Genomic DNA, 70,883 nt, shown 5'->3' with positions numbered 1-70,883 from the left:
AGTTCAGGTCTTTGCTTTTGCCCTGGGGGCTGGAGTGTGTCAGTCAGCAAACATTCCCTAAGGTGGAACAGCGGGCAGCCTGGGTGGCACAGACTTTAAGGTCCGTAGGCTCTCCGAGGAGGGAAGCAGCTCTGGGGAGGGGGGTTATTGGGGGGCTGCACGGAGGGAGTGGGACTTGGAAGGAGGCCTGGCTGGCTGTCCGCCCCCACGAGGACCTCAGCCAGCCCCCTCTGCTATCTAGGCTACGGCTGGCTCAGGAATGGGCAGCCTGGGGGAGCAAGCCGCCTTGTCCTGGCAGAGCAGGAGTTAGCCTGGCCCCCCGGGGAGAAGGGTGGCTCCAACCTGGGTGAGCTCCTGCCAGCACCTTCTTTTACCGGCTTGCCCAGGCGAGTGGGTGGGGGTAGACCAGGGCCCGCGAGGGTCTGGCTCGCAGGCCTCGGGGCTGGCTGGGGAGGGAGAAACTCTAATCCTCTGTTTCTCATAGACCGCCACCCCCCCCCCCCCCCCCCCACCCCAACCCCATGTCCTGGCTTTAAGCTACTTCAGAGGCCGGTGAGCTGGTTCTGCACAGGCCCTCCTCCCCGCTCCTGGCCCCCATGTCTCTGGATATAAAAAATAAATGGACAATGTATCGAATTAGTTGCATTCCTTTCGCTTTCCCCTTAAACAGATGCTATGGAACCAGAGAATGCTGGAGCTGAAGGGAAGCTAGCTCAATCCGACCTTTGCAAGAGAGGGAGGCCAAGACCCCGGAGGTTAGCTGAGCCCCCTGACCCCGTCATGCCTTAGCAGTGCAGGCCTTGGTTCAGAATGTTGGACACAGATGCCGCAAGCCATTGTTAGGTGCCATATGAGGTGCGGGAGTGTCAGTGACAAACAGCTGAGAGCCGGGCCCTGTGGGATGGGAAGTGGGATGAAGCTCCCCGGGGGGAGGCACTGACCTGGGAATGGGGAGAGCATGGCCTCTCCCCCTCCTATGATGCCCTGGCTTGGAGCCTCTGCCGAGCTGCCCGCCCTTTCAGAGCCTCGGGTTCCCGGTCCGTTGAGTGAGATAGCAGTCGTACCTGGGAGCTTGTGAAGGTCCCATGTGAGACACAGGTTGGGCTTCTTGGTTTCTGAAGTCCCTTCCTAACTTTAGGGCTGTCTGTCTTAGCGCCTGAGCAGGAGGTACTGGGAGACCTTTAACGTCTGAAAGTGGGCAGTGGAGGTCACTTCCCAGGCAGGGGCAAGACTTCAGCTTCTCTTGGGCCCCTCTCTGGCGGGCCGCCTGTCCCCAGCCTCCCCGGACCAGGCTGGCTGTTTGCGGACCCACCTCTCACTCAGAGTAACAAGGATTCCCCGTGCCAAATGCCCACTTCATCGCTAGACTCCTATTAAGAAAGTATTTATTGGGCAGAAATACACTGAGTTGTGCTTTTTAAAGAAAAACTCAACATTTCCTGTAGCATTTGGCGAGGGAGCTACTGAATTTGTCTCAGCACCTTGGGACCCTCTGGCCCTTGCCCCTGACGTCCTGGAAGTCCTGGCTTTGCAGAGCCCACCAGAACCCACAGGAAAGCACTGTCCTGGGTCAGTATCTCTGAGAGGGAACCCAGCTTTGCCATAGGGCACATCTCCAGCCTGTGGTCCCCAAGCCTCGGGACTGCAGAGCATTAGTCCTGCCGAGACCGCTCCACACGGGAGCAGACAGAGCCCTCCGACCTGGCTCTGGCAGCAAATCCTCCGGCAGCTTCTCCTTCCCATCCACCCTGGCTCCCTTTTCCTTAGAACACAGGAATGTGGTACCAAGGACTGTGGTGTGGCCTATCTTTCTCCATCCTGTTCCACAATCTACGTTCCCATCCTTCTCTCTTCTGCACTGGCCCCTCAGTCCCCACACTGAGAGACTAGTGAGCCAATCATGTGGAGAAGCAATGGGAGGAGAGTAGTCAATCAAGGCAGCCTTCCTGGAGGAGGAGGCCCCCAGCTGGGCTTTAAAGGATAGATAGGGATTATAGAAACACCAAGGGGGAAGGGTAAGCCATAGAAAAGTTCAAAGGTGGGTGTGAGGAGCTCACTTTGAGACAGTGGTGTAGCATGGGGGTCAGTGGGTGGGGAGGCCGTGCATGTGGGACTGGGAGGAAGACTGGCTAAGAAAAGGTTGGGAAGCCAAAGTCGGGACATCTTCTTTGAGGAAGAATCCAGAGGCCCCCGCTGTGGTCGTTGCAGCTAAATAAAGCAGTCACTGTGATTGTGAAACCACAGCGGGCTTGTTCCGCTGTGATGGCAACTAATTATGGATTGTAATTGTTTAAACACAGGGAGGTGTTTTGACCTGAATGGTAATGATGTGCCGGGCCTCCTTTGGTGTCTTCCCACAGCCGGCCCACGAGCCACAGGCCGGCTCCACACACCCCTCCCTGCTCCCGGTGCTCAGCGAGGAGAAAGGTGAAGCCGAGGGCAGCGGCCAGCTGGCCCGGAGCATGGTCTCCTTTGGCTCTTCCAGGGGCAGCCCGCGGCGGCGAAGAGAGCAGAGGGACCCGGGCCAAATCCTGGGCCACAACCTGGGCTGACGGCACCTGGCAGGGCCGTAGCGAAGACAACCAGGGGCCGCGGGGAAGACGCCTGCGTGGGGCAGGCCCTGGGGGCTGAGAGCTGTGACGGCTTTAGTGCAAAGTGAAGGGACTCGTTTTACAGATGAGGAAACTGAGCCCCAAGGGCAGGCTTGACCGAGGTCACACAGTCACAGGCAGGGATTCGGGCTCTCCAGGGACTCTCATCTGCACCATCTCACCAGTGTTCACAGTCACTCTGAACCATCCTGTGGACAAATTTCCTCTCTGAGCCTCAGTTTCCTCATCCATGAGTGGGAGTCATTAATACCCGTCTGATGGAGCAATTATGGGGATCACACGAGACATAACCGCGGAGCTGACAGCCCCAGGCCTGCAGAACGTGGTCCTCCCAGTGCTGAACCGCACCGTCCAGCCTGCTGTGTGGCTTCATCAAGAATCGTGTCCACGCAGAGGCCTCCAGTGATGCCTGCAGCCACGCCGTCCACCCCTGCCGGGAGTGCTGTGGGCTCCGCAGTGGCCCGTCCCAGGGTCAATGCCAGGCTCACGGTGCCCAGAAGTGACCTCCCAGCCCTGCAGGGGCCTCAGTGTCTTTGCCTGATCCAGTTCTCCCCTTACAGCTTCACGCTGTCTGAGTTTCCTCTGCCCGTCTCGTCTGAAAGCCCTGAGGGCACGGGGCTATGGTGTAAAGTGCTGTGCCCTCTCCCTGCCCCAGCGCAACCAGGCAGAGGCCCTTGTGATTATTTCATAGGCTCTGAGCGTGGAGGGCTCACTTTACAGCCGGAAAGGCTCAGAGAGGGATGTGACGTTCCTGTGGGTCAGGACTGGAAGCCGGGGCTCCTGACCCCACCTCACTGCTCTCCCTGCAGCCTCACTGAATTCACAGCAGAGTTGTCCTCTTGGGTTAAGCTTTTGGTCCTCTGCCTGGAATTCCTCCTCTACCGCTTAGCTTATCTGGCTCCCATGAATCCTTTAGGCCTTAGCTGAAATGTTATGACCTTGAGCTCCACCTTGACCTGGTTGAATCCCTCTGTGTTTTGCTCGCACAGCATCATCTGGGGCAGAGACTGCTGGTTCCTTCCTCGTATACATGATTACCTTCACTTTTTATCAAATCCTGCTTTAATAGGCAAGCAATGTGTATAGAGAAAAGCCTACCTCTCACAGCTTTCCTGACAGCTGGGGAGTTGCCGAGTAAGGCTTCTGAGAAATTGAGAAAGATGACTATTTTTTCTCTTTGTGTTTTGCTCTTTGCACTTTTCCTTCATTTTGTCTGGAATACAGATGTGATGGCTGGAGCTCTAGCAGCTGTATTGGACCTTTATGTTAAGGATATTAAGGATGGTCTTACGTTAGAGCAGAAGCATAGGAAAAGTCTGGGCCCCTGAGACCTGGGTGGGAGCCTTCACTCCAGGCCTGGGCTGCCCACTTCTAGACTTGTTTTATGTAAGAGATAAAGCCCCCATTTGTTTTCATCACCTTAGTTGGATTTCTATTCCTGGCAGCCAAGCTCAACTCCAATTGATAGAACATTCTTTGTAGCTGTTATCATAGCTTATGCTAGTTATGTGCAGACACTCGCAATGCCTCCATCGTTAGACAGTGTGCTTGATAAGTGCAGGGACCCCATCTGCCTTGTTTACTCCTGTATCCCCAGCAACCAATACAGTGCCTGTCACTGTTGGTGTCAGTAGGTGCTGAGTCAATTTTCTTGAATGAATGAACGAATACATCCCGATGAGTACCTGGTGTCCAGCAGGTGTCCTGCAGGATGGAGGAAAGGGTGGCTCTGAGAGTGGCCTTTGTAACGTTTATGAGAAACAACTTTAGCTGTCCAGGCTGTTAGAAACTACCTTGCCTTCCCCAGAAAATCGGCCCCCCAATATCATCATTTAAAAATAGAATTTTAATTTGTTTTCCAATGTGAAAGTCTCTTTGAGGGGACTCTCCTGTAATCTCCCTACCTATAATAACTACTGAAAAATACACAAGGAATAAAGTAAAACACATAAGAAAACCAATTTTTGTTTTCAGTCTTGGTTTTATGAAGTTGTTTTTCTGACATAGTTAGGCTCATATAAAAATTTGTGTCTTCTTGTCCTTTCCAATATCTTAACAGAATTTTCCCATTTATTAACAGCTGGACTGACCTACAACTTTTAGTGGCTATACGGCAACCTGTTTTCCATCAGGGGGAGTTCCTGAGCCGGCCCCGCCTCTGGCGCTCGTAGTTGTAATGATGCTGTGACGAACCTCTTTGTGCTCAGAGCTTTTCCTGTGCTAAGGATTACTTCCTGAGAGGAAGTTCTCAGGAATGGAGTTACTTGACCGGGGGAGATCAACATGTCCCAACGTCCTCTCACAGCACAGGAGTCAATGCAAAATTAAAGGGAAAGAGAGACTCTGTCCTTTTACTCTGCTCTGGGCTCAGTTTCTCCAGCTGTAAACTGAGCAGGTCAGATTAGACCCTGAAGCTTCCCTCACAGATTGGAAGTTCTGTTGATGGCCGGGGAATGAGGCCTCTGACACCCTACAGGGCCTGAGGTCACGAGGTGATGGGGAGAGGCAGAGACCTGGGTGTGTCCGCCAGCACCCGGGTTCACCTCCCCTGGAGCTGACGCTGCCCGTGGAGCCTCCAGGCCCCCTTTCTGTGTCTTCCTCGCCTTGACACTTCTTCCCCAACTCCTGGCAAGCTTGTACATGATTGCAACCCTCACCCTTCTGAGAGGAAGGAGAGCGTCGGATCCCCACCAAGTCTGAGGACCTGTGTGGGGTCTCCTGTGGGGCTGGAATTCACCTTTGAAGGCAGATGCAGGAAGAGGGCAATGCTTCACCTGAAGGGACATCCCTGGACCAGAACATCAGACCCTACTGCAGGCCGCTGAGGGACTTGGGCACAGCACAGCGCATAAGCCCCTCCCGAGAACAGCTGGAAATGCCACTGTGCTCTGTGATGAGGCTCCCCAGCCTCTGCTCCAGGAGACTGTGTTGGTGTATTTATTTTTACTCTGTGCCCTGCTAGACTGTACGCTCCTTGAAGGCAGGGATTTTCTCCGCCTATTTTAAGTGAATGAGGGAAGGAAACTCCCAGATGTGATGGGAAGAACTGGAAGATGGGAGGGAAGCTAGAGCCAGGCTGGGGACGAGTGAGAGGGCAGGCAGTGGGCACAGTCCTGGGCTGCTCCTGTCCCCATGCAGGTGACACATGGAACCAGCCTCAGCCCCTGTAGCCTGGCTCTTCTCACGTGTGCAGGTTGCAGGGCTCTGGTGAGGGTGGCTGGGGAGTGAGCCCTCAAAGCATGACATTGGCAGGGGGGTGGAGAGCTATGGGTGGAGGGGAAGTGGGTGCAGAAAGAGAAAGCCGGGGCCCTGATGGCTCCTCTGTTCATCACAAAGCATTAATTCATTTATTCACTCATTCTTTCACCCGATACTTTTGAACATCTGCTCTGCTATGTTCCATGTTAGGTGCTGAGTGTTCAAGGGTGGAAAGACAGATACGGCCCTTGCAAAGGCCTAGAGTGCTCTGGGGAAATAAATGTTGGTACCTCGGAAGGCAGAGTGGGTGATGAGCAGGAGCTGGGCATCGGGGCAGGAGTGGCCGTGTGCAGCCGGGGCGGCTGTGCCTGGTGGAAGGAGCCTCCCTGGCTGGCCGGTGGGCCTTGTGAGCAGCAGTGAGGCACCATCCTCTAGCTCTGCAAGGCAGGGGACTCGGCTGCAGAGGCGTCCAGGGAGCTGGAGAAGCAGGGGAGGGGAATACGGTACTCCACGTGGTAACTAGTGGGTAGGGCTTCGAGTGGGGTTGGAGCCTGAGAAACATTGCTTATACATAGAAAAGTGGCAGAGAAGATCAAACAGCAAATCACAACCTGGGAGTATGCTAGGGTCATGTCTGTGTAAAAATACTACCTGAGGAAGGTATATGCAAATAAGAAAGTACTACTTGTGGAAGATAATATGCAAATGAGAAAATACTACCTATGGAAGGTACTATTCAGAAAAAAAATAGAAGGTACTGTTTGCATTAAGGGCAAGGCTGAGTGATTTGTTAGATGGTTTAAAAAAGTTTAATCTTACTGTGTTAGTTATAATCTTGCTATTACAACAGTAACACTAAAATTGAAAGGCAGAACAATGCTAAAGCTTGTGGGGTGGGAGAGGTTTCCTTGAGATTCCTTCCACAGAGTAAAAGAGGGCCAATAAAAATAGGATGGACGAATGCCCTGCGGGCTTCCTCCTGCACTAGGTCAGGGCCTGGTGAGCCCCTGAGGGGAGCCCTGACGCCACAGGTGGTCCAGCAACGTTGCCCCTTCTCTCAGGAGTAACTGCGGGTGACGGTTTCCTTCATGAGCAAGAAGTAGCTGACACCCCTCCCCAGTTAGCAGAGTAAAAGCTGTGCCCGTCTTGACACCTCTCTTTCCGACTGGGATGTTGGTGTGACTGACGACTTCCATCTGCGTTGGGGCTGGTAGCACACCAGAACTGCTCCTCTATTGTGACAGGAAAATGGAAAAATGTGCTTACATTTGCTCTGTGGTCTTTAAATGTTTGTTTATTCAGCATATCTTTGTTGGGGTTGGGGCATAGTTTGATGGATGTTTGTTGAATGACTAATTATTGACTAATAGGCTGACAGGTTCCACTGAAGTAGGCTGAACAAACCAACCGCTGAGTGGAGTGTGGTGTCTGGGTTACCTGGCTTACTCATCTTCTCATCACTGGGGCACACTGCTGGTTATTATTACCTAAAACACTAAAAGGAAGCACTAAGACTGGCAGACACGGGAATACCAGGAGAGGAAGGGATCCAGTTAAAGGGGTCTCATTGGCCAATGGCTGGGCAATGGGGTGCCTCCCTTCAGGCAGGTGTCCATCTCTGTTCCAACAGGGTGCATTCAGGTGCATAAACATGGCTGCAGGGACCACTTCTGTGGGTGGGAAGGCATTGCTCAGAGAAGGGGGCACAGGCTGGGCAGGTGCATAGGCTAATATGTCCGCTCTGGGGGAAAACTAGAATGACTTGGCTGTTGAATGAAAATATTCAACCACCTGTAGAAAATGCCCACCATGTATTTTTAAAAATGAAAACCTTTTGAAGCTTAGAGTCTAGGTCTTCATAAGGGCCTACATAACAGCTGATTTCTGAGGAGTTTCCCTTCATTTTCCAAGTTTTTGGAGAGAGTGGTTAGTAGAAAACGTTAATGACTAATTTTAGCAAATGACCATTTTGGTGATCCCAGGCCACTAGGGCTGGCCAGAGCTAATTTCCAGAATGCCCCCTCGATGATTCTGGCAACTGGTTTAATGTTGACCTAGAGACACACAGTGGGCCCAGATCCAAATGTACAGCTAAGCCTAGATTTGCTTTACTGTGGGCAAGGAAAAGCCGCTCCAATTACTCCACATTGATTTCTCGACTCTGAACCCTCCATGGCTCGGTCTCACTGTGGAGCGCTTGTCGTGGTTGGGCAGGTGGTGCCGCCTTATCATGGGGTGGTGCTCGTAGCGCCTGTTAGAGCCACTCAGGAGCCTTGCTTCCAGGTTTGTTTCTGTGCTCTGGGCTCCCCCTCTGGAATGCAGGAGATATGCCTTCCTCTTAACACACCCATGCGGCTTGTGCAGGCCTGGCCTCTGGTCCCTTGACCCCTCGAGATGGCTCTCAGGAAGACCCCGCCATCCATCCTTGTGTCCAGCTATGAATGGAGGGCCCTGTGGTCCCTCTCCTGGACTCCATTTTAAGGCCTTTCTCTGTGGCGTATTCAATCTTGGCTCCTGTGAAAGGGGCTGGAGCCCAGCTGGCAGCGAGCGTGCTTTTCTGAGGAGCGGGTTGTTCTTGGTTCTGAACTCGTGCCCAGTGGCTGGTTACTTCCTTACAGCAAAGACAAGCCCCAAGATGGAGGCTGTTTTTCTAAGTCTTCATCATTAAAACCCGGCAGCTGCAGTAGCTTGTCCACAAGGGCCCTCCCACTCTATGCTTCTGGTCCTACTTGGCACAGTGACGGGCATCTAGCAGCCCCTCACCCAGTGGGTGCTTGTTGATGGATGGCTTCACTGTCTCACCGCTTAGTCACCTGGAACCAATGAACCCGTCCCTGTGGGCCTTCCCCTGAGGATCCCAACCGCAGGGTTTGGCTTATAGCCTGGGGCTGCCTCACCATCATTTTTCCCGGGCCCCACCCCGTGGACGGCCTCCCCATGTAACCTTTTTCAGTTGCTCCAACTTCCCTGGAGTGTTGACTTAGCCGCAGAGCACGCTCCCTGTCTAACCTCTTGTGTGTTTGCTCAGCGGAGGACGGGTGTTGGGTCCGCTTGACTCCAGGAGCACACAGGCTCCTCTGTCTGCACAGGAGCGTCCCACGGAGGGGGGTGTGCCGGGGGGAAGGGGGCCGTGGAGGGAGGTGTAGCTTCCTGTTCTGCTGCCGGTTATCACAGGCTGTTCTAATGCTGCTCAAACAATATTGAGAATAACCCTGGCTCAATAGCACCAGTGTCAGGCTGCAGAGTCAATATTGGCCCAGCAAACATGGCAAATAAGGGGTTGCTATTTGCGTAGCTATGAGTACTGGTGCGCTCCGGCTGCCTTGACAGGGCCCTTGCAAATGAGTGGAGACGAGGTGGTGTCTGGAGGTGGAAGCCTGTGAGAGGGGCTAGGCCCGCGTTTCTCGCTTGGGTGGGTGCTATTGACGTTGGGGCTGGATAAGTCGTCATTGTGGGCAGCGGTCCTGTGCATTGGAGGCTGTTGAGCAGCATCCCTGGCCTCTACCCACTAGATGCCAGTAGCACCCCTCCCCAGGTGACAAACAAAAACGTCTCTAGACATTGCCAAATGTCCCGGGGGCATCTCCCCCTGCTGGGACCCACTAGCTTGGCCAGGCCAGGCTGAGAAGCAGGATGGTGGAGTGAGAAGGACCTGCTCAGCCTCCTTGACCCTCCCGCCCTCCAGCTCAGGTGGCCGGTCTTCTGTGAGTGTGGAGAAAAGCCAGCCTCCTGAAGAAATCAACTCAGTGGAAGGTGCTTCTTCAGTCCCAGAGCCGTGTCAGGCCCTGGCTCGGGTTCTGTGGCCACCTCCTCACCTCGCCCTGCCCTGGAACATGCTCCTGTTCTCACCCTGAGAGAGAGGTGGTGAGCCGCTCAGATGATTCACATCTGTCTCTCTTACAGAATTCCTGGCATGTTCCGCTCTGGCCGGTGACCTTCTCTGCCATACATGCCTATTTATAACTGTCTGTCCCTGGCTCTGTGTCCTCCCCTTTGCCACCCACGTCTGGCCTGTGTGCTCTCAAATCCTGCAAGCAGCCGAGGCTGGGCCCAGTGGGAGGGCACGTGGCAGGGAGGACGGCAGGGCACGCCGGCCACGGGGGCCTCCCTGGGGACAGGCTGCATGGCCTCAAGCTCTGCAGGGTCATTTCCAGACTCACCTTTGGTCCTCTCTCAGGAGGGCAGGAAAGCAAGTGTTTATAGCCCTTGGCAGGCACAGACTGTGTCAGGGGCTTTCTGAGTCGTCATGACCGTCCTCACTGCTGGGCCTTAAGCTGGCGCAGGAAGATGCCCAGAGAGCTCTTGGCAAACAGCTCTGGCTGCATCCTGATGCCCGGGCCCTCCCTAGGCAGGGCTCTCAAGGTGCGCAGGCCGGGGTGGATTAGGAATCAAAATAACACTGCCAACGATGAGCTTTAAGCTCTGTTCCCTTCCTGCACGTGACCCCTTTGCGATGACGGGAGCAGAAGCGGGGTTCAGACCTGAGCAGCCATGGTGTGGAGTCGTGACCACCACAGGCACTGGCTTCGGCTCCGGGAGGCAGCATCTCAGGAGGAGGGGAGGGTCCTGGATATGCAGATGTTGAGAAGGAAGGAAATGCGTTTGCTGTCAAGAAGGAAGGATGCGGGCCCTCAGAGGAGGGCTGGGCAGCTTAGTGCATTTAAGCAGCTGCAGAAAGGCAGAGTTTTCATTTTTTCTTTTTCTGAAGTTAGCACACACCTCTCTCTGCAGCCCCCATTTGGCCTCTCCCACCCCCACCCATCAGTCCTACATCTCCGTCCCTCAGGCAGGGTTCGGAGCAGGTATGTGAGAAACCCGCCACAGAGGCTCCTTCAAGGGCAGTGGAAGTCTTTTGAAATTTTCAGACCCGCTGCCTGATTTCTTTAGAGGCTAGGCTGAGGGCTGCTTGCCGTGATTAGACTTACAGCTCAAAGGCCCAAAGGTAGGAAACACTCCTCATGAAGCCACGCCGTTTGTAGAGCCACCTGAGGACGCGGGATCTGTATTGGGAACATCTGGGGAGAGATTCCGAGGCCTTGGCTCCCCCATCAGGGCCTCCCTGTTGCCTTATCCTGGTTCCCCTATTCCGGGCTCCCCACGGGTGTATTCTCTTCCTTCTGGGAAGGTGGTGTGCCGAGGGGCTGTGGCTGTCGATGGGGAGGCCTCAGGGCCGGAGTGGGGATGTGGAGGGCGGCTCTGGGTCCTGCACATTGGCCCCAGCTGCTCTGCTCTCTCTTGTGTCCTGAGGTTGTGTCAGATTTTGTTTGAATAGAGGCTTCTGCCATCTAAAAAAGAGAAGTTGCAGTTGTAGTGGAAAACCATCTGACTCTGCAGGCAGCGGTAACTGAGTTGTAATCCACGTTCCCCCACTTTCTGGCCACACGCCCTTGCAGTGATTTAACTGTTCTGAGCTTGCGTTGTCCCACCCACAACTCGGGAATAGAAGCATTTAGGCCATAGGGCCGTGATGAGGAGTCAATGAGACAACATGTATATGTGGTAACAGTGCTGTCATGATGTCACAGATGCTCAGGAAATGTCTGTCCCCATCACTCTTCACCTTTCATCTTCCAGCTTCACAGTCCAGCCTAACTTCAGCCCCATCAGGTAGTCCTGAGGACCTCACCTCTCAATCCCCCAGTCAGCTCTGCTCTCTTTGAGAGAAGAAGAGCAATAGAAAGAACATCCAAGTGGCAGTGGCTTCGAAAGACCTGCCTTTGAATTTTGCTTCAGCAATTGAGCAGCTGTAAGACATCAGGCCAGTGACTTGACCTCTCTGACCTTTTATTCCCTCATCTGTATGATGGGCTTGACAATACTTTCCTCAGAGGTAACAGGGAGTCAGGATAAGGCAGTGTGTCAGAAACGTTGGGATAGGTAAGAAGCCCCCTTTGGAATTTGTTTAAAATGTAGGTTTCTTGGTCCTACTGCCCAGAGCTTCTGATACAGTTGATCTGGGGGGGAGCCCAAGACTCTGCATTTTAGACAAGCAGGCAGACGATTGTGATGAGACAGGGTACTGAGAAACGGTACAGGGTGTGCATGGTCCTTGGTCCCGGGCCTCACCAGAAGGGGTGTGCAGGCGAGGCCGCCATGCTGCACGCACATGCTCTTCTCTCCAGCTGCTCCCGCAGGACCACCTGCAAAGTCTTCTCAAGAGCTTCTGAGATTCCCCCACAGCACGACGCCACATCACGATGCAGTTGCTACTCAGTGCCTGTCCAGCTCTCTCTGTTCTGCCCTGTCCTCACCTGTCCATGCCCTTTGCTCCTGAGGCTGCCAAGAGATCCTCTCTGTGGCAGCTGTTGTCTGTGATGAGGGCACTGCCTCCAGATGTGTCCAAAGTGCTGTGATGCGGTGTCGGAGCGGGGCTGGGTCCAAGGCAGAATATGGGCCTGGCAAAGTTGCTGTGGGACCCTAAAACTGCGCAAAGTGCTGCAAAGTGCCTCGTGCCGGAAGCTCCTCAAGGCCTCTGGCCAACACCGTTGTCCTTATTGGAGCTGAAAACAGTCCAAGGGCTGGGCAGGGGACAGTCGCCATCCCTTCCCTGCAAGATGCTGAGCTCCTGATGCGGCAGGCACATTTCTCTGTTCCTTCAGTCCCGTGGCATCTCTCGAAGGGCTGACGGTATAAAGCTGCTTGTGGAGCTGGTTGGTGGCTCTGAGGGAACGAGGCAGCTCTGTGGGATGATCTGTGCCTGTGTTCTCAGCTCCGTCCTTTCTTACGGAGGCTCAGGCGGCCAGTGCACCTTTTCATCGCCCTCATCCCCATGAGAACATGCCCCTATATTCATCTGGGGACTTGGCACCTGATCACGGTCTTCGTCCTCCCCAAGGCCTGCCGTCATCCCAGGGGACTTCAGCATCCTTGTGAACAACACGTCCGTCATGGCACGTCCACACTCACGGGCTTCCTAACCCATTTCAGGTCCGATGGCCATCACCACCCTCCATGCTCATGCCCTCAGTTCTCCCCTAAAGGCTGGGGATCCCCAAAGCTGGCTGATCATCAGCACCATTTGGGGCGCTTTAAAACATAGATTCCCAGGTCCCAGAAACTCCAGAAATGGGACTCAGAAACTGGATTTGACATGCTGACAATCAGCCAGGTTGGGGACCACTGGATTCCACCATCCTTTGTTGTGGTTCTGTCTGGAATTCAGCCTGACAGTAGCCAACCCCTGCCACAACCAGTCAGCTCCAGGCCCCTCACTCACGGTACCTGGGTCCCCTCATCACATCATGGAGACTTTCGACCCTTCTCTTTTCTTCCCATCCATCGGCTTCCTCCTGTCTTAGTCTACGTCCCTCACATCAGCCTAGGCTGCAGGAGCCACACTTCAACACTCGTGCCCACATCCTCGTCCTTCGTCCCTGCTTGCCTCCCACTATACCTGGCTGATAAAACCAGAGATCAACCTTCTTACTCCTGCCACCAGGTTGTCCCTGATCCCCTCTGGGATCGCTGTCACACCCCCTTGAATTCTTTGGGATTCCTGGCAATCCCCTCATGAGTCATCAGCTCCATCTCCCAGTCCCTCCGCAGCCATTTCGAGCTTCCACTGTTTTCCTCAACCCCCCATCTCAGCACCCATCACCTTGTACACCTACTATGTGCTGAGCAAGTCAGACAGGGCCCATGCCCTCTTGGAGCTCACAGCCTAAAGCAATCACTGTCAATGCTCTTGACTGTGAAGAAGGACAAGTGCAATGCCCAGCCTCTGGCCTCAAGGGAAAATGAACCATTAGGTGGGAACTGCCTCCAACAACTAGCCTCTGCCCCATCTGCACACCTGTGGGGCCCACAGCCTCCTGGTCTCCTTCCTCCTGTTCCTGCTGGAAGAGAGTCCTTCCTGCTTCACACATCACCCCCTCCTCTGTGTGCTGGCTCCACCCCCGCCAGGAACATCATGGACCAGCTCCCCTCTCAAATGTTCAGTCTCTTCTTCTCTATTATCCCGTTCTTTGTGGCTCTATCTTTTCCATTTTATTATTGGTCCTAATACTAACTGTTTGCTGAACTTCATGCGGGTCAGTCTCATTGACAAGATCCTCAAAAAGAACCAGCCATAAAGTAAAATGGCCATTTTGGGGACGGGGCGGGGCATGTAAAAGGGCAGAAACATGAGGCCAGGTAGGGGAGGACAGGCGGGCCGGGCTGGGCACTGTCCATGAATTCTCTTGTTTAATCGTCACAACCACTTTGTGGGATGTGTGTTCATCACCCCATTTTGCCTTGGAGAGGTAGGATGATTTGCCCAAGGTTGTAGAGCTGCTGTAACGATTCTGTGTGTTCCAGGTACCGAAGGTGTTAATCCAGGGAATTAGAGGCTGATGCAGCTGCTGGAAGGGTGGAGGAGTGAAGGTCAGGGAGCCATCGCTGAAGGTCAGCCTGCAGCTTCCAAAATGGATGCTTCTCGAGCTCGCCTGGAAGCTGTGTGGAACCTCCAGGAAACTGTGCCAACAGCCCACAGCTGTGAGCAGGTGAGGACAGGCGCTGGCCCGGAAGGGCTGCCAACCTCACATCTGCCCGTGGGTCTGCCTCCAAACGCCTTGGAGAGGAATGGCCTTTCCTCTCCTTCGCCTTCCAGATCTCACGTGAGAGTCTCATTGGCAGAGCAGTTCATCAGGACCCTATGCTGAAGGGGAAACTGGGAACCCCAATTTCCGGAGGAGACCATGGAGGAGGGGGTGAGACGCCGAGGTGACAGACAACTGAGCACAGCTGCTGCCGGGCAGAGCTGGGGTCTGAGCTCAGATCTGCAGGCCTTCTAACCCTCCACTGCCTTTCCCAAACCGTGCTGACCCCTGGCAAACTTGCTCTTAAGACTTCGTGACCCTCCTACCCCTGCCACTCTCTAGGATTGTCTGAAATCCCTTCAACTGTCAGTGGACGTGGAAGGCTGTGGGCTACTGTCTGTGGACTAAAGCTTCATGCACTTTCCTGCTTCCGAAATCATACCTCTTGCTTTAGAATCAAACTCAAACACTTGAGGTATCTGATTCCAACCTGTGGTTTTGAAGTTCTTCTGGCAGCAGAGTCCTTCCTTCAAACATTACACAGAACTCCACTCGACACAACGGGGACTGTGGGATCGCAGGGCGCCATGCCGATGGGGTGGGTAATGACCGGGTTCTGGAGAGCGTCAGGCAGAAGGAGGCAGAGGAGCGTCCTATCAGCCCAGAAAGTCTTGGCAAGTGGCAGAGGATTGTGGGAGTGAAGTGCTAAGAAAAAGACCTTTCTCTCTTTCCTGCCGCTTTCGCAGGGGGCTTGTATAGGTCAATGACCAGACTTCTTTGGAGAGGAGTGGGACCTCCAGGTTTAATATCTAGGAATGGAGCTAAAAAGAAAGTTGTGTGCCTTCGACTACAATTTTCCATGAGCCTCATCATCTTTTCGCCGAGTAGCTTTGTCCAGAAGGACTGGGGATACTTTGTTGACGAGGAGCAGTGTGCTGGTCTGGGTGGGCCCTTCTCTGGGGATTCTGAGTCCGCTGTTTTGTTCCGTCTTCCTTCCCCAGTCTGCAGACCCCAGGCCAGTATTTGCATGTGTGGGTGTGTATGCATTTAAGTGAGAGAGACACTGGATACTAAATTTTTCTTGGTAAATTGCAAATATTATGAGATGTATTAACACTCTGGGCCAAGACAAATGTAATTTTGGATTATTAAGTCCACATGACAAATGAGTGCCTATTAATTTTTATTTATCTTGAGTGAATTAACAGGAACTAGCAATGGGAAAAAAAAAAATGTCTTTCTGCTCCTTTGTAGGGAATGGCTGATTTGCAGAAAGCCTGCAGTCACAGCAGCATAAAGTCATAGGATGTTGGCACTGAGAGAAAGCTTTCTTTGCTCTAATTCAACAAATGTGTGTGGAAGATCTCTGAGGTCCTGGGGATTCGAAAGTAAACAAGAAAGTGTTGCAGTCTTCAAGGAGCTCAGAGTCTAGTAGGGGCAAGGACTAGTGGGGGAACTGCAACAATGGGAATGTGGTCAAGGAGTAAAGGCTGGGTGAGGTTAGGGTGTGCTCTCATTAACTCTTTTAGGGATAGGGAGAGAGCCAGGGAAAGCTTCCTGGAGGAAGTTATATCTGAGTTGGGTTTTGCTGTATGAATAGGAGTTTGAGAAGAACAAAAGTTGGGGAAAGACATTCTTGTCAGAAAGAAGGGGAACAGGGGCTTATTTACCATGAGGTGAGTTCAGAAGCCAGCAGTCTGAAGGTATAGAGTGGAGGGAAATGAGAAGAGAGAAAGGTGGGAGGGGCCAACACTGAAAGCCGAGCTGACGATGGGTCTGGACTTTTCTTCACTGATGGAGGGGCATCCAAGGGCACAAGCAGGGGCAAGACCACTGTGGTGGTGCTGTGGAGCATGCGAGGCTGGAGGCGGGAGACCGTCACGAGGAGACTGTGGTGGATGGGGCATGGAAGCCAGGCAGGAAAATGTGAAAGAAGCTGAGGGACTGTATTCATTTCTTTTCGCTGCTGTAACAGATTGCCACAACTCTAGTGGCTTAACACAACACAAATTGATTTTCTCATTGTTCTGGAGGCCAGAGTCCAAAATCAGCTTCACCAGGCTCAAGTCAAGGTGTCGGCAGGGCTGCTTTCTTCTGGAGGCTCCAGGGGACAGTCTGTTCCCGGGTGCCTATTCCAGCTTCTAGAGGCTGCTTGCATTCCTTGGCTCATGGCCCCTTCCTTTATTGCTAATACGCCTCACTCCAGTCTCTGCTTCCATCATCGCGTCACCGTCTGTCTGATGCTAAGCCTCCTGCATCTCTCTCATAGGGATGGTGGTGGATATCCAGGGCTCCCCGGGATAATCCAGGCTAATCTTCATCCCAAGGTCCTTAATTTAATCACATTTGCAAATTCCCTTTTACCATATCAATTAACATTCACAGGTTCCAGGGATCAGGACGTGGACATATTTGGAAAGCCATTATTCAGCCGACCACATGGATGCAAAGGACTTTGGGAGATTTAGGTGGAGAACAATGAGCTCTATTTGGAACACACCAAATTCAAGCTGTCCAGGGGGCCATCAGATCTAGGAATTCAAGGGAGAGGTCTGGGCGAGAAGGAAATCTGTGTCACTAATGTCTAGTTGGTAATTGAAATTGGGGGTGTGGATAAGGTAACCTGGGGGAGTAGATAAAAAGTTCTGGAACTTTATGGTACATCAGAATCACCTTGGGATGGGGTTGGCAAGTTTAGCAAATGAAAATACAGGATGCTCAGTTAAATTTGAATTTCAGATAAACAAGTAATTTTTTTATATGAGTATGCCTCAAATATGGCATGCACCTCTGGGCGTCATGAATTTTATCTGGCCACCCTACTCTGGGAGCGTGTTAAAAGGCATATTTGTGGGCTCCATTCCCAGAGATTCTGGTTCAATAGGTTTGGGGGCGAGGCCTGGGAACCTGCATTTTAACCCATTCCCCAGGAGGGTCTCATGCAGTTAGACCTGTGAGGCACCTTGAAGGAGAGGGAGGGAGGGAGGGAGAGGGCTCGGGAGTGGGCCCCCAGGGTCTCAGCACTTAGGGCAAGAGAAGAAAGCAGCCAGCAAATGTGCCCAAGAAGGAGGAGACTGAGCAGAGGGAGGAAGACCGCCGGGGTGGCATCCGTGGGCAGTCCGGTGGGGGTCAGGCAGCGAGCACGCAGGACAGTGCAGTGAGAAGTTGTGAGAAGAGGCCATTGGCTGCCAGCGTGGTTCAGCGGTGACTCTAGCAAATTCATGGACTCCAATTGCACACCTTCTGGATTCGCCAGAATTCTCCTGCAGCTGTGGACTCTTCTGGAACCCAGTGACAGTGCCTGCTGGTCTCTGCTCCTCTGCCTCAGGGCTTTCCTGGGGAAAGCTTAGCTGCAGACAGGCACAACTTGGGAATGCAGGTGAGCGAATGCCCCCAGGGCAACCCTCACCAATGAGGGATTCAAGTTGGAGGATCAATGCCCCAGCCTCCCAGCCTCTGGGAGCTCAGTCCACTCAGTTCCTCAAGGGGGTCTGGAGAGTTCCATCTCAGTTGGCCACAGTGGTGACCTGCTCATTGATTGCACTTGGTTAGCTTTTTTCCCTTCCCTGCTTCACTCCCTGCAGCCCCCTACTCCCATGCTCACTTCCTGGATCACCTCTCAGTTATACTATATGTACCCATGTCCCTGTTTAGCGTCTGAGTCCTGGGGAACCCAAACCAAGAGCTTGGAGATGGGGGTTTCCATGGAGTCAGGGGGATGAGCTGAGGGCAATGTGGGGAGGAGCCATGGGCCCTTGGGGGAGCGCTGAAGCAGGCAGGTTGTCTTCAGTGAACCCCGGAGGCCCCCAGGTGCGCCCTGTCCTCACTTGCAGCACCCAGTCCTTGGTGCTTATATCGTGACCCTGGGTTCCCTGAGTCCCCGCTGCAGAACCTCCTTCTGGGGCCCCTGAATGCTGCCGGGCCGTTTCACCAGGGCTCTGCCCTCCGCAAATGTGCTGAGGGGCGCCTGCGGCTGCCTCTGCCCCTCCCCGACAGGTATGCTCTCGTGTCTCAGCACAGGCCTCCGAGGTCTCAGACAAGGAAGGAGGCGGAGCTGTATGGAGCACTGTGATGTGTCCAGCTCTGCCATCTTATTTAATTTTCACAAACACTCCATTATTCCCATCTTTCAGATAAAGGAAACTGAGGTTCAGGGGAATCAAGGCCCCCCAAGCCAGTAAGTGGTGGAGCTGACGGGTGGGCATGAGTCTGTTGGGTCTCTGTCACACATGACAGGTGTTGGCAGACGGCGCCCACACTCGACCGCACCTTCCCTTTCCCTGTCCGGGCCTGTGATCTCGTTATCTTTAGACAGCTCTTCAAGGGGCACGGCTCTCTGCCTTCTCACCTCTCAGTGACATTCTCGGTTTGCGTTCCTAGTGAAATGTGGGACCCAGGGCTGGTAACTTTCCAAATGAAGTCCGAGCCCCGTGCCCGTGACCTCTGTTGGCCTGAAATTTACACCCCCATCTCCCATCCCAGGATCGCCTTCGCTTCGGAAGCAGCCTCAGCCCTGTGTGGTCTCACATGAAGCTTTGGGGCCACCTGAAACCCCTGGATCTTTTTCACATGGGCCGTTGCCAAGTCACGATGCTCCTGGGGCAGCTAATCATTGTGGATCCAAACGCGGGGACTTGACATTTGTTAGGACTGTGGTTTTCATGGTTTAGGCTAATATTACAACAAGACGAAACGCAATAGGTGTCGATTTCTCTATATAGCCATTTATTGGCAGTTAACAGATTCATATTTGTGTGTCTCATATTCTTGAGTAGTTTGCAAGTTCCTCAAGGGCAAAGGACTTGCTTTGTCTCCTACAGGATTTGGCACAAAGATTTGCAAACAGTAGGCTCTCCACAGTGTTCCTCTTGCCTGACTGCGGATCTGAGATCCACCCTGGATCCCCGATCCCACCCCTCTCAGCTCAGCTCTAGCTGTTGCCAGCACACCCCTTCCCAGGGCAGCTGACTCTGGTACACAGATGGCTCCTCATTTGGCCAACTCCTGCGGACCGGCCTCTTAATTGCGCTGCAGGCAGTGGGTGGGGTGAAGGAAAGAGCACTGGCCCTGGTGCCGAGAGACCTGGGTCTGAATCCCAGCCCTGGCACGCGATCACACGCTGCCTCCTCACCTGTGAAATGGGACAATAAAAACAGGCAACGTGTATTGAATCCATAATACAAATGGTGATCAGTGCTTTACGCCCATAATCTCAACCCAGTGAATTAGGGATAATTAATAGCCCCATTTTTAGGTGAAAAAACTGAGATTCAGGGTAGTTAAGTAATTTGCTCAGAATCACAGGAAGAGGGTAGCAGAAGTGGCATTTGAACCCCTGCAGTCTGCTCTGCCCTTTTAGCTGTAGATTATTGCCAGAGTCAGTGAGCTCACAGGTAGAGTACTCCCCTCTGCTTGAACATAGGAAGTGCTCACTGAATGCTGGTCCTCTCCGCTGCCCCCTCTCACCCCTCATTTCCCCTCACCTTAGGGCAGAGCTAGGGCCAGTTTGGGGAAGTAGCAGGGGATCTCCTTTCACTTCAGTGAAAGAAGAACTTGCTGACAGCTGAGTGGGCCGGCAGAGATCTCTGCTCCCGGAAGAGGAGGACAAAGCCTGGCCAATCAGCGCTCAGTGCTTGAACTTTTGTCTCAGTTTGGGGAAATGAGAGATCACTGTGGGAGGGTTGGCTGGGAACTTTGAGCAAAGATTCACTTATTCACAGGGTCATTCTTGACCCCTCTCTCTCCCTTGTCTTCCACACACGATCCATCACCAATTGGTGTTGACTCCACCCCCAAACACTGCAGCATCCATCTGCTTCTCTCCATCCTCCTTGCCACACCTGCTCCTGCATCTCTCCCGCGGACCTTGGCACTGGCCATCTAACCGAGAGTGTGACATCTCTTCACTCTCTTGTCCATCCACAGCGTACTCCACAGTGTCTTTCCAAAACACAGTGTGGTCATGCCCCACCTCAACTCAGGACCCCCCAGGGCCTTTCCATCCCTGTAGGAAAAGGTCCGGAGAGACCTTCAGAGATCTCTTTGCTACAGTCATCTGCACCTCTCAGGGGCCATCAGAGCTTCCTCCCAGGCTTTGCACATCCTTTTCCCTCTGCCTGGGGACCTCTTTCCAATCCATCTCTCTGGCAAACTTTCCCTCTTCTTTCCATCTCAGCACATGCATTTCCTCCTCTTGGCAGCTGTCCTTGACACCCCCTTTCTTTCTTCCTCCCCACAGTTGGTAGGGTGAATCCACTTGTCTCATGTTGTCAGAGCCCCTGCCTCTGGTCTCAGCTCGAGGGCCTAACCCTGAGTCACGCACCACAAACCTTTCTCGAGTCTCCAAGTGCCAAGCCCTTGGCTAAACCCCGAGGACACCGAGATAAATGTGCCATGTCCCTGGGCCTGGAGGAGCTCACCATGAAAGCAAGAGGCAGGTCCAGACGGGACAGGACGATGGGTTGGCCAAATTGCGTCCAGGTGCTCTGGGAAGGAGCACAGGGAAGACAGGTAATTGAGCCTGAGGGGGTCGGAGAGGGCTTCATGGAAGAAGAAGTGCTTAAGGGGGCGTTTAAGGACTCAGTAGGACATAGGAGGCCAAAAAGAGAAGGAGGAAAGTGGATGCCCAGCCAGGTCCTGAGCAAGCAAGGCAAGCTGGGACCAGCAGGAGCCTGAGTTAAGGCTGCGTGACCCTCCAGACAGCTGCTGTGCTGGGGCAGTGGGAAAGAGGGTCCACAGGGCCTCCCACATTTCTGGAAGGGCCCAGGTGCGATGGAGGTGCCTTGGTGGAAATGAACAGGAGGACTAGGTTTAGGGGGACAGTGGAATGAAGAGGCTGATCAGGAGCCTGTTTGATTTGGGGTCCCTGTGGGACCACCGAGTGGAAATTACTTGGTAGGAAAGGCACTGGAGGTGGGGAGACCAGTGCAGAAAAGGCCAAGAAGCCCAAGTGAATGCAGCCTAGGCAGGCGGGACAGTGAGGACCCCTGGCTGGGGCCTAGGGAGAGAGGAGGGAGGAGCTGGAGATAAAGCCAGACACGCAGCTGGAGGAGGCACCTGAGGTGACCGTCCTGGAGAGCCAGTCATGAGCCAGATCCTGTGCTAAGTGCCTTTTGAATATCACTCTTTATCTTCCCAACAATCCTGCACCAGCCTGTTTACAGATGAGAGCTTGGAGGCTGAGAGGGGATGGAGGACTTACTCAGGACCCCACAGCACCGGCGAGAGCCTGCTGTGCAGTAAGCGCTCAGTATACACGTGTGAAAGGGCTCACTGACCGGCCACATGAGTGAATGAATGAATGAATGAATACATAGAATTCAAGCCCAAGCATGTCTGGCTCTCAGCTCAAGTGGTGGCCTCTTCTGGACCATGTGGCCTGAATTCTTTCTACCTCAATAACAATAATGCTAATCCTAATGGTGGGGGGGTGGGGATGAATAACACAGCTGCCCCTACACCTGATGCGCTGGTGGCTTTGAGCAGCTCCCCCACTTCCCTCAGCCCATCTTTCCAAGCCAGGAGCCCACAGGCCACAAGCTTCCCCCTTCCAGAATCTTCCCAATGCCAACTCCACAGCTGCCCTTTTGAAGATGCTGTTTGCTTTTACTGCCTCAAGTTTTATCATTTTCTCCAGGAAAATATTTGTCTTCCCATTACTTTAATCATGCCTCTTGGGCCCAGCGGGAGGCCTTGGAGGAGAATGAGCTCTGTGTTTTGTTTGCTGTACTGGGAGAACAAACAGCCTTGTTTGACTTACCTGCATTTTCCCAGTAGGTGGACCCCTCGGAGCAAACACGGAGCAGACCTGCTTCCTGCCCCTTGGACCTGGAATCCACTGCGGAGCATTTAGACGAAAGGGCTTCCCTCAAGCCAGGCGGGGGTGGGACGGGCCGTTCTCTCTGCTTTACCTCCAAGCATGCCTTCCTCTCGTTGTACAAGGTGCCTGAGCTGGGCCTGAGAGGCCCTTGGGTGCAGGAAGCACTCAGCCTTCCTCAGACAGCAGCCTGGCCCTGAAATCCTTCAATGCACTCACGCGGAGGGAGGCTTCAAAATGAAAGGCTCTGGGGATGTGGGGCGGGATCTGGTGGAGGGGCTATGACTGGGGAGAAATGTGAATTTGTTGGTACGCAAAGGGCCCTGGTTTGGGAGCCAGACAGACTTGGTTCAACTTCAGTTATGGGTAAGCTCCTTGTGTTGCTTGTGTTGCTGTGGGGTTGAGCTGGTCCTTCATTCACTCTACAAAGGGTTAGTGAGCGCGTTCTAGGTGCCAGCACTATTTTAGGTGCTAGGAGGCATCGGTGAACAAAACAGGTAATAGTCTTGGCCCTTTGGAACTACATTCCAGTGGAAGAAGACAGACAAATTTAATTCATAAGAAAAACATGGAGACAGTTGGAAGTGGAGCAAACAGAGCAGGAGAGGGTGAGAGGGAAGTTCTCAGGGTGAGGGCGCTGTCTGAGTAGCACGGTCAGGGCAGGCCTCGTGAAGAAGCTGCTCTGAGTAAAGACTTGAAGGAGGGGAGGTACTTAATTCCAGGCACGTCTGATTCCAAAGCCCAGACTCGTAAGCCTACACTCCCTCTCTCCCAGGTGAATGAGAGCAGAGAGCTGGACGTATAATAGTCCTCAGTAAGTGTTTGTTCCTCTCCCATCCCTCTTCCTTTTAGCGTCTCTTGGGCCTTCATCTGCCAGGGGGACAGCTGTGAGGGTGGGGCTCCTGGCAGAGCGGCATCGCCAGAGCAAGCTGTGGGCATCAAGTGGTGTGCTTAGAAAGCAAGCGGTCACCAGGATGGCCCTGATTGACCTTGAGGTTGAAGCTGCCTCTGGTTGGGGAGTGCAGTTACACTGGGAGGGGTGGGTCTAGCTAGGGAAGCTCAGGTGTATGCTGTGATGTCCACGGTACTCCCTAACTTGGCCCTGGAGACAAATGAATTAAACAAATATTTATTGAGGGCCTACAAGGAGCCAGGTGCTTCAAGGTACTTTCCCACCCATGTCATTCTCATAACTGTCCTCTGAGGCAGGCAATATTATCTCCGTTTTACAGCTAGGGACACTGAGGCTCACAGGTTGAAAAGCTTAAGTGTTGCTGACTAGCTGGGATATAGATCTGGATCTGTCTGATTGCACAGACCAATCAATTTTCACATCACAACTATTGTCAACTTCCCCATCTGAACAACCGCCAAGAGCATCACTGTCACCATCACCATCATCATCAACATTGCCATCAACATCACCATTCACATCACTGTCAACATGACCAACGTCAGCATCAACCTCGTCTGCAACATCTCATCAATGGCCCCAGATCCTGGGCAGCAGGGGAGCAGTCTAATGGGTAGCTAGGCTTTGGGGAAGTCAGATCATCTCTCTCAGCTTCAGCTTCCTTGTCTAGAAAATGGGGTAAACATATCTACCTCAGAAGGTAGGTGAGATCCTGAAATCAGTCTTCTGTTTCCTGCACTCCACCGAAACCGCTCTTGTCAAGATCATCAGTGACCTCCGTAATTGTCGTCATGATACTCGCTCCCCATGAGCATTGGAGGTGTCTGACCACTTCCTCCTCCTGGCTTTTGTGATGCTCACCTTCTGGTTTTCCTTCTGACGAACTGATCCCTCGTCCTTTGCTGGCTCTGTCTCTTCTACTGGAACTCTAAAGATTTGAGTGTTCCAGAGCTTGCATCTTAGCCCTCTGCTGTTTTCATCCAAGCTCTCCAACTGCTTCCTCCCTAGTCCATTGTGCCCCGCCTTGGACACTACAATCACCCTCACATCTCCAGCGGGTGGTCAGGGAAGTGGACCTTAGGGTAGGCCCTGGAGTCCTGGGCCCACCTGGGACTAACAGCAAGCTTTTCAAGGAGGAGATACATGGCTAATCCGCAGCAGAAGTTTTGGAGGTAGTTTGAGGGGTCTGTCTCTCTTGAACCCGCATCCCTTTATCCTTTCTGTTGCTTACTGGGTCTGCATTGTCTCAGGAGATCAGAAACCTTGGACTCCTTCCACTCCCCCACATGTCCACACTAAGATATCAGTGACAGAGAACCTCTCAGAGAGTGGCCTCCACCACCCGAGGGGTTTCTATTTAGCAAAGAACTAAGCAGAGAGCTAAAGAGAGCTCTCCAGTCAGTGGCTGGGGATATTCACAGGATGCTTTCCTGCAAACTCTGAAATAGCACCCCTTTGGGGGCTACTGTTTCTGCCCCCACATTGGGCCCATCCTGAGACAGATGGTCCCTGTTGGGCTGTTCTGGCGCGTACAAGCAGAGGTATTCTTTTAGGGCCTCTTGGCCTCAGGAGCATTTTGAATCAGATGCCAGGAGAAACAGATTGCCTATCCCTTATTCTTGGGGCTGTGGGTGGACGGCTTTAAGAGGAGAGCTCTTCCAAGAATGTGTTTTCCCTTACATCTTCAGGATGCGATGCACTTCACTCTGCTCTTTTGAGGCTGGCACGAGTGTGAGATTGCTTCGGGGGTGACACTGCCCTGCTTCTTCCCCCACTGCTAGGAGAAACGGGGGATGAGTGAGTCACTTTTAGCATCACCCCGTGTGCCTTTTGCAGAGGGCTCCCCCATTGGTGACACTACCGTCTGCTCCCCGCTGTTAGATTAACGTTCCTAAAATAGCTCAGTGCAGTTGGGCTGTTCCCCTGCTCAAGAACCATCTGAAGTCTCCCATCTTCCCTGGAATAAGGTCTCAGGCTTCACTCTTGCCCCCAAGCTCCCTACAATCTGGCCTTCGTTGGCTTTTCCAACTGTGGCTCTCATTCCTTCTTTACCAAGCTTTTCCCTCCAGACAGACAGGCGTCATGGCGGCCTCCACACCACCCTCTTGGTTAAAATGCCCTCTCCCACCCCCTCGTTACCTAGCTAAACTTCCTGTTCTTCCAGACAGGCTAAGTCCAACCCTGCAGAGGCCTGCCTCCTCTCTTGGAGGTCCTCCTGGTCCCAGCCCCATAGGATCACCCATTCATTCTCCCTTGACTGACCACCCATAACTGCCCCCACTAAGGAGGGATTATTCACAAAGCATCACTTACCAAAGTGTTGTCTGGGAGTGGGAGACCCGTAAGGGATAATACAGTCACCCGGAGCTAGTCACAGTAGAGCTATCACCACCCCTAGACCCTAAGAAACGAGGAGAGGAAGCTGTCAACAAAACCTGCAGGGATAGAGTGCCATAGAGAAGACTCAGGGCTGGAGACCTCCCTGGAGAGATGCAAGCAGCCTGGGGTGAGCACTCTGGCCACAGCCGCCTCTTTCTGATCTCTTGCCGGGCTTGCTGTTGGCTGAGGCCATGCAGAACCAGAGGGCAAGAGAGCCCTTTAAGTAGTCCCTGAAGATCCCCCCGGGGCAGGCAGCAGATGGCTGGGGGGCAGAGAGGAATCTGGAGGGGGAGAGAAAAGGGAGGGAGATTATACTCCATACCTTAGATTTCTGATGGGTAAGTTATGAGAAATTTGAATGTCACAAGTAGAAAGATTCTTAGGTTCAAGCTGTCCAACTTAGTTTCACAGATAGGCAAGTGCAAGCCCAGGGAGGGTTGGTGCTGGTCTGAGACCACACAGTCATGTAGTGTCAGAGATGAGACCAGAGTAAGTGTGAATCCCACAGTTCATTAGTAAATTGGTTCTTTGGAATAGACTACCTAATAAATTACACAATAGGAATCCGAGTTGAAGTCTTCCTGGCCATGTGGCCATGAGTATGGTAACTAGTGGGATATTGTAAAGAGGGTCTGTTTGCAAGGGATGGTTGACCATCTCTGGGGAGGAAATTCCTTCTGAAGGGAGAGGCCGCCAACAATGCGTTTTGCTAAGTTTTCAGTGAATTGAAGTTAGCAACACAGTGTGCTGTTTGTTTCTCAAGCTGGTTCCTCACCTGGCTCCCTGGACACATATTTGAATCCCACAGAGAGCAGGGTGTGTGTGAGTGAGTGTGTGTGTGTGTTTTAAGGGAAGGGCTCTACGGTAGAGTCTGAAAGAGCCGTTTTACTAAACTCTGAAACACACTGGACGTGGAGCAGCACTGCTGTGGGACCCCTACGTGGAGCGCAACACGAGACGGAGAGAAGAGCTCGCCCTCACCCACCGAGACCTCGCTTGGCCTCAACTCTCTTTCACCCAACTTCCCTCTGCTCTTTTATGAAAAATTAAAGCAGTTGTATCATGTTTTACAGTTTCAAGACATTCATATTTTTCCCACTTTATTTATTCATAGTTTTCACCCCTCCCTCCACAAACACTGCCTTCCCCTGAATTGTCTCCCGTTCTTTTTCTCTCCTTTTTTCAGCTCTCCCCTTTCCTCATCTCCATCTTCTCCATCCTCTCTTCCCTGTCTCCTCCTCTCTCTTTCTCTTTCCCTCTCCCTTCTTCTGAAAAGCCACACTTCTCTCTGCTCCGATACCCCCAGAGCATTGTTCCAGAACTTTCTTGCTTCTTGACATCAAGAGTGACTCTACGTAGATCGATCTGTCCAGAGAGCCTCTGCCTTGATGGAAAGAGAGACTAACTGGGTGACTTTCTGCTTCTTGCACCAACCCAAGGGTTGTCTGCAGAGAGTACACAAATATTACAAGTACTGTAAGGCATTGAGCAATTTTCCCTCGAACCAATCAGATTCCGACATCTGCTTACTGTTTAATTATCTTCTGACTGAGGAAATGGAAAAGTTGACAAATAGTTTAACCCAACAAGAATCAGTTTCCTTATTTTTTCCCCTTTGTGAGCGTGTTTATAGAACACCAATCTGCCAACGTCTCCTAGTCTTTCTGGGGCACTGGCAAAAAATATAGACAAATATTTACATTCCATGATCTCAAGATGGTTTTCATACTGTTTTCATGTTTAACTGATTTCAATTGGACGACAATGGCCCTTAATGTGGTTACAAGAATTTGCCATTAATTTTCACTTAAAATTGAATCCAGCCGGTATATATGCCTACCCTGTATTCCAGTTCTTAATGATTTGCCTTCCAGAAACGTGGGCCTCTTCCTGCTGGCTAATTGGCACAACAGCTTAGTAGGGACATCAGTTTCCTATTACATGTGAACAAAAATTAAGTTCAGAAACTTATTTTGGAACTGTCTGTACATAGCATTTGAGGCAGGCGGCTGAGAAACTGGGTGAAACCACAGGAGTGAGGCTGGCTCGGCATGCCATCCTTTCCTGGTGGCGAAGATGCTGGTTCTGGCTCCCAGCAGGAGACAGCTTGAGTTGCCAGGGTGCACGGAAGCGTGGTTCAAGGTCTCAGAGCATTTAAGAAAACTTTCTGCTGTCTTTCTATCTCGGCTTTTGAATGCATCAGGGTAATGTCTTAGGTTCTTTGTGAGGTTTCGAGTCTTCCCTCCGTTGGTCTAAAACGTTGATGTGGGGGCCGGCCCCGTGGCTGAGTGGTTAAGTTCGCACGCTCTGCTTCAGCGGCCCAGGGTTTTGCCAGTTGGAATCCTGGGTGCGGACATGGCACCACTCATCAAGCCATGCTGAGGTGCTGTCCCACATGCCACAACCAGAAGGACCCACAACTAAAAATACACGACTATGTACTGGGGGGCTTTGGGAGAAAAAGGAAAAATTAAAAAAAAAAATCTTAAAAAAATAAATAAAATCTTGATGTGAATGATGGAATAGAGAGAGATCATGACAAAATGAGAAAAGCTGAGACAGAAGCATAGGATTCTGTACTTTGGGGGATGTCATTTAACCTCAGTGGCACTCAGTTTCTGTTTAATCAGTGTAACCATATAATTTATTGAAGACTTCTGTATGGGATAAATGTCAAATTGTGTGGAAAGCTGGGAAAACAGGCTCAAACTGGAGATAAGGTCCATCTATGAATAAAGCATGGTGGGGGTAGTAAGTAGGTTTCACATTCATATCAACTCTGAGAGAGAGTGTGCTCCTGGAGCGCATTGTGGAGGATAATGTAGCTGCTTCTGAGCTCAGTGAAAAAGATTTCCCTGATTGATTAGCAATGTCTGCCCTGGTCGCTGGGAAGGAAATCGCAGCACCTATGCCATGGATTGATCATTCCTGGATTAGATGATCTTCAAGGGCCCTTTCAATTCTGTTTTTGTGATAAGGGATAATTGAGAAGTGAATCATGCTAACCTCCTGTCTGGAGGTCGAGACCTAGAGAGCCAGACCAGGAGATCTAAAGCAGTGCTTCTCAAATGTGAATGTGCATACTTGAACCTTGTTAAAAACGTGGATTCTGAATCAGTATGTCTGCTACTGGGGGATCAGTATGTCTACTGGGGTAGAGCCCAATATTCAGCATTTCTAGCAATCTCCCAGGTGGTGGCGATGCTGTTGGTGTACGGGCTGCACTTTGAACAGCAAGGATCTAAGGCAGCTCTCTGAACCTGGGGCAGTGCCCCTTCACTGCAGGCTTAATAGCTTTCACACGCAACCGACATTCGTTAAGCACCTTCTGTGTATATGCTCCTTTCCAAGGATTTTTCACAGATCATTTAATTTATTCCTCCAGACAGCCTTTTGATGTTGGATAAATTCTTTCCCACCCCTGCCACCCATCTTTTAAAAAAGTTTTCTGCAGGTACAATGGGTTTTGGTGCCTAGCCCAGGGTCTATATTTGATAGAGCTAGGACTCACACGTGCAAGTCTTTCCCCTGTGCCGGGCTGGCCCTTCGCGCACCTAGCTCACAAGCCTAATTGTGGAGCTAATGTTGCAGGTGCCCTCAACGCAAATGGGGCAACTCTTGGAGCTGGGCCAAGGGATTGGACTGGTGCCAAATGTGCCCTCAGATCCCATCAGAAGGCCAAGTTCTGCCTGGGTGGCCCCCAGCTCCACCATTTCAGACGGTCATTAAGGCAGGGCGGAAACATCCCATGATCCTGGGTTCATGGGAAAGAGCCCTCTTTGACCTTATGAGGGTGTTGGAGCCAGACAGACCCAGCTTGGAATCTAGCCACATTACTTGACCTTGAACAAGTTACTTAACCTCCCTGAGTGAAGGTCCCCTCACTTGTAAAAAGAAGATGATAAACATTCTTGACTTTCAAAGTTGTTGGGAAGATGAAAATTAATTATGTAGTAAAATGCATGGTAAGGTGCATAGCACAGATGGAGCTCTCAATTTCTCCCTTTTGCCCTTCTAAAGAACTGTAATGGTTTCGTTTTTGCTATTCATTGCACAAATATAACCATTTTAGATTCACCTTCAATGCAATGGCATAACCCATAAACATGGGTTCGAAGTAGTTTAATGTGACACCTTCCCCATGTACAATAAAATAAGAAACTGTCTTAATTACTGAATATCATTCTTTCTTGATATAACCAAAAAGCAACTATTTAAACAAACTTCAAAAGTTATACTCTAAAGTAAAACATGTCAGCACCAAGGAATGTTCAGTCAACACAGACAAATTTGAGAATTAGCAGCAAACGTCGACAGTCTCTGTTGTGACTTGGCGCTGGCAGCATCATCGACAGGGGTCGTGACTTCCGCCGCCTTGTTTCCGCAGTGAGTATTGTAAATTCTGTTAAACATTATTGTCACAGAGTGTTCCTTAAACAGTTTTTAATTGGTTTTAATTTGGAGAAAGAATGTTCTGCTTAAGGTGCAGGGCCAGGAATTGTCAAAAACAAAATGAACAGATAGCATTCTGCAGAAAGATATGCGGACAAGCTGGACCATTCTGTACTCCCTTGGCAAATATATGGATGCTTTAAATTTTGTCAATTTCACTTGTTAACGATTTTCACAAAGCAGTAGTTTAATTGGTAATGTTTTTAATGGGTCACTGGAACATTTATTTTTCACCATCTGTGTGTTCTTCACAGTGGACTTTTCATCCCCATGAATTAATTAGGATGGCAGAAAAAAATACAAACAAGTCAGCAATTGCACTTAACCTTGAAATTTTAGATCTATTTAGGTAATTAATGTTATCAATTACCTGTGAAGAAAGGCTAAGCAACAGAAAATCTTCACAAAACACTGCCACAGATCAAAGTGCTGTCACCCTGACACTCAGCAAATAAACAAGGGGAGCAAATGAAGTGCAAATTTTTTTGTTATCACGCTATCTTGGCAAAATTTCAGCCAAAGCAGTCGTTCTTTTTTTTTTTTTCAATTTGAGAAATATAGTCAGAGTTTTTTCACCTCTCTTTTACCGTATTAGTGTGGTTCTACATGTATGAATGCATGATTCCGTTAAAGAATTCTGCATCCCTTCAGCTAAGGGAGCAGCAGCTGCTCTGACAACTCTGTCTTGCAAATGCCAGCCAAGATGCTCACATTCTCTTGGCTATCAAGGCAGCAGAGGTCAATATGAGCTCCGGGGCTAGCAGAAAGAAGCTGAAGGTCACACTCAGAGGAGGAGTTGGGGCGAGGGGGTAGGGAGTGTCACCAAAACCAAGGGGCTGAGACAGCAATTGAAATGGGATGTGAGTTGGGAGTGCAGGGCCGGGGGACCTGAGCAAGTGAGTCACCACCAGGGAGCTATCGGGACAACGGGGAGGGGGCCTGGATAAGGGTGCAGAAGGTGCCAGACCTGTAGTCTGGTCCTCTGCTGTCCAGTACGCCAGCCACCAGCCATGTGAGGCTACTTAAACTTAAGTTAACTAAGATTAAAAATTCAGTTCCTGGGTCACACTAGCCGCATTTCAAGCGCCCTACGGTGTTGGCCCATGCTCCTTAGAACACTTCCATCATCACAGAATGTTCTATTGTCCAGCCTGGTCCAGAACATCCTAGAGATTCTAGGGGCCCAACAACGTTAAAAAAAAAATACTTGTTTGTTTGATTTGATCTGTTCCTATTTGTCCTAATATCTACAAACAGACCTAGCTCCAAATCTTTACTTTGCTAGTAAATAATCATGTGATAAGTCCCCAAATCTTAGTTTTCTCATCTAGAAAATGAAGATAATGATAGAGGACTAACTAGACTGAGGATTGAAAGTTGTTTTGAATGGTCCTCGAGACATAGGAGCTGTTGAATGAATGTTAGTTCCCAACCTCCCTTGCAACAACGACATTAACGAGCATTTATTAAGAGCTTGTTCTGCTGGCACTGTGCTACGCAGCTTATTGTGATTGCCTCTCTTAATCCTCACCATAACTCTGTTAGAAGAGAGCATCATTGTTCCCATTTCGCAGATGAGGAAATGGAGCCTCAGAGAGATTAAAACACTTGCCTGATGTCATGCACAGGTGGAGCCAAGCTTCTGCACCCTTGATTAAAATCTGTCACACATTGTTCTCTACTGTTTCCTATGTCTTATCTAACCACTCAGGCCAGTTAAGAACATCATCTTGGGCTTCATTTGAATCCTGCAACATGCCTGGCAGGGGCCTGGACTGATGCTTGGTTGCTAACCGGCCCATCAATTTTGACAAACTTTAATAAAAACATTGAAAGTTTCTTCAATCCTGATTGTTGACTTCAACATTCGCTCCTCAACAGGGGTCTTGAAAACAAACCCAGGAGCACGCCATCTGTCTTTGATTAAGTGCCTAGCTGGCAGAGGACTTCAGATCCGGAAGAGTTGAGGAGCACCATGCTCTTGGGCAAAGAGAGAAGAGGTTGGTTCTTGTTCGGGGAGACTTTAAAAACTCAGAGAGAAAGCAATGGCGCTATGACCAACTTTGAATGTAAATAGCCGTAAGCTGGAATCTGGTGGGTCCCTGGATAAGTCATTTATACTCTTGGAATTTCAGTTTTTTCACCTGAAAAAGACAAAGTCCTACCTCTCCTGGCCTTGAGATAGTCTTGAGGATTGAGTAGATCTAAAGACCCAGTGCCTGCGACATGGATGCCCTCAGCAAACACACCCTCATCCCTCATCCCAGGAAGCTTCCAGGTCACTCTGATCTCTTTGTTTAGCGAAGGGGAAGGAACTCTCATTGTCTGGACCACATGTTTTAAAAGAAACTAAAGTTGTGTCCTGGGAATTAGACAAATTACATTAATTCCTACCTTGATTGGAAAATCTTGTTTCCTCGTGCATGTAGTAGGACAAACTAGAACTGCAGAGGGATGGACTCTGAAATCTGATCATAACTCCCAGCTTCTCCCAGAGCTGGGCCCGGGGCTCCCTGCCTAACATGGGTGGCCCTGAGTGACCACAGGCTCTGCTTTCCGGCTCCTGGCTGATGATACGAGGGAGGCCTGGGGGAGTCCGTGCACTGGCACTGAGATGCTTTAAAGGAAAAAGGAGAACCCATGGGAACCTGTGTAGAACTTGGGGTGTGGCCGATGTGATGGAGATTGGGAAGCAATCCAGGCACTGAATCAAAGTACCTCTGTGGCCTGAAGTTATTAGGCAGCATCAGCCCGAAGAGAAACCTGGGGTTCACCAGTCTCCCCCCACCCCCTCCTCTAATCTCTCAGCAGGTTATTTCCTGTGGTGAATCCCAGCATGAGCTGGGTTTTCCCTGGGTCATTATTTAGGGTCTGTGGGGAATTCTGAGCACCTCTGGGTGGGAGTCACCGCGTTGTCAGAAAAGATCATGTGACTAAGTGTTAGACATTATCTCCAAGAAGGTCGGTCGGGGTGTGGCAGTGTGGTGTGGAAAGGACGTTTTAGAGGCACACTTCCCTGGGCTCCACTCCCGGCTCTGTCCGTTATGAGCTGTGTGTCACTGGGCGCTTCCTTCATCTGTTCAATATTTTGGAGTACCAGCTGTGTATTGGGGTTTTCACAGAAGTTGTGCCTTCTGATTCCCACAGCAAGGCTGACGCTGGTGATAGTGTCCCCATTTGACTGACGAGGACACTGAGACTTCAGGAAATGAAGTGACTGGCTCCGTCCTTTTCTCTCTTCCATCCTTCCCTCCTTCCTCTCTCTTCTCCCTTTCTTGATCACTCTCACTCTTTCTCCCAAACATGTTTTGTATGTCTGCTAGTTTCACCTACATTATTACTTTTAAATATATTTTTGAGTTCGGAGATGCCTACTTGGGCTACCTTCCAGTCTACATCTGGGGCACGCTCCCTCGGGCCACGGGTCAGCTCTGCTCTCCCGAGGGGAGGGGGCTGGCCCTCATGGGGAGGAGTTCCCTCCTTCCTCCACAGAATCAGACCTTGTGTCCTCACAGCCAGTTGAATTCTCTCCCACCTAACTCTGGACCCCTGGGCCCAAAGCTCTGCATTTATCACAGGGAAGAGACCTTGTGACGTCACTCATGGAGGCGTGGCCCTGCTGGCTTGACAGTTGGTCACTACCAGACTTGGCTATCACCCAGACCCCCTCAAAGCAGATCAAGCTTTCGGCTCTGGCAAGGACAGAAAACAAGGTAATGGAGAGAAACAATAGGAAGACTTTTCAAAAGCAAGCATTCCTGACCTTTGTCCAGTCTTTGGGAATGTTTTGTTTTGAGAAAAATCTAACTCATGGTGGATTTGGGGTCGAGGCCTGAGAAGGCAGGTTGAGGGGCTCAGTAAATGTTGGTGAGCCTGGAAAGCTGGACAGGGGCAGGCGAGCCCACGGGGAAGGCGAGCCCATGGGGAAGGCTCTGTTCCACTAGCTCTAAGATGACCTCGGGAACCCCAAAATGAGTGTTTTGTTTATTTTAACTACAGTCATGCATTGTTTAAGGACGGGAATACATTCTGAAAAATGTCTCACTAGGCAATTTTCTCATTGTGGGAACAACACAGAGTGACTTACACAAACCTAGATGGTAGAGCCTACAACACACCTAGGCCATATGGTACCAGTCTTATGGGACCGCTGTCGTATGTGCAGTCTGTTGTTGATAGAAACCTTGTTATGCAGTGCGTGGCTGTATCCACTGGCAAAGGGATGGAGAGAACGCCCTGGGATCTCTCTCCTCCTTCTCCCTGAATGGAAGAAAAGCTGCACGTATTGCTCTTCCTGCTCTGATTTTTGCTCCTTCAGCGTCTCCCAGGGCACTCAGGAGGGTCCCAGCCGAGCAGTCAGCACACACAGAGGGTTTTGTTATTTCAGCCTCAGGCCAGTGGGTGGGAGCTGGAGACCGAGCCCTACTGACAAACCAAATGAAATGCATGCCCCGCTCCACACAGTTTGTTTCTAGGGGAACCACCCTGGGAACGTCCATCTGCCATCACCCCATTTTCTAACAGCCTCTGGTTACAACCAGGATCTGCTTCTGGACTGCAGAAGCTTTGCCCACAGCCTCAGCTCTTGCTCTTCTCCCTCAACCTCTACTTCCTTAAAAGCAATAATTTCTTATTTTTATAGTTATGGATCCAGGCCCAGCATGGAGAGGAAGGTGGCTAACCGAGGAGTGGGCCCAGAGCAGGGAAGGGAGTTGCCCAAGGTCACACAGCTTGTTGGAGCAGGATGGGGGGGCAGACTTTCTCTGGCTCCCAGGTCAGGGCATCTTCCTCCAAAGCTCCTCGCCCCAACACCAAGTGGTTCTTCATGCTGGCTGGTGATCTCAGCCTGTCTTTTTGGCTTAAAACATTATCACCTAGAACCATCTTGACTTTTCAGACCTTACTGAGAACTAAAAAGGCAAAAATTAAAAAAAAAAAAAAGGCGACAAAAATAGAAGGTGATAAACCCCTCAGGGTTCCCCAGACCTGACCTGAGAAGACTTCGTGCACAAATCCATGCAGGGGCTCCCCCTGGCCTCCTCTGACCAGGGTCACTTTGCGGAGAAAGCGTTGCTTCTCAACTAGGTCCCCCCACTGCCCTCTCCCAGCCCCCCCGCCTTAATTGGTGCTTTATGTTTGTACATTTTGGCTATCATGTCTTCAGGAGCCCACCCTGCTATTTGATTTTCTTGGGCTATTTTCACTAAGGCTCTGCCTCCCCTAGGCAAAGCCAAGGACTTAATTGCAGCGCTGGGAGGTTATCTCCCCAAACTAAATTTCATCTCCTGTGAAGCGGCCAGAGCCCTTCCTGCTGGCTATCTTTACAGTGGCAGCTGACCCTTCCTGTCACTCAGGAGGTGAGGCTGCCTGGGTTTGCTGTGTAACCCATGCTGATCCTCTGCAACGCTCTGTGAGAGCAGACGTCCGCCATGTGCCTCCCTTGCACTTTCTAGAATGGCAATATAGGCTCTGGCGATTGAGGGCAGAGGTTGGCTAATTCACCTTTGTGTTCCCAGCACCCAGCCCAGGCCAGCTCAGAGCACAGGAGGGTCTGTCAAGTTAGACTATATTTCCATATACTTCTCTTGTACTCAGGGTGGTCAACCGACTGGCTCTTGGGCCAGCCATTTGCTTCCATTTTTTTTCAGTGGCATTGTAAGCTTTTGCTTAAGCTATTTCCCCTGTTGAATGCCCTTTCAACTTTCGACTATTCAGCATCTTGTCTCCCTTCAAGGACCAATTCCACCCCTACTAGATGGTATATTCCTTAAGAAAAAGGTTGAGCTCGTTTATGCTTGTGTCCCTCTGCAGAAGGGCCTCAGCACATGTCTGTTCAATGAATGAATGAAACTTCGTTTCTTTTCATTCCATTTTGCTTCCTTTTGAAGACCTCCTCAGAAACCCAGTGGCTGACTTCCTGGGTGTGCCTCCTGATGCTTCGATCTCTGTCTGGCTGCAGCATCCCACGCAATGCTTGGCTGTGTCGGAGAAATCCTTTTCTGTGTCTTCTAACACTCTTTGTCTTATTTCCCTCAACTGGACTGTGTCCAAGGAAAGTCCTAGAAGAAGAGCTGTAAAGCATGCTGTCCACGGTTACTCCAGAGGGGCCAGATGAGGCAGCGAAGGACAGGTGGAATCATTGGTCCGGGTAGGAGAGGAGTCAGATTCTGGAAACAGGCTGGGACACTGGGGACGTGAGATCAGGCATGCACTCTGGGTTTCAGAGCTCAAGTGTATGAGTTTTTCCATCTAGAAGGTACAGCATTCCCGAGGGCTAGCATTAGCAGAGAAGAACTGCTGTGTCAGTGACAGTAGTGGTAATGGAGCTCAGATCCCAAGGCTCGAGGCTGAGATTGGTTGCTCTGTGCTGGGCCTGGGGGCTCTTGACCAACAGGCACTGGCAGTGGCCGCAACATGGCCAGAGGCCTGCTGGTGAATCCTGTTTCTAAAGTAGTCCGTGGCATTGTAAGTTCCTTGAGGGCTGGGATCATGTCACCACCTCCTCCCGGTATCTGTCAAAGTCCCTTTGAATCTGAATCTGAGGCCTGGGGCCTGGGAACCTTCATCTTTAACAAGCTCCCAGGGTCCTGCTTATGCATACTAAAATGTGAGCACCACTGCCTCTTCTCTGAGTTCCCACAGACCAGAGCTCATGCTTGGACACACAGTAGGTTCAACATAAGCATTTCATCTGATTGAAATCAGCTAATCTGTTATGGGGGGGGGGTCTTTTCTGCCTCTTGAGATCCCCATGAGATTGGCTTAGACTTCCCAAGTTCCTCCCCCGTGGAGATCCAGGGACCCCACGATTTCCGAGACCCTCGAGGGGATCCATGGTCTTTTGGCTCTCGCTGCCTCTGGCTCTTGCGTTCACACCTCCTCTCTTCGGCTCACAGCACATGGACCCAGACGGGAAGTCCTGCTTCTTCTCATTTTCCATAGAACAACTCACTGGCACAAAGCGTTCGTGGGTGAGGCAGATTTATTTGAAGATACATGGTGGGGCGGGGGTGGGAATGAAGGAAGGATTTACGTCACAGCAATGCAGACAACTTCAGGTTGAACATTAGGTGTTTCCATTCTTAAAATGCCCTTCTGGCCACCCCGTCACTGGATGCTTCTCTCTCGCCTTTCACTCCAGGTAGTTACAGCTTTGCACCATCTTCTGCTTCCCCATTCCCCGCCCCCTCTCTGATTCTCTCTCTCCCTTCTCCCTTTCCCATTTTGAGCAATCCCCAATTCCTTTCTTCATTTCCTGCAGAGCAGGTTGGGCCTTGCCCCCGTGGCCTTGGATCTGGCACACACCCACACCTTCAGGCCTCCCCATCTGCTCTTTAAGGTGTCTCTCCAAATAGAGACCTTTTGCCCCTTAGAGGAATTCTGGTACAGCTGTAGGTGACAAAGCTTCACCTCATTACCTGTATGTGGGGTACAGAAGCTGGAAGGGATCCCGAAGATCATGAGTCAAAGTCAAGTCAGACAGTCATTGGCCCAAGGTCTCTGGAGGGTGAGACGAAGAGCAGAAGTTAGAACCTTGGGCCCTGGCTTTCCTGCTCCCATTGATTAACTGATTCTATGAGTAACCCAGGACCCCAATGTACTTTTACAAGTGTCACGATTCGGAGCAGGCTTTGGGTGAGACCGTGTTGTCTAAGCAGACTGCCTGACGACTACCATTAGTGCTTCTTCTTCCCCCCACCCTGACTCAGAAGTTAGTTCCCATGAGCACTGCTGCCTCGGCACTGTTTGGCACTGCTCTTGAGGTGGCAGATGGAGCGATTCCAGCCCTACTTCTGCCGTTAATATGCTGCTTGCCCTTGGCCCAGAGTTGTCTTTCCTTTGGGCCTCAGTTCACCCACCCTTAGGAAGAGGTCTGTGCTCAGTACTGTCCTAGAAACTTGTAGAAATGTCTCAGGGGCCTTCCAGGGATGGCACACTTGACTCCAAATACGTGTGTGTGTTGGGAAGAGGGGATTCAGGCCTTTTCACCCCCCGTCCTACTGGAGGCAGCTCCATTTATATCTGTTCTAACGACTGGGGTTTCTTAAGGGCTTCTAACTGAAGAAAGATTTCGTTTTTTTTTTTTTTTTAAAGATTGGCCCTGAGCTAACATCTGTTTCCAATCTTCTTTTTTTTTTCTTCTTGTTCTCCCCAAAGCCCCTCAGTACAGAGTTGTATATTCTAGTTGTAGGTCCTTTTAGTTGTGGCATGTGGGACGCCGCCCCAGCATGGCCCGATGAGCGGTGCCATGTCCGTGCCCAGGATCCGAACCAGTGAAACCCTGGGCCAGCAAAGCAGAGCACGTGAACTCAACCACTGGGTCACAGGGCCGGCCCCTGAAGAAAGATTTCTATTGCTTAAAAAGTACTTGCAAACCTCTGTGGTAGCTGACATCTGGGCTCCAAGGCTCTGGTGAAATATGAGCCTTCAAGGCTGCAGTGAGGGGGGCTGTCCCACAGGCCTCCACATGGCTGTCCTTCCACGCGGTCACCATAAGCAAATTGGGACATCCATCACGAGGCAGCTAGGGCAGCTGGATGGGTGGGCAAGTCCCCATTGTGGAGACTGTTTTGGGGACTTTCTGAGTACTGGTAAGTGTGAATCAGGCCCCACGGTTTCCATTTCCTCTGCCCAATGCGCTCTTTCATGAGGGTGTATAATGTGTGCTTCAGCAAAATGCAGATGCTGAAAGTTCCACGGTCCACGGGGGTGTGGGCGGAGTGGAGGGCTCGGCCCGGGTGGCTGGTACACAGTGGCTGAAAGCCTTTCCTTCCTGCAGCCTTTCCCGGGAGCAAGTCCCTGGTCAGCCTGTGTGCTCCGTGACCCTTCAGTGTCTTTTCTCGTCCTCAGTGTCTGAGGGTCAGAGAGCAGCCAGCGCGAGACCCAGGCAGCACCAAGGTGGATATGGGCCCTTTGGTCAACCGTGCGGCCCTCGTCCCTGCTCACACACAGACACGACCTGCCACCATCAACTTCCTTCGGCCTCATGCTGAGATTAAAAGGCACAATAAAGTATATGTACAAGACTTCAGAGTTTGCCAAATGCTTTCCTACCCGTGATCTCAACTGATCTCACACAACACTGAGAGGGGGCCAGAGGAGGGACCATTGCGATGTCATGTGAGAGGCACGTGTGGGGCCTAACCCAGGTCTTTGGATTCTAAATCCAGTGCTCTTTGTTCTCTGCCCCACCACCTCCCGACCTCAGCCTGTCCTCAGCCCCATTTCAGATTCTCCTTCCTTGAAAAGGGAGACATGACTATAGACTTCTCCTTGGCACTTCTTACCCTGCCTGAGTTATTAAAACAACACCACAATGATGTGTGCCTACAGTCATTCCTTCACTCCCTCCCTCCCTGAATCACTCATTTGTTTACATGCTGCCCCATTTATTCAGTTGTTCACCCCACTCATTCGGTTGTTCACCCTGTTCATTCATTCATTCCTTCAAGTCCTTGTTGAGTGTTCACTACGTGTTCAGCTGATGTTGGCCACTTTAGGGGATAAAAAGCATGCTAAGTTGTGATTCTTGACTTTGAGAGGCTTATACTTTCACTGAAACGATGGGAAAGAGTGTAACACGTGATTTCCCCGTCACAGAGGATATATTTTTATGTGTTATGATCCTTAAGGACTAATAGGTATGACGGTATGACTTGTTTACGTAAGTCATTTAGCTTCCCGAAGTCCCGGAGGTGTGTGCTGGTTGGGTAGACGCTGGGCTAGGTGAGTTTTAGCTTCCTGCAGTGCTAGAATCCTGTGGCTCTCTAGGAGTTTAGACAGAGAAAGTTTCTGATAAATGGGACAGTCAGGGAAGGCTTCTCAGAAGAGGTGGGATTTGAACTCAGATTGGGATGTTGGGGAGGATTTGTGAAGGTGAAGTTGAGGGGGGCATAGGCTAAGGATGGCGGGGTCAGGCCAGGTGTATGGGGGTGTGTGTGTGTGAGAGGGGGAGGTCGATGTTCAGGAGACCGTGTCAGAACCTGCCTTGGGTCCCTCTGTACCTGATTGTTTGGCGTTGTGTCTGTTGACCCTGAAGTGTGAGGCGGCAGCAGCTCTCAGCATCCTTCCCTCCAGCCTCAGGGAGAAACGTGGGCTCTGCTCTGAGAGGGTAATAATATGGCCTTTGCGTCTTTTAGCCTTTGGCAATCCTTTTTAATTGGGTTTTCTTGTAGGAAAGAGAGAGAGAATAAGGTGAACTGTCGGTGGAAAAGGAGAAAGAGGTAGAGAGATGAGAAAGGGGAGGAGGGAGAAGGGAGGAAAAGGTGTGAAAGATGAAGGAGGAAGATAAGAAGTTGACAAAGAGGGAAGACAAGGAAATAGGTAGGGACGTGGTGGAGTTAAAGGGAGCCTGGGGGTGGGGGGAAGAAAAGAGAAGAGGGGGAAAGGAGGAGATGGGGGAAGAAACAACGGAGGGAGAGCAAGAGAGAAGAGAAAAAAGGGGGACGAGAAAAGGAGAGAAAACAGGAACAGGAGGATGAAAAAGCCAATGGCGTCTGCTTAATCCTCCCTAGGGCTTCGGCTGTTTCTTGCCAAAAATACTTGGGATAAATATCCGGATTCCTCAGAACAAAAGTGCCACAGAAGGACCAACTTCCAGAGGTTAATCACAAACTCCACTGCCTTTCCAGATGGCTGTTTCTCTTTTGCAGAGAGACAAAGGAGCAGCCGCCATCACAGACAGAGCCGTAGCTGTGATGGCAGCAACTGTCAAAGAACGGCCCCTTCCCGTCTTCCACTGAAATGACCACAGAGATACCCGCTCTTGGGGAGCAAAACCTGCACACACACAACTCAGACAACCTGGGATAGAAGATATTTCCTGAACCTGATACAGAGAGCCTATCTTAAAATAGGAATAAGACAAAGATAGCCTCTATCAGCAATATTTTTTAAACACTTTTCTGGAACTTCTAGCCAAGGCAAAATTTTATAAATTAGGGAAAAAAAGCACCTTGACTCCTGAAAATAAGAAAACATTATGATGGATTTTAGGTTATATAATCATATATCTAGAAAACAAGGAGACTCAATAGAGAAACTCTTAGAATTTATAATAGAGCTTGCCAAAGTGGCCAAAGGAATGGTAACCCTAAGAATCGCAGGATCCGTGTGACTCAGTCTGGATACAGAGTTACACTAAAAGGAAAGCTACATGTGCCTCTAGGAACCTTGAAGAATCGTGTGGATCTTTACTGCAGGCTTTCTTAAGAGGGCTTGCTATGCCAGAGGTTTTACACATCCCACTACATAGAAAGTTTTCCAGAAATTCTCTCTAGACATTCTTTCCTCTTCCCAAAGCTACACACTCCTGGTAGCAGCTAATCCATGGGTGCTTCTCTGTTCAGACGGTTCTTTCATCACTGCCGTCTCCTCTCCTACCTGCACTTTGTCCTGCACCTGTGGACGCCCTGCCCTGTGTCTCGTGCCTGAGGATGACTGGAGGACCGGGCACCCCTGTGCCTCCTGGTTGTCCTCACGCCCAGAGTGAGGAAAGGGTTGAACCTGGGGAGCACAGCTCTTCTGCTGTTCTCACCACTTTTCTTGTGAATGATCATTGGGAACATTGCTGCTGAGTATATTCTTGCCCCGAAACACAAGATAAACATACGAAACTCAATCCATTTCTTCTATACCCACAACGTCCAGTTTGAAGATAAGAGGAAACAAGAACATAACATACCTCTGAATGATTCTCGAGGAGAAGGGGATGGGGCTTTCATGAAGAAAACCACAAAACTGCATTAGTTTTGTGTAAGAGAAGATTTGAATGAGAGGAGAAACATAACATGTTTTTGGTTGGGAGAAAGGAACAATGAAAAGACATTAGTCTTTCCTAAATTAATACGTAGATCTAATAAAATAAAAATATGATCAAAATCTCAATGGAAACTTTTGGTAATTTGACAAGACAACTCTAAAATGAACCCGAAAGAATAACAAGCTAAAAATAGCCAAGAAATGTTTGAAAGAACAAGAAGACGTGATTTGCTTCAAGAATATTGAAATGCCTTTTGAAGCTCCCGTAAGTGTACAGCACGGTGCTGACTCAAGAACCAGCCAGCATCACAGCACGTAGTGATAATGTCAAACCCACCTTACTGTGGGCGTGAACGCAAAATGAGGGAAAGAGAAGGCTCAAAAATCACTGGAAAGGGTTGGGTTAACAATTGGTGTTGAGAAAATCGACTGCTTGGGAGACAATCATTTTAGATCTTTATCTCTTTCTCAAGTAAATTTCAGATGAATTATAGCACCAAACATTAGAAACCCCACAACAATAAAAGAAAACGTTGGTGAATATTTAAATTATCTTAGAGTGGGTAACACCTATCTAAGCTTAAAAGCAATTGAAGAAATCACAAAGGAAATTACCTACACAGAACTTCCAAAGACATATTAAAAAAGAAACTGTAAAAATAGAAAAGTAAATGACAAATTGAGAAAAATATTTACGACAGATGGCAAAAGGTTAATAGCCTCAGCATATTAAGAGTTCTTACGAAGTCTAAAAAAAGGACTAACATCCCAGTAGACAAATTGGCAAAGAAGATTCACAAAATAAAACATGCAAATGGCTAACATATGAAAAAATGTTTAATTTTACTGTTTGCCAAAGAAATGCAAATAAAACAAGATCCTGTTTTAACCTGTCCAATTGTTAAGATTGATGATGATGATGATGAAATAAATGTTAGCGACCATGTGATGAAATTAGAACACAAATTGGCACAATCTGTCTGGAAGAATTTCAACATTTTCGCATTTTTTGACTCAATAGTTCTATTTCTAGGAATCCACTGTTGAGAAAACACTGGAGACAGAATTAGAATGTTCATCACAACGTTCTTTATCAGACCTAAATATTGGAAATAATTGAGACATAGGGCAACAAAGGATTGATAAAATAGAGTACATTTATGTTGTAGAATGCATTTTTAAAAGCACATATCAAAAATATCTAATAACATGGTAAAATGCTTACAATGGAATGTTAAAAATTAAAAAATAATTGGGTGGTACAGCGGTTAAGTGCACACATTCCGCTTTGGCAGCCTGGGGTTCGCTGGTTCAGATCCTGGGTGCGGACGCACACGCTGATCCCCAAGCTATGCTGTGGCAGGCGTCCCACATATAAAGAAGAGGATGATGGGCACTGATGTTAGCTTAGGGCCAGTCTTCCTCAGCGAAAAGAGGAGGATTGGTGGCAGATGTTAGCTCAGGGCCAATCTTCCTCAAAAGAATAAAATAAAATAAAAAATAATCAAAGCTGTGTGTGTGTGTGTGTGCACATGTGTGTGTGTAGCAAATCTCATTTTCTACTCTTCCGTATCCAGTGTGGAGGAGAGGTGAAATTGATGTGGGCTGTTACTTAACTTCTTATCCTCAGTCCCCTCACATATAAAATGGGATCATAATGCTTGAATCTCAGGGCTGCGTGGGGAAGAATGAGATGTCCCATGTGAACATAATGTAAGTTCTCCTTTTTCATGCACCTGTTTCTTCTCTCTCCAGGGAGGCTGGATTCCCAAGGGCAGAAATCAAGTGGCTCCTTTACCTCTAAGGGGAGGGATTGGACTGGTGTTCATTAAGATCCAAAGGTACGTTTAAAGTTCTGGGACTGTGTTGAGTTCCAGCCCTGGCTCAACCTCATGCTCCCTGCGTGAGCTTCGGCAACTCACCACCCACCTCGGGGCTACAGCTCCCTGGGATCAGATGTGGCAATAGCTACGGTCCCTTCAAAAGCTGTCAAGATGAGATTTTCTTTGAACCTCACAGTTAAAAGTCACAGTCATCTCAGAGTCAGTCTGGCTCAGGGTGGGGCTCACAGGGCCCTTGGCCAGGGCTACTGCCCACAGACAGACAAATTAACTGATGGACGGACTCCATAACGTTGGCACATGATGGCAGGGGTTTTCCTCTGTTTCATTCATTTCTGTGTCCCCAGGGCCTAGAACAGGGTCTGGCACCTAGCGGGTGCTCAACACCTATGGACTGAATGAAGAATGGGTGGGGACGTGGATTGATGGGCAATCCTGAAAGATAGGCTGGGTGGCCTCAGGACCTCCCTCTCTGGCCTCGGAACCATCAGGGAGGGAAGAAGACAGAAGGAGGTCCAGGTGGAGCAGGAGAAGAGAATGTGCGGGAGGCTGCAGCCTGGTGGAGGCCGGGGCTTACAGCTCCTGCTGTGTGCACACGGAGCAGGTCGGGCTGGTGGTCTCAGGACCTTGAGCCTGGCTCTGTGCTGCATGTTTTATCTGTGTTATGCCATTTGACCCTCACTTTAATCCTGGGAGGCTAGTATTATTACCTCATTTGACATACAAGGCAATGGCCTCAGGAAAGGAGGAAAATTAACCCCAAGTTCATACAGCTTTTAGGTGGAGGCGTCTGTCTGATTCCCAAATCCTTGACCTTGAAGCTATACTCTACAAGTGTTCCTCTCCTTAAACTTCTCCCTTTAGTAGAAAGGAAAGAATCCACTTTTGCTGTGTTTGCATCTTGGGAGGGATCCCGGCTCTGCCCCTAAATCATCTCCTGGATATGAGTGTTGTGCTGGGAATGGGCCATCAGCTGGTGATGGATCCCCACCGTCCATCACGCCCCCGCAGCACTCTGACATGCAGCACTGGAGTGTAATCAGAGTGATGGTGTCCTGATCTATGGGGGATGTTCATCATCCTAGGGCTGGTACCTTGACATAGTACCTTAGCTTGCTGTCAGCAGGACGGGCCCTTAATGTATTTCCGTAATATATCACTCACTGAAGGTGGCCAAGGAGGCCCGCTGATGCCAGTCAGCTAGAGCCCTTTCCATGAGTCTCCCTGAGTTCTTGGTCTCTTAAAAATTCATATGTGCTTGTAAGTGTGTGTGAGCATAGAGAGAGGGAGGCAGAAACAGAGAGGCAGAGAAATGAAGAGAGGATGGGAAAAGAGAGGCAGAAAGAAAGATGAGAAGAAAAAGAGAGAGATGGGGAGAGAGAAAGAGAAGAGAGAAAATAACAGGATGAAAAAAGGAGAGAAAAGAGATGGGGATGAGGGAGGAAGATAAAGGCAGCAGAGAGGAAAGGGAGTAAAATGGAGGAGGAAAGGTTCAGGGAGGGGGAAGGAAAAAGGCAGGTGGCAGCTGAGCTAAGGGGTATAAAGGCCAGAGAGAGTCAGGAAGCAAGGTAGGCATGCCAGACGTCATGAGGAACCTTTTCATTTCGCCTTGGTGGGGGCCTTGTTCTCCTGGGGCTGGAAGGGCTGTGGGAGGAGGTATGGTTGCTGGAAGGACATGGGTCCAGGACTGGAAACTTCTCTTTCTCTCTTCACAGACAGCAAAGGGGGCTTCGTGGTCTGCCAAGACCTTTCTCATTCTGCGTCCATTGCTCTAAGTCACCTTTATGGGAAGGATGCCCAAAGCTGCCTCTTGGACCCCAGCACCCCATGTCCGTCTGCCCACTGGACAGCTTTACTCAAACAGTCCAACAGCATCAGAAGCTCTGAGGCCTCCCAACTGTGGTCATCCGTCCACTCCTGGTCTCCCTTCTGGCTTCTTTATTGCAGCAAAAGGTCTCGCCCAGCTCCAGCGCCTCAAATCTCGTGGTCCAGTTGTCTTGTCCTTCTCTCCAAGGGCCCCACATTCAGTTCTGTCAATTCTCCTCTTCTGTTTCTCTTGCCTGAACTCGAGCCCACCTCAGTGGACTCTAGGGCCAGCCATCAATGAAATAGTTACTAGGAATATACTCTGTGTGTGCCAGACCCTGTGCCAGGGGCACAACTTGTACCAGGTGCTGGATCGCTCCCCATCAATCTGTTCTGCACATCCCTATCCAACTGGCTCTCCTAAAGTACCTGCTTGTCATGTTATTTTTTAATCCCTAAAATTTCAAAGAAAAGCCTCCCCACTGCCAATTGGACATCTATGTGCCACCCTTATGGCCTCTCCCCGTCTAGATACACTTCTCAATGTCCCACCAAAGCTCTTTCCAATACCCATCTTTTCTGCGTCTCTTCTTTTCCCTCTCCTTCCCTCAGCCCCTTTAATTTTGTAGAACAGCTTATCCACACGCGCTTCTTACCATGTTCTCTTTGCTTCAGCCATTACCTAGATTCTATAAAAACACAGGAGAGTCTGGAAGCAGGCCCAGCAAGCCTATGGACGTCCAATTGCTCCAGCAACAGTTGTTGAAAAGGCTATCTTTACTCATCGAATTGCTTTGCACCTTTGTCAGAATCAGTCGGGCATATTTGTGTGGGTCTATTTCTGGGTACTCTCTTCTGTTCTATTGATCTATGTGTCTATCCCTCTGCCGTTACTACACCCTCTTGATTATGGTGACTATCTAAGTCTGAAATCTGGTAGACTGATTCCTCCTACTTATATTCTTCTTTTTCAAAGTTGTTTTTAGCTATTTTAGTTCTTTGCCTTTCCATATAAATTTTAGAATAATCTTGTCTACAAAAAATCTTGCTGGGATTTTGATAGGAATTGTGTTAAATTTGTATATCGGTTTGGAAAAACTGACAGTTTTACTGTGTTGGGTCTTCCTAGCCGTGTACATCTCCATCATCCAGTGTTTCTCCATTTATTTAGATCTTTGATTTCCTTCATCAGTATTGTATAGCTTTCAGCATACAACTCCTGTATATGTTTTGTTAAATTTATACCCAAGTATAAATTGCTCCTTTTGGGAGCAACTGTAAGTGGTACCGTATTTTTAATTTTGGTGTCCATGTGTTCATTGCTGTCACATGGATTATAATAGCTCCATTATGTCACAATAGATTTTTGTATGTTTATCTGGTACCCTGTGAAACAAAGTTACTCATTAGTTCTAGAAGTTTCTTCTTTTTTTAGTAGAGTCCTAGAGATTTTCTATGTAGACCATCATGTTATCTGCACATTGGGGCACCTTTTCTTTTCTTATCTGTCTGCTTTTGATTTCCTTTTTCTTGCCTTATTGCACTGGCTAAAACTTTCAGAACTATGCTGAGTAAGAGTGGTGAGCACAGATAACCTTGCCTGTTCTCAGTCTTACAGAGAAAGGATTTGATCTGTCACCATTAAATATAATGTTAGTTGAACACATTTTGTTGACACTTTTGATCAAATTGAGGAAGATATCCTTCCGTTCCTATTTTTCTGAGAAATTTTTATTGTGAGTGGTTGTTAAATTTGATCAGAGCTGGCTCTGTGGCCGAGTGGTTAAGTTCGCATGCTCCACTGCGGCAGCCCAGGGTTTGGATCCTGGGCGCAGACATGGCGCCACTCGTCAGGCCATGTTGAGGTGGCGTCCCATGTCCCACAACTAGAAGGACCTGCAACTAAGATATACAACTATGTACTGGCGGGGGTGGTGGTTGGGAAATAAAGCAGGAAAAAAAAAAAAGATTGGCAACAGTTGTTAGCCCAGGTACCAATCCTTAAAAAAAAAAAAAAAAAAAAAAGGAAGATTGGCAACAGTTGTTAGCCTAGGTGCCAATCTTTAAAAAAAAAAAAATTTGATCAAATGCTTTCTCTGCATCAATTGATATGATCATGTGATTTTCTTATTTAATCTGTTAATATGGTTGGTTACATTGAATAATTTTTAAATATTGAATCAATATGCATCTCTGGAATAAATCCCATTTGGTCATGGAATATAATTCCTTTTATATATTGATGAATTCTATTCACTAATACTTTATTAAGGGTTTTTGCATTTATATTCATGAGGGATAATTGTATGTTTGTCTGGTTTTGGTATGAGAGTAATACTGGTTTCGTAAAAGAATTGGGAAGTGTTCTCTCCTCTTCCATTTTGTGGCAGAGATTGTGTAGAATTGCTGTCAATTCTTCTGTAAACATTTCGTAAAATTCTCCTGTGAATCCATCTGGGTCTGGAGGTTTCTTTCTTGGGAATTAAAAAATATTATGAATTCAATTTTCTTGAATAATTATAGGTTATAAGACTATTCAAATGATCTAGTTTATATTAGATGAATTATGACAGTTTATCTTTTAAGGAGTTTGTCAGTTTCATCTAAGTCGTCACATTTTTCTGTGTAGACTTGTCACAGTATGCCCTTTTATACTTTTGATGTCTGCAGGGTCTGTAGTGATATTTCCTGTTTCATTTTTGATTTTGGTAATTTGCGTTTTCTCTCTTTTTTTTTTCCTTTGTGAGTTTTTCTAGAAATTAGTCGATTCTATTGATCTTTTCAAAGAACCAGCTCTTTGTTTCATTCATTTTCTCTATTGCTTTTCAGTTTTCAATTTCACCAAATTTTCTCTTATTTTTGTTATTTCCTCCTTTCTGTTTGCTTTGGGTTTATTTTACTCTTCTTTTTTGAGGTTCTTGAGGTAGGAGCTTAGATTATTGATTCAATATTTTTCCTCTTTTCTGAAGTATGTACTTAGTGCTATAAATTTCCCTTCAGCATGAGTTTAGCTGTCTCCCACAAATTGTGATGGGTTGTATTTTTATTTTTATTCAGTTCCATGTGTTTTCTAATTTCTCTTGAAACTTCCTCTTTGACCCATCAGTTATTTAAAAGTGTGGTCTTTAGTTTCCAAGTGGTGGGAGATTTTCCTGTTATTGATTTCTAGTTTGATTCATTTGTGATTGGAGAACACACTCTGTATGATTTCAATTGTTTTAAATTTGAGGTTTGTTTTATAGCTCAGGATATGGTCTATCTTGGTATTTGTTCCATAGGCACTTGAAAATAATGTGTAGTCTACTGTTGTTGGGCAGAATGTTCTATAAATGTTGATGAGAACATGTTGGTTGATGGTGTTGAGTTCTTCTATATCCTTGCATGTTTTCTTTCCAGTTGTGTATGAATTGTTGAGAGAGGGGTACTTAAGTCTCTAATTCTGATTGTGGATTTGACTATGCCTGCTTTTAGTTCTGTCTGCTTATGCTTCACATATTTGGCATCACTGTTGCTTGATGAATTCACATTTAGGATTTCTAGGTCTTGGTGGATTGACCCTTTTATCATTATATAATGTCTCTCTTTGTCTCTGGTAATTTTCTTTACTCTGAAGTCTGCTTTAACTGATTACTAACATAGCCACTCCTGCTTTCCTTTGATTGATGTTTATGTCGCATATCTTTTACTATCAATGTGCCTATGTCATATTTGAAGTGAACGTGTTGTGGCAGCAGTTAGTTGGGTGGTGATTTTTAATGCTCTCTGCCTTTCATTGATGTATATTGACAATTTGCATTTAATTTAATTATGGATATATCAAAGCTTAAGTTCGTGATTTTGTTTTCTGTTTCTTGTCTCTGTCTTTTGTTTTTCTGTTTTCTGTTTTTTTGCTTTTCTGTGGGTTACTTGAACATTTTTTGGAATTCCATTTTGATTTCTCTATAGTGTTTTGAGTGTGTCTCTTTGTATGGCATTTTAGTGGTTGCTCTATGTATTACATTATATATACGTAACTTATCACAATCTACTGGTGTCACCATTTTACTCATCCAAGTAATGTGTAGAAAACTTACCTCCTTTTTTGTTTCCTTACTATCCCCCATTTCAAATTGTCTTAACTGTTTCCCCTACAGCAATTTAAAACCACATTCCACAGTGTTGTAATTGTTTCTTCAACCATCAAACATAATTTAGAAAATTCAATAACAGAAGGAAAGTCTATTTTTTTACCCATATTTATGCTTACCATCTTCTTTATTCCTTCCTGATGTTCCAGGTTTCCTTTTTTTTTTTTTTTTTTTAAATCATCCTCTTTATTAAAGAACTTCCTTTAGTTATTCTTTTAGGGTATGTGTGTTGGATACAAATTCTCTTAGTTTTCCTTAATCTATGAATATCTTCATTTCTGAAGGATATTTCTGCTGAGTGTAAGATTCTAGATTGACGCTTCTTTTCTTTCAGCACTTGAAAAATATTGTGCCATTTCTTCTGGCCTCTGTGGTTTCTGATGAGAAGTCTGCTATCATTTAAATAGTTTTTGATCCATAGCTAAGGTGTCATTTTTCTCTGGCTGCTTTAAAGATTTTTGCTTTGTCTTTAGTTTCCAGAAATCCTGGTATAGATTTCTTTGGTTTTATCCCGTTTGGGTTTCACTAAGATTTGGGAAGTTTTCAGCCATTATTTCTTCTAGTACTTTTTCAGTCCTGCCCTCTTTCTCTTCCCTTCTGAGACTGAAATGACATGAAGTTAGATCTTTTGTTATGGTCCTACAGGCCTCTGAGTCTGTGTTTATTTATTTATTTTTTAGTTTATTTTCTCTTTGCTTTTCAGACTGAGTACTTTCTATTATTCTATCTTTCAGTTCACTATTTGTTTCCTCTGGCTCCTCCATTCTGGTGTTGAGTCCATTCACTGAGTGTTAAAATTTTGGTTATTGTATTTTTCAGTTCTAAAATTTACATTTTTTTTCTTCTTCATGTCTTCTATTTCTTTGCTGAGACTGTCTATTTTTTCATTTGTTTCAAGCGTGTTCATCATTGCTCATTGAAGCACTTTATCATGGCTGCTTTAAATCTTGTCAGATAATTCTCACATCTTTGTCATTTCAGTGTTGGCATCTATTGCTTGTCTTTTTTCACTTGGTTTGAGGTCTTCCTTCTTGGTATGACGAGTGATTTTTTATTAAAAGCTGGATATTTTTGTATTGTGTTATGAGACTCTGGATCTTATTTTAGACCCTCTGGTTTAGCTGGGTTTTTTTGACACCACTCCAGCTGGGGAGGGCGTGGGGAGAGCACTGCCTCATTACTGCAAAGTGGAGGTTGAAACGCAGGTTCTCCACTCAGCCTCCTTTAACATATGAGGGGGTCCCCTCATTGTCGTTGGATGGGGTTGGGAGTTCTGTCAGTCTCTACTGACACTGGCATGTGGGTGGCCTTGTTACCACTGAGTGAAGGTAAAAGTCCTGACTCTCCACTGGCCTCCTCTAACACCACACCCAACTGGGAGGGGGTGGGGAAGGCCTTGTTACTGCCAAGTAAGGTGGAAGTCTGGGCTTCCCACTTGACCTTTGCTCGTATGGGTGGGGAGGGGGCCACAGCTTTTTTTCTGTGGTGTTTGGCTGGAGGAGAGGGGTTATTGTTTAAATGTTCTCTGTCTTGCTAGGTTGCCCCTGCTCTTTGGCTAGAGGGTGCAGGCTTTTGTTGCGACTGTTTTTTTGTCTGCACCTGTTGGAGATTCTGGGTTGTTGACTTCTTCAGCTCCAAGTCTGAGATGTATGAAGCACAAAGAAAATCCAAGGAACTCAGCAAGTAGTTCCTTGGGTCCTGAGGTCCCTGACGCATCTGCCTTCTATCCACCTTTCGGAGTCTTGCTAAGTTTGCTTTACATAGAATGTCCGGGATGTAGCTGCACTTTTCAGGAGGAATAGGAAAAAGCACAGCCACATCGTCTACCTGGAAGCAGAAGTAGATGTGATCTTTACTTTGAAGCTGCTGAGCCCTTCAAAAAATGTTCTAAGTGGAAGACCAATAGTTTAAGCAGAGAAACTGGATTCCAGCTAGAATGAAGGTGGAGGCTGCAGCCCTGACCACTAGCCCCTACCCCCAGTAGCTTTGAAGTACTTTCCAGAAGTCCTGGCATTCCATGGGGAATACAGCTTGAAAACCAGAGTCCTAAATGACCCTTCCTTTTCGGACAATCTGGGACACGTCCATGGGGAGAGGCTCCATGCAGGAGGGGAGACTTGCGGACTTGGGGTGTGGGTCGATTCTGGACAAGCAGGAGCTGTCTGGCTACTTCCCACATGAGAAGCGGATGCTCACAGCGTCACCTGCCCACCAGCACAGGCTGCACCGGCCGCCTGCCCTTCCCTGTCTCCCTCCCACACTCCCTTCCTGGTGCCTCCTGCGATTCTCTCTCCAACGAACTACCCTCCCTCAAATCCTGGTCTCAGCGTCTACTTCTGGGAGGACCAAACTAAGACAGGACACACACATAAATTTAATCAATGCAATCGGTGCTGTGTACGTGAATGGTGGTGAGCGGACCCAGAAATGCCAGAAAAGAGCAATATGTCCCCATCACACCATCCTCTGAATGCATTTCATTTCAGACTTGACTGAGTTGCCACCCCCACCTGCAGCGCCCTGGGATCCCGGTCAAGGTGTGCAGGGCAGTGTCCTCCCTGCCAGAGCCTGCCCCCGAGATCCTGCTGGTTAGGAACACAGTCAAGGCACGGTTAAGGGGTGTTTGCCAATGGCTGTCATGTTTTTGTTGCTTCTTTTGTTACTATTGTTGTTTTGTTTTACTCTGAAAGGGCCTTTCTCGAAGCTGTGATTGCAGAAAGGTTTTCCAGTGCTGTGGGCTGCTTCCCTGTCTGGGACCTCTTCCCTGTGAGAGCCTGGGTGTGACACCCTGCTGGGGTTTTCCTTTGCTGTCTGATGGCCTTGCAGGCTTACAGGGACCCCCTGCACCAGGAGTCCCTGGGGTCTTGCTCTGAGGCTGGAGTGGGAAAGTGAGCAGGTGCTGGTGCTGAGGGGCCCCGCCCCGCCTGGCCCGGCATGGCGTCTGGCAGACCAGGCCCTGCAGAGCTCGGTCCCCAGTCTCAGCTGTGGAGTCCTCATGTGCTTCTTTGTTCCCTAGGTAAGTGGCAGACAGAATCCTGAGTCTTCTGAGGTTTCATCCCAGCTCTTATTCCCAAAGAGTGACTCTTGTGGTGGCATCTCAGGCCCTGAGGCCAGCCTTACTGCAGGAGGTAACTCAGAGGGCCTTCCATTCTTGTCAATAGAAAGCAAATGCAGCCTTTGGTAAGAGAGGACTTTATTCAAAGGGACGGTAGGTGGGAGAATGTGTTACCCTGAGGCTAGCCTGTTCTCCAGAGGGCTGTAAGGAGGGGTTGAATGCTGGCTCGGGCTGAGGGTGGGTTCAAATTCAGAGGCCTAGGTGAGCAAGAGAAAGTTAACCCCTTTAGTTAACAAGCATATTGTCCCATTCGATTAGTGGGGACAAAACAGTTCAGCTAATCATTTATAAGACAAAGCATGGGAATTTGGAGGGTCTGGGTCTGCTGTGTCATAGGCAAGCAAGGGGTCATCGTGAGTCCTGCCTAAGTCACGTGGGGAAGGCTGGTAATGAACTACAGTGGCCGTGAGCCTTTTCCGGAACACAAAGGGGTTGGGGGATTTCTTTAACCTCACTGTTTTCCAGGATCACAGGTTCAGGAAAAATTGAACATAGTCATTCCCATCCAACGTGGAATAGACCCAGCAGCTCTCCATGAGGACAGTTGGGGCTCTCAGCAGAGTGGTCCCAGGGTGAGCTGCTCTCAGCCAGGCAGAGGGGCCCTCCGGGCTCTGATGGGTTCCGGGGAGTGGGTGGTGCTTCCCAGGCTGCAGCAGAGTTCCAGGGCGCTGCCCCTCGCTTGGCTCCCTCCCCCGACTCCCCCACCCTCCCAGCTCCTGGCCACCCCCTTCTCCGCCTGTCACACAGCTGTTTTGCCAACACTGCCGCCTGATTATCTTTCAAGTGGCTTCTTGGAACAGATGTTCCCGGCTCCTTCCTGCATCGAAAACAAACAGGCGCTGTGTTGTCATTTGTTCTCCTGGGGAAAATCCCTCTGCTGCCGCAGATCCTTCTTGAGAGGCTCAGGGACGTCTGTGAAGTCTCTCCAGGCTGTTCCTTGCCAGGAATTTGCCTCCAGATGGATGGCAGGTCTTCCGAGGTGTGTGTGGCCCCGCACGGGCATGGGGCGAGAAAGCACGCTTGTAACAGAATCAGATTCCCTCCTAGGGGAAGCAAGGGTGGGCCTGGCTCCCGTTACTGCCTTCCAATATTATTTAACCTTTTGAAAAACACAAACATCTCACCAACTTTGGTTCTGAGAGATCCCCCAGGGGTTTGTCCTCAGTTGAAAATCTCTTTTTGTTTTCATTAGCCTCACCAACAAGGAAATGTTGTTCACTCGCTTTCTGAGGTCCGTGTTATGAAAGCGATAGGTTTTTGGTTTCCGTTTTATGAATATGAAAGTCTAACATGAAGTTGAATGTGTCTTTAGAAAGGTGCCCATTTCATCGCCTTACCCCCATTGAGAATCAGGGCGGCCGCCTGGCGGGCAGTCAGGATGGTCTGTGCGAGGCCAAGAAGCCCTTCTCACCCAAAAGGAGCTGCCTCTCCACCCTGCTTGTTTGCAAGAAATTGCAGCCTTCGCAGCTCACTCCTTGGAGGTCAGCCCTGAGGACTGGGTAGCAGGGGTCCTTTAGCACCCACATCAGTTGGCTGCAGCCTGCAAACTGCTCTGGGAGGAGTGGAGAGAGACACAGGCTGGGAGCATGCCCGGGGAGGGGGACGGGGCAGCTGGAAGATCTCAGCAGCGCAGGCTCCAGAGGAGAGGGACATCTGAGGGGGCTGAGCCTGGTGGTAGGAGGGTGGGCAAAGGAAGCCGCCTGGGATGTGTGGAGAAACGTCTGACACCGGCACATCTACTTTCCTCACCAGAGGACTCTGGGAGCCAGTACCAGAGAGGATAAAATCAGGTGTGAAATACGCTTGAAGATCTCTCCCCAGATGTTTCGTTGGTTTGGATCTTGCTTGTTGTCCATTCCAGTCTTCCACCTTGTTGTCTAGGTGTCCTCCTCTGACCCGCTCCACTCGGGCTTAGCCCAGCGCTTCCCTGGAGGTGTACAGGTTGCCACATCTCAAGGGCACGTTCCTGTGCTCGTCCCACTTAGCGAATCAGGCTCAGTTCCTCACCTGGCCCCGAGACCCCCTTCTCTCTTGGCCTCTGAGACGCCACCCTCTCCTGATTTCCCTCCTATTTCTCTGTCTCCTTTGCCAGTTTCTCCTTCCTGATGTGTAGATGTTCACATGTCCCGATGATGGGGCTCTGCCCTCTGCTATTCTCTCCCTAGCCTGGTGTTTCAGATGTGAGACGGTATCCAAGTGCTCCGAGTGATTGCTAAACATGCAGACTCCTGAGCCCCATCGCCAGAGATCTGCCTCGGTGGCCTGGAGGCCCAGAAATTTGTGTGATCAACAAGCACGCGGGGGATTCTGATGCCAGTAGTCCCTGGAACCGCTTTGATGAAGTGTGCCTTGCACTACTGCGTGGACGATTTCCTCCAATCCCAAGGCATTACACAGAACTCATACACTGACAGCTCCTCGATTTATCGCTCCAGCCCAGACCCTCCTCAGAGCTCCAGGCTCGCATCTTCACATCTTGATGTCTCTATTTGGATGTGACCCAGGTGTCTGAACCTTAGGATTTCCAAAAGGAAACTTGATTTTCCTTCTTCTCCTTAGCCTCATCTGAGGAAATGGAAACACCAGCCCCCAGTGGCTCCTTCTGATCTCCCATCCCGCCAGCCCCATGTCCAAAGCATTGGCAAATCCTTCGGTCGTGTTTACAACACAGTTGGCGGCCTCTCTCCCACTCTGGTGCCACTGCCACTCTGCTCCAAGCCACCACCATCACTACCTGGACGACCGCAGTAGATGCCTGAATGGTCTCCCTGCCCTAATTCGTCCCTTCACACCAGCCAGGGAGGAGGTAGGAAACACACTGGAGTTCCTGTTCCTCCCTTTAGTGGCTTCTCAGCCACTTGGAATGAAATCCAGACCACTCTCCCCCCATAGGCCTTTTGACGTCCGGTTCCCTGCCTGCCCCTCCCCCTTCTCTCCTGTCACCCTAGGCCATGCTCCCTGAACTCTGTTCACACTGGATTTCTGTCACTTCCCTGAACAGGCCAGACACTTGCCTCAGTGCCTCTGTGGATGCTGTTCCCTCTGCCTAGAATGCTCTTCCCTGATTCTTCAAGTTAACTCTGGCTCCCCCACATTTTTAGGTCTCAGCTTTCCTGAACTTATTATTAATGTGATTACCTCCATCCTATCGTTTTTAACATGGCCAGCTGTCCATTCTTTCACGGTATTTCATGGAAGCTTATAATTTGTAATTATGGATTTATGAGTATTTGCTTATGTCTTTTTTTTTTTTGTCCTTTTCACCAGACAGTGTGTTCTAGGAAGGCAGGGACTGTATTTTTTTCTTACCTAGCACAGATTAGCACTCAATAAATATTTGTTGAATAAATGGAGTGAATTTTATTTCATCCAGTTATGTAACATTTGGCTACAGCCCTGTTATTCTATTGCGCTCTGTTCTGTTCAGACCCGTTCGAGTCTGTTCCACCCTGTTCCAGTCTGTTGAATCCTGTTCTATCCTGTTCTAGTCTTTCGTATCCTGTTCCATTCCTATTCTATTCTAATAGAATGGTCTAATCTGGTCTAATCTGTCCCATCCTATTCTAATCTGTTTCATCCTGTTCCATCTGGTTCTATTCTGTTCCATACTGTTCTATTCTATTCTGGTTTTTTCGATCCTACTTCTTTCTGTCTGTACCATACTATTCTTCTTGGTTCTAGTCCATTACATTCTGTTATAATTCATTCCATTTACTCTATTCTGAGAGATTTAATCTCATTTTTCCCCATTCCATTCCATTTTACCCCAGTGCTTTCCTGAAGATTTTTGGAATACCTGCTTTGTTCTCAGTCTTTTGATGGGGATTCATAAGAGTATAAGAGAAAGAAATGTCACCCTGGGCATGAGATGGCCCCTCTAAAGGGTGAGTGAATGGTAGGGGGGGGTGGTCATAGGGAGGTAAGCTGACCCATGATGGGAGGGTTTGGTTAGGAAGAGAGGTGACAGCGTGAGAGAAGGCAGGGAATCGGCCTGAGTGGTGGCACATGGAGGACACCAGCCTGGGAAACTTCCGAGGGAGCCTAGGGTTAGGGCAGAGGCTGCTGGGTAATGGGGATAGCGGGACAAAGGTCGGTTAGTCTCCTTCTACTCATTGACTTGGTGCTGTGATGTTTTCAAACAAGGAAACTCCCATGGTCTGGAGATGACCGTTGGGACACTATCCAGCCTGCTGATGTCAGGAGAGGCAGTGTGGTCCAGTGGGATGAGAACCCTGGGTAAGCTGAGCCTCAGTTCCCACATCTGTAAAGTGGGGATGATAGCACCTACCTTGAGTTTGTGAAGATAAAGAGCTTAGACTCCCGTGTGGAGGATGGGACAAGCATCCAGCCCAGCGCCTGACTCATTGTAGCTGCTCAATAAATGCTCACTTTCTTCCACCTTGTCCCTGTCCGCATCCCGATTTTACTAGGTTAGCTCTGAGACTCAGTCTCCCCAATAGTGAAATGGGGACAGTGTGGAACAAGCATGAGGTATTAGGCACTGGAGAGTTATTGCTGTTGCTTTGAGCTTGAAGGGACTAGATACACGATCGATGTTTGTTAATCAAATGATTGATTGTAGCTCCCTTACACCCACCGTAAGAACACAGCGTAGGGCTGAGAGCATAGAAGATGCTTAATGAATACCCATTGACTTGAAGCAAATGCAGAAAGCACCTGAAAGAGCAGAAAGTGGGTAACACCCTCTCCAGAGCAGACCAGACAGGTGGGGGCTGGGGCTGAGCTGATGCCATTTACACCAGACCTCCAAATATATTCAGAATCAGGGAATTAGGAGACAACGGAAGAGGCTGCCAAAAAGAATTTATCTCGGAAGTGGAGCTTGGGGAATAGCACTAATATTTTCGGAAATTGAAACTCCAACCATGAAATTGCCTATCATTTATCATACATGGTCTCTCAAAGGGGAAACGGAAAAGCATTTAGTATTATTGCTTTTTAAACACATGATTGCCGAGCGCAGCCATTCAGGCTGTGGTTTTAAGAGATGATGTGTCTGAAAGGGTCTGGCCAGCAGGCCCCTCCAACCTAATGCCGGGCTGCTCTCCGCGTACTCTTCTGTCAAGAGTCCTGAGTCGTGCACAGTGAGGGTCCAACCCATGTGGGCTTGGGCAACTGGGTGGATGCCAATTCTGGCATGAGTAGAAACCTCCAAATCTTCTCAGATCTTCCCCAGCCTCTTCTTAATGCCCAATAGTCATCTCACTATTAAAGTCTTTAACATTTTTGGTTCCAAGCTTCCCTTTGAAAGGGTCCCACTCTTGATTTCCACTTCTGCCTATATGCTGATGATTATCAAATTTCTCTCTTTCCCCCAGATCTACCAGGGGTTTGGGACCTCTACATGCAACTGACTCCTGGGCCTCTCCACCTGAAAAGTCCACAGGCTCATCACATGCAGCGTGCTTGAATTGCAGACACCATCTTCTCGTGCCCCTGCCCGCCCTCCCAGGCTCCCTGACTTGGCGAAGGGCATTGCTATTGCCTCTATAGCTGGAATTGACTCTGAGGCCCAGAGTCACAATCACCCCCATGTGCCAGTGCTTTGTAGGTGGCATTCTGCTGTCATGTGGCTCATTACGGTCAATCTCTCAACTAAAAGGGCAGTGGCTATCCATGGAGATGGGCCTCGGGGCAGTGAACCAGGAATGAGCCTTTCTGAGCAGCTTTTGCCCAGCGAGCCCACTGTTTCCATTTGGACTGACGTCTGTTTGAGATGTCGAGGGGGAGCGGGGAGACGGGGTGGGCAAGCGCTAAAGCCCTCTCAGGCCATCCTTCCGCTCCCAGTAACCTCATGAGGAAGAGGAGAAGGGACTGTTAGATTTTATCACCACTTACAGATGAAGATCCTGACAACCTACACGGTTGTCCAAGGTCGTGATGCTGGAAGTGAGACCATGAGATTCTCACCAGGTCTTCTGATGTCCAGCCCTGTGTTCTTTCTTGTGGACAGAGGAGTGCCCTGGACAGTGGCGTACACTGGCAGAGAGTCGGAGGATGGGAGTTCTTGCTCCTGCACTGCCAGCTGCCCCGGCTCTTGAGTGGGCCCTGGGGAAAGAGGGGTTTAGAGGCAGCATTTCCTAGGACTCCACACTCCCCCTGGTCTCGCCCTCAGCTTTGGACACCATCTCTGTGCTGATGACGCTCAGATCCCCGCCTCTAACCAGACCTCCTCACTGAGCTTGGGAGCAAATTGCCAACTGCCCCCTGGAAATCCTACAGGCACCACTAAGAGAACACGCTCTTTTGGGAATTCTGAGTCCCATCCTGGACATCTTCACATCTAGACCTTATCAACTTCACTTCCACCAGAAAGCCTTTTCTGAGTTAGTTTTATTGACTTTTCTCTCATGTTTCTTCAAGAATCACCACCAGAAATGGTCACGTATGAATGTGTCTCTGTACATCATTGGTCTTCTGCATTGTCCTTTATGCTATTAATGCCTCTTGTAAGAATCTCTAGGGCAAATGCCTGTTATAATCCAGTCCTGGCCAGGGATGGGGTGAGTGGATTTGAGCTCTCTTGAAATAGTAATATTTTTCCATTTATTAAAAGACTCAAAAGTTTCCCTTTTGTCTTGGTTACCAGGAAGCTCAGAACATAAGAAAATGCTCAATCCTAGTAATTTTATTAGCCCACCTTGTAATATATATTTTTCTTTTCCCTTGTACATTTTTTATGGTAAAATATATACAACATAAAACTTACCATTTTAACCACTTCTAAGTGTACAGCTCAGTGGCATTAAGTACATTCATGTTGTTGTGCAACCATCACCATCATTTGTCTCCAGAATTTTTTTCGTCACCCCAAACTGAAACTCCATACCGGTTGAATACTAGCTCCCCTTTCTCGACTCCCCTCTGCCCTCGGCAAGCACCATCCTACTCTCTGTCTCTATGAATCTGATGACTCCAGCTACCTCACCTAAGTGCAATCATATCGTATTTGCTCTTTTATGACTAACTTATTGCACTTAATGAAATGTCCTCAAGGGCCATCTATGTTGTAGCAGGTGTCAGCATTTCCCCCCTTTTTAATGCTGAATAATATTCCTCTGTGTGTATAGACCACATTTTGTTTATCCATTCATCAGCTGATGGACACTTGGGTTGCTTCCACCTTTTGGCTGTTGTGAATAATGCTGCTATGGGCATGGGTGGACAGGTATCTGTTCGAGTCCCTGCTTTCAATTCTCTCATCTATATATTTGCACGTGATTTTTAATTTTCTATTTTAACAGCTTTATTGGCTACATGTCTATTACTAGAAGAAGCAAGTGCACCTAACCTGTATTGAGTAGCACTGTGTGCCTGCCACAGTTCCAGGGTCTTTAAATATGTCATATCTTTTGATACATTGTAATCTTTATTTTACAGTTGAGAAATTGCTTTTTTTTGGAAGAAGGTATAGTAACAATTATAACAAATGGCCATTAACTAACTAATCCAGCTGCCTCTCCTTTCTTACTCCTAACTCATTGCTCAGCCCAGAGCAACATGACTCCCTCCACCCTCTTCCTTCCGTTCCACGGGACCTGCTTTTGCAAGGGACACCAGTGATCTCTATGTTGCCAAATCCCGTGGAGACCTTTAGCCCTTCTCTTATCTGCCACTGATATTCACCCCACTGACCACCAGTCCTTCCTGAACCTTCTTCCCCAGCATCTGGGATACCACTCTGTCTTGGTTTACCCATTTTCTTTTCTCTTCTCTCTCTCTTTTTATTTTTTTAAAAGATTGGCACCTGCGCTAACATCTATTGCCAGTCTTCTTCTTTTTTTTCTTCTTCTCCCCAAAGCTCCCCAGTACCTAGGTGCATACTCTAGGTGTGGATCCTTCTGGTTGTGCTATGTGGGACCCCACCTCAGCATGGCTTGATGAGCGGTGCCATATCTGTGTCCAGGATCCAAACTGGTGAAACCCCAGGCCGCTGAAGCGGAGTGTGCGAGCTTAACCACTCGGCCACGGGGCCGACCCCTCCTCTGTTGCTTTGTAGGGTCCTTTCCCTCTACTGACCCTCAAAGGTGGGCATTTTCCACGGCTCTATCCTGAGCTGCTACTCTTCTCCCTCAACACGACCTTTCCAGGTGACTCCCTGATCTTCATGCCATCGCAGTCACAGCCTCTCCTTGCTCATGGCTCCTGAACTCTATTTCTAGTCCTGGGCCCCATCCTGGGCATCACACTCACATATCCAACTGCCAGTCTGGTGCATTTCTCCCCAGAATGCTCCACAGTTACCTTAAACTCAACATGGCCAAAGTGGAGTTCATTACGTCACTCCCGCCCACCACCCCACCTTAGCGACTGACACCATCTACCCAGCTGCCTAAGCCACCCACCAATTAACCACATTCCAGTTTATCAGCCTAGTTTGCCAATCTTACCTCCTTGGTATTTCTAAAGCAGATCCTTCTTCTCATTTCCCTTTCCTCTTTCCAGGATCTGGCTTCATCCTCCCTTGCCTGGAGTATCAGAACTAACTCCGGACTGGTCACCTTCCTCTAGTCTTGCCCTATTCGAATTCATCTTCCATAGCTGTAAGATGGATTTATCTCATACACAGAGCTGGCTGTGTCACTTCTGTACTTAAAACGCTCTCGCGCCTCCCTGGTCCCTGTGGGATAAAACCCGAGTTCTGAGGCTGGCATTCCACCTCCACAAACTGGCCCTCTGCTCCTCTCCAGCCCATGCTCACCACTGCACTATCCACCCTTTCCTTGAGTGTGTGCTGAGTGCCTACCACGCACAGCAACGGAGGCGGGTGCTGCAGCGGGAGTGCGGAGCTGAGAGGTCATTGGCGGCGAGTGGTCACAGCCGACGGGGAGAGACAGTCACCCAGTCTGGTCATTTTCACCATAGGAAGGTCCCTGGTGATAAAAGAGCATGGAACCCCAGGGGAGAGTGTCCCGGGCAGAGGGAAAGGTCAGTACCTGAACTTGCCTGATGCTGGAAATGATAATTAGTCCATTAGTCCTGCTGATGATTCTACTCTCTCTCTCTGTCTTCAGCATCCGTGGCCTCTCTGTCTCCACTGTCTGGCCTAATTCAAACCTTCCTGGTTTCTCACCTGGATCACTTCCCTGTCCTCCCAACTGGTCTCCTCTCTTGACCTCCAGCCCACCCCACCCCCAGTGCTGCCAGAATAGCCTGTCCACAACACAAATATGAAGACTTCCACAGGAAACGGCCAACTTCTTTATGTGGCCTCTGAGGCCCTTCACAGTTAGGGGTTTTTCTTCTCCCCCTGAGCTGCCCTTCCTTCCTCCTTTCAGATGTTAGCCATGCCCCACTGCCCATCAGTTCTTGCCCTGGGGGTGCCCATGCACGTCTCTAGCTGTGGGGACAGAATGCCCAGTGAGAAAGTGGAGAGAGGAGCTGTAGACCATCTTTTAAACATGGCCTGCAGTGAAGGGGAGCAGGAAAACATGATGAGAGCTGGGGAGAGATGTGAGATGAATGGAGTTTGTTGTTTATTATAGGAGATCCTGGACGTTGCGTCCTGCCATGGGTGATTGGGTGGAGAGGGAGAAGATGGGGATGCAGAGAGAGGAGGCACCCAGGTCCTTGAGTAGGTGAGAGAGAAGGGACCCAGGCCCACATGGAGGGGGTGGCCTTGGGCGGAGCAGTGACTGTCATCCGTTGAGCGGGAGGGAGGAGAGAGTGGCTGCAGATATGGGAGTGTTGCTGGGTTTCCTCACGGGAAGATGAGGGAGTTCTTTCTAATTGGTACTATCTTCTGAACAAAGCATGAGGCCAGTGAGGGTGGGGGCAGTGAGGGGTGTATGGAGAGGAGAAAGGAAGAGACACTAATTTGGGAGAATGATAAAGTGTGCAGCGAGGCCACCAGACAACTGTTCAGTGCTGCTGAGCATGACGGGGCCCGACTGAGATTGGAGGCTGTGGAATTAGAGGGAAGTAGTTTGTTTCTTCTCCAGCCGTGTTCTGCTGCCAGGGTGCAGGCACCGAGTAGGTAGGCAGTTGGATTTAACCAAGGTTGGGCATGGCTTCTAAGTATGAAGAAGAGAGAAAGAGGAAAGAAAGTGAAAGATGGATGCGAGGGCAGTAGAGGGTACTGATTCTGAGATGGTGGTGGCAGGAGGCTGGAGGGTGCAAGGAGGCAGGACTATAATCTGGAAGGATAATAGGTGGCAGGTGGTCACCCAGCGGGATGCTTGAGGTGGAGATCATATGGACGGTGCAGTTTCCATGGTGGGAAGGTCAAGGGTGATGGAGCAGGTGGCAAATGGATGGTTGGAGCCGGCCAGGTGGAGGAACAAAGAGGACCCAATGTTGGATGGATCCTCAAAGTGGATGTTGAAGTCACCCAAAATAATGACAGCATGGGGGTGGAGAGGAAGACAGAGGGTGAGACTGTCAGTTAAGTCTGCAATGAATGAGGGGTGCGGCCCAGGGAGGCAGAGGTTCCCCGGCAACAAGGACGGGTGTTGAGGGAGAAAGTCTCTGGACGTGGAATTCAGGGGAGCTGGGGCTTTTGAAGAGGAAGGGAGGGGAAGCGTTTTCAGAAGTCAATAGGGAGCTAGGAGTTCCCCCACCCCACCTCCCAGCCCCAGGGGCTGTGGGCTGTGGGAGGTGGGGTGTGGAGAAAACAGCCTCCCCTTGGGAGGCGGTGAGAAGTGGTGTGTCAGGGGACAGCCAGGTGTCAGTTAGGGTAAGAAGTTCAGAAAGGATGTTGGGGAAATGGGGTGTTTGCGATGACAGGCCTGAGTTCTTGGTGCTGAGTGTGGGTGCCCATGGGGCTGGACCCCTCGGTTTCTGAGGGAGGCTCAGACCCCGCTCTGTGAAAGAAGGCGCTAGCCCCACAACCCTCTAGCTTCTGGCTTCTCAGCAGCAAAATGGCATCATTGTCATTTGCTAATAGACCATAAGGATGCTATGGGCTGTGGGAGTGGGCTTAGCCCCAGGCCTGGTCAGGCAGGAACTCTCCAGTCACGCTCGGGGCTCATGGGCGTGGAGGGTCCAGCCAGGCGAACCCACCAGTTGGTGGTGGGAGGTTGACGGCCTCGCTTGCTGGAAGGCCCCGCCCTCCGTGCTGCCCAAGTTTTATAGGTAAGAGATGAAACCCATTTCGAGGGCAATTGAGCACTGGAAGTGCCGTGGCTTGGCAGGCACGCGGCACAGGCGTGCGGGTAGTTGTGCTACACGGAGGGATGTGTGGAGATGCAGCTCTGGGCTGGACTCTGGGGGTGGGGCGCGGGGCAGGAGCAAGAGGGCTGGCCAGAGGCGGGGCAGGCTCAGGCTCACCAGGGGTGGGCAGGTGATTTCACCCTGCCATAGCAAGAAAACTCAGGGCGCAAGCCCAGGTGGGCCAGAATATTTGCATTTTTTTAAATGGATTCAGACTCTTAGCCTATCGAAATGGGGAGAATTCAACCTAGTGGCAATGGTTTCCATGGAGATGCCCATTGGCCTGGCCCTATGGTCCCTTATTATAGAGCCAAAATTTTGCTGGAAGCCTTGCCTATGAATGTGATGTCTGGGGCCACCAGGACCTCTCCATGCTGCCTTTGCCTATTCATTTTGCAGATGAGCTGGTGGAGACTCAGAGAGGTCTCAGGCTGCTTAGCTCTTAAGTAATGGCTCACCTACCCAGTGCTTCTAACCTGGGGCCAAATCACTGGTGGGCAATGTGCCCACGTGCAGTGTGGAGGGGGGGCCCTGTGGGCAGGAAAGGCATTCCTGACTCCGAGGATGGAGAAAGGGCTCTTTGGAGGAAGCAGGATCTGACTAGGACCTGGGAGGATGGGTTGGACCTGGAGAGGGTGAGAAGGGCAGGACGTTCCCTGGGGGAGGGGACAGTGTGAACACAGGTGTGGCGGTAGGGTGAGTAGCATATTTGCCGAGTCTGTTCCAGGTCACAGAATTTACTATTTCACTTGGCTGCTTCTGTGTAGCGGGACTTAGGTGACCCCTTAGCCTGGTGTCCGCCCAGTCACCCCTCTTTAGACTCTAAGCTTGTTGACTGGAGGGAAAGGACCCTTTATCCGGCCGCCCTGGCACCCCGTGCTTCACACAGGTGGGCTAACTTGATCTTCTCATCAGCCCTGAGGGGCAGATGCTATGGGCTCCATTGTGCAAACAAGGAAACTGAGGATCAGCTAAAGGCCTTAGGATTCAGCCCTGTGCCTCCCACCACTCACACGGCTGTGGGCAAAGCTGGGAACACACGTTGTGCGCCCCTGATTAAATGCCACAAAGAGGGGAGAAGGTGCCTAGTGAGCCCAAGGGCAGTCCCAGGAGGCTGAGGTCACCTGTTTCTCCCTCGGGTGGTGCCGTGAGACAGTGGGAAGAGCTGTGAAGGCAGGAGCCTGGCTGGGCCCCCACTGGCTGGGCCCTCACTGGCTGGGCCCCCACTGGCTGGGCCCCCACTGGCTGGGCCCCCTGGAACCGGTGAGCTCCTTCTTCGCCTTCCATTCCCCCATCTCTAGCATGAAGGGTTGGGCTGAGCAATCTCCCGAGTCCCTTCAATTCTATCAGCTGGGACCGCTTCTCCTTCATCTTTTGCCTCCAGCCTGTTCCAGGCTGAAAACCTGGCTTCTCTCTGTCTCTCTGATGCTCCCCAGCATGGATTAGATGTTTCTTGAGGCTTCTCCAGCTTCAACATTTCTGGATCTGAGACCTGCCCCAACACAGCCGGTGGGGTCTGTTTCAAAATGGGCTCACCCACGGGTCCCAGCCACACTCCTTAGGAGTTTTTTGGGTCTGACTTCTCCATTGAAAACAGACATTCATCCAACAACACATGTAATGGACCCACTAGGGCTCTGACAGTAGGACCTGCCATTGACTGAGCGCCTACTATGTGCCGACACGTTGGTAACTATATTCATATATTATTTCGTGTCCTTACACTCTCCCTGCCAGGAACAGAATTGTTTCTCCATTCTACAGATGAAGAATCTGTGGCCCAGAGAGGTTAAGTGATTTGGCAAAGCTCTCACAACTTGCAAGAGGCAGTGCTGGGATCAGAATCCAGAACTCCATGACCTAATGCCCAGGACAGCACAGAGATGCCAGTCCCTGGCTGGGCCTCAGGATGCAGACACACCATGTTAGTGCTCCTCCACGAGGCTGGGGTCCAAAATCCTGGGCCATAAATCTCCTGGGCCTCTACCCAGAAAGGACAGTCACACCTACCGGGTGGTCTTTCTAGGCATTCAAGGGTGGGGGACTTCCTCTCCGGCTCCGCAGGCAGGCATGAACAGTGGTGGTCTCCAGGCAGCAGTAGGATGAATAACTGATGGTGATTAGCTAAATCATAACATCGCTCATGCCATGCATAAGTGATGAACCAACTGGTGCCAGCCCGCCATGAGCGGCAGCGGGCACCCCCACCCCGCCCCCCAGCCTGGAGAAGCCACCGCAGCGCTGCCTCCCTGTGTTATCTGGCCCATCAAGTGCTGCGACAATGAATATAGATTGACCTTATTATAGCAGCCGGCTGCTGGTGCCAGGCGCAGCCAGGCATACTTTGCACAAATTAAAGGTGTCAGCATGTAATTTACGGTTCATGGCAAAAAGGGGCGGTGGAGAGGGGAGGCACCGAGGCAGGTAGAAAGGAAGGTGGGCCGGCTCGGGGCTTGCACAGGGAGCCCACGCGTGGATGACGGGAGGCGCAGCCGAGGTGTCATTTTCATCCCGGTTTGCACATTCCTAGCTCTTCCTTGCTCAAGGGGAGCAGCCCCCTCTCCTAAGCATCCCCCCCTCCCAAGCTCCGTGTGCGTGTGTGAGTATTTTTCAGCTAAATTACTGGTTTTACCTGAAGAGCGTAAAGTAGGTGTGCTAATTTACGGCTTGGCAGATAAAGCTGCAGTGTGGGGTGCTGTCTGGGAAGCCTGTAATACGACATCATTTTACTAACACGCCCGAGAGCAGCTTGACATCTCGAGCTGGGCCTGTGATTAAAGCTGTAGTCCTCTTCCCCCCTCCTCTCCCTGCTCCAACACGGAGAACAGATTAAACTCTAAGTAATAGATCTCGGTTTTCTTGCCATCCCACTGATATTCACAGTACACAGTTTGACACAAAGAGTAAGTCATACATCACAAACAACAGCCTCTGCTCTTTACCGCCCAGAATTAATTTTCCATTTGCTAAGCTTCCTTCTTCTCCAAGCCCGCTTTCCTGTTGAGTGGGGCTCTCTTCCTTCTAGAAAAGGCAGGGGAGGAAGATCTCAGGTGAGGACTGGAAGGGGCAGCCCAGGACAGCTATTTAGCCCCTACAGTTTACACGTGAGGAAACTGAGGCCCGGAGAGGAGAGGTGACTTCCTGATGTCACCCTGTGTGTTTGTGGCAGAGATGGAGCTAAAGCAGTGTCCTCGACGGATGTGGGGTGCCCTCCCCTCCCCCGCCTGCAGAGTGGAGAAGAGGGAGCGTGGAGGCGCTGGGGGCCTGCCAGGCTGCCTGCGACGCTGATGAGTCTCTGTTTCCCCCCTTCCTGCAACCTGCCAGGCAAAAGTCTCTGTCTCATCTGCCCCTCTCTGAGCCCCAGGAACGGACCTGGGGGCTGCTGATGCCTCTGGCTGCAGCCTGGGTTTGGCCAATGGAAGGTACCAGAATGAGATGGGAGTGGGGGAGGAGAGATGCAGGCTGTTTCTTCCCTGCTTCTCCCTGCTGTGTGGCCCCCGCTCTGGGAACGGCTCCCGCCTCTGTGGCTGCCACTCTTGGGGGCGGCCCCTCTTCCACAGCTGCAGCTCCACCGGGCTCTGGCAATGCCCCTGCCCCTACCTCTGTAGGTTTGGGGTGCTGACAGCTGCCTGCCATCACTGGTCTCTAGGGGACTCACTTCCTTTGGATTCCCTTAACCCCGCCCACCTATGTCAATGGTCCCTCCATTCCTGTCTCTTCAGTTGAACCATCTGGGGGGAATTCTGTTTCCTGTGGAGATGATACCTGGGGTCACTTGGCAGGTCCTGCAGGGACCTGAGCGACACCTTTCTTTGCTGAGGACCCACGCCTGCCCAAGTCCTCCGCCTACAGGTCCATGCAGGGTGGCAGGCATGCAAAGCTCCCACAGCAACCAGGGAGTTGGGGGCCCTCTGGGAGCATGCTGCCGCTGACCCCGCCGTCCTTTCTCAGCCTCTGGCCTCCTCCCTCCCTGCTGGGTGCCCTCACACTTCACCTCAGGGGACCCCCCCGTGGCCCAGTAAGGTCGTGTCTGTCTGGCTCATCTAAGAGGTGTGGAGATGGAGGCTTGGAGAGGTAAGATCACTTCCCCAGGGGCACCCCAACCTTGGGCCCAGAGTCCAGCTTCGAACTTGGGGCTAGCTGGCTCCGGTGCTCAGGGGCTTCCTCTAGGCTGCGTGGGAGGGTGGCCTTGTGGAGCTCACATAGGACACACACATGTGCGCACACGCACACGAGTGACTAGATGCCTTTTGGGAGCAGCAGGTGAGCACGAGGAAGGCAGGGCCAGGAGTGACGAGGACTGGAGGTGGCCGACAGGGTGGATAGATCAAGGAGGGCATCTTGGAGGAGGTGAATGAGTACTGAAGACGAATTAGACTCTGAATGGAAACACACAGCTGGAGCTTTCCAAGAGCCCTCGGTTGACTGGTTGCCCCAGAATCACCAGGGTGGAGCTTTAAATACAGATTCCCACACTCGCCTCCGACTCAGCATCTCCAGGGTGCAGCCCAAGGATCTGTTTTGTTTTGTTTGGTTTGGTTTTGAGGCAATACTGATATGCAGCTGGTCTTGGGGACCACAGGCCCCCACCCCCATTTTGCATAGGAGAGTATACAGAGGAAGGACAGACAGGCTCCGCGTCCCACAGCAACCAATTCCAGAGCCAGGGTTGGGACCCAGGTCTCCGGGCTCCAGGCACAGTGCTCACCTGATGGCTCATTCAGGGGGCAGGGCAGAAACGCAGCCCCCCTAGACCACGGTCTTGCAGCCCTCCCCCCACCAGCCGCTCTGCAGCCGGTCCTCAAGATGGCAAGCCGGGGGGTGGATGAAGGTGGTGGCAAAGCGAGAATGCGCCTGGAATAACATGACATTTAGAATATGAATCAGCTGGCACTTTCTGTTTTCTCCTCCTCCCCTCTGCACCACACCCCCCACCAGGCGCTCTCTCGGAGTTGTGGGAATACCAGGCCTGGACATCCAGTCCGGGAGTGGAACCAGCGGGGGGGGCCAGTCGCTTGGAAGAGTGGATGGAGTCTGAGATGATTGCAGAGACGTGGGCACCAGGCAGAGTGCTGCCTCTTCTTGCTGTATGACTTTGGACAAGTTGCTGTACCTCTCTGGGCCTCAACTCTGGGATGCTCATGTGAGGGATGATCTTGCAAGACTTGTGGTATCCTGAGCCCCCTCTTTTGCCCTGCAGTTCTGGAATTCCACTGTTGTGTTCTATTCCTTTGGTCCCTGAATAACTGGAGCCCCGGATGGTGCTGCTGTGAGGGTACCAGGGAACAGGTAGGAGAGAGCCAGGTAGGGGCAGAGAGTGGACAAGCCCAGCAGCTCAGACAAGGGTCTTGGGTCCCAGCCTCCTCCTCTTTCACACTCTCTCAACTCAGGAGCCAATGATTCACAAGCAGAGGCCAGCCCCAGCAGCTCCCGGCTCCATATCAACATGCAGTTGGGGGAAGTGAGTGAATGGTCCCCGGCCTCTGGTGGCTGGTGCCCTCGACAGTGTGAAAGGTTGTTGGGCAGCCCTCGAGTTTGGCTGGGGCAGCCCCCAGGCAAGGGTGCCCGGCTTCTCTGCCCACGCCCTCCTCAGGCCCTGCACCAGCCAGCTAAGTGAGTCAGCTCTGTGTGTGTGCACCCCCACCCGCAGATCAGGCCTGACTCATCACATGTCCCCACAGTCTGACACAGTGCTGGATGCACGCATGTGCCCCAGGGACATCCACTGGATGGAGTCCATGCACCCTCTCAGCCCTGGAAGGCAGGAGGCTTGGTCCCAAGAGGCGTGCCCATGAGCCAGGCTCCTTCCTGGCCCTCAGTGACCATATCTGTGAAATGGGGGTGGTGGTCGGGCTCATGAGCTGAGGAGCCCTTTCTGCTGTTACGCTCTGCAGGTCTCTCTGCTTCAGCAGGAGAGCGGCTGGAGCCTGCAGTGCGAGCACGAGGGAGCCACGCCTGTCTCACTTATGCCGTGTGCGCAGTGACTCGGACAGGGCTGGCACACAGCAGGTGCTCAGTTAATGTCTGTGGAGAAGGGGAAGGAAGGGAGGAAGGGGAAAGAGAGAGACGGGAGTCGGGCTGGGGCGTGCAGCCCCATCGGCTGGCTCTGCCCCTGGTCTGTCCCCTGCCGCCCCAGCTGGCTCCTGCCCAGCCCTCTGCTGCTGTCCTTCTGCGGCCTTTCCCCTCCTCCTGCTGGACCGTCCTGGAAGGGATGCTGGGGAGGGTGCACTGGATGAAGCTCCCTAGGAAACAGATCTCCCTTCTGCAGACCAGGGAGATTCCGCTGCGATTCTCCAGCCCCCCTGCTCTGAGGAGCCCCCGGGTAGCAGGAGGTTCTCAAAGCTGGGCACCCCAAGCCATGAACCTCACCCCCCTGAAGCCCCGCGGAAGGCATGTGAGTAGCAGACCCTGTCTCCTAGGAAGGATGGGGTTTAGCTGGCCACTGAGTTGGGGGTGGCGGTTGTTGAGTAACGTACCCCAGGAAGTGAGAAACCCAAGGGTGGGGAGACTTTCCATGCTTTGGAGTCCAGGGCCCTTTTGTGGCTCCTCACCAGGCTTTGTCACCTGCCAGCGGCCCCTGACCATTGGTCAGAAATAATACTCACCTTACCTGTGAGCAGGTGTGTGGTCAGAGCACCGTACATGGCTGGGGCTGGTCTCCACCAGCATCCTGGCCAGCCCTACCCCTGGCCCAGGCAGGAAGTGCTCTAAGGCACCTCTGTAGGTGACAGGCTGCCCTGCCATCAGCTAGCTGGGAGAATTTGATACCCGTCTTGTGATTTTTTTCACGGTGAATTTCTTCCTCTTTGCTCTCTGTCTCTCCTCTTGTTTCTCTCAAAGGCCATCTGGGAAGAGCATACGGCCCAGAGGCATTTCCTTCCCCACCCTGGACATGAACACTGTTCCCCTCGGCTGCAGGGTCTTGGCTGGCATGCTGGTAGGGAGGACATGGGGACAAGGTGGGCCCTAGCTTAGAACCCAAGCCTTGGGGGGCTTTAGACTCAAGAGGGAACCTTGGAGATCTACCAGCAGGCTGCTTAACCCCAGAGGAAGCAGGGATCCCAGAGAGGCTGCTGACTTACCCAGTGACTGAATATTCCCATTTTACAGAAGAGAAAATGAAGTCTTAGAGACGAGACATGACCTCCCGGGGTTACACCGTAGCAGCAGAGC

At 50.2% G+C, this 70,883-nt stretch overlaps 1 long non-coding RNA gene across 4 annotated transcripts; it reads left to right on the top strand.

Moving 5' to 3' along the window:
- The first annotated feature begins 29,750 nt into the window (after positions 1-29,750).
- LOC139042182 (uncharacterized) lies at positions 29,751-55,946 on the top strand. 4 transcript variants are annotated; one of them, XR_011498572.1, is made up of 5 exons: positions 29,751-29,823; positions 31,771-31,889; positions 43,405-43,490; positions 45,206-53,110; positions 53,323-55,946. It is a non-coding gene; the product is annotated as an uncharacterized lncRNA (long non-coding RNA). The 4 variants fall into 4 exon arrangements; XR_011498573.1 differs by having other exon boundaries at positions 45,206-53,517; positions 53,851-55,946; XR_011498574.1 differs by adding an exon at positions 33,468-33,602 and having other exon boundaries at positions 45,206-55,946.
- The last annotated feature ends 14,937 nt before the right edge of the window (positions 55,947-70,883 follow it).

Source organism: Equus asinus, chromosome 2 (assembly GCF_041296235.1).
Source record: "Equus asinus isolate D_3611 breed Donkey chromosome 2, EquAss-T2T_v2, whole genome shotgun sequence".
Lineage (NCBI taxonomy): Eukaryota > Metazoa > Chordata > Mammalia > Perissodactyla > Equidae > Equus > Equus asinus.
The sequence above is the reverse complement of the archived record's forward strand: the minus strand, read 5'-3'. Positions and strand labels throughout refer to the sequence as shown.